This window comes from Ictalurus furcatus, chromosome 12, assembly GCF_023375685.1.
Source record: "Ictalurus furcatus strain D&B chromosome 12, Billie_1.0, whole genome shotgun sequence".
NCBI classification, from domain to species: domain Eukaryota; kingdom Metazoa; phylum Chordata; class Actinopteri; order Siluriformes; family Ictaluridae; genus Ictalurus; species Ictalurus furcatus.
In genome coordinates this window covers 18335086-18402274 of record NC_071266.1, presented here as the reverse complement: position 1 = coordinate 18402274, position 67189 = coordinate 18335086, and the positions used below count along the sequence as shown (strand labels likewise).

General features: G+C 40.9%; 1 protein-coding gene across 1 annotated transcript; it reads left to right on the top strand.

The window, feature by feature from the left end:
• The first annotated feature begins 6445 nt into the window (after positions 1 to 6445).
• Positions 6446 to 42685, top strand: foxo6b (forkhead box O6 b). Its single transcript, XM_053638149.1, has 2 exons — positions 6446 to 7458; positions 38739 to 42685. Exons 1-2 carry the CDS (start codon positions 7009 to 7011, stop codon positions 40401 to 40403), a joined length of 2115 nt encoding a protein of 704 aa, XP_053494124.1. The 5' UTR covers positions 6446 to 7008; the 3' UTR covers positions 40404 to 42685.
• Positions 42686 to 67189: the final 24504 nt, after the last annotated feature.

Here is a 67189-nt window from a genome sequence, read left to right as displayed (position 1 = left end):
CTAGGGGCAATTTTAATGTCATCAATCCTGGCATGTTTTTGGGAGGTGACTGGGAACCTGAGAACCCATAGGAAACCTATGTGAACATGGGGCGAACATGCAAAACTACACACAGAGAGTAACCCGAGTTGGGATCCTGGAACTGTCAGATGGCAATGCTACCTGCTGCACCACTGTGAAACCCAAATTATTAAAAGGGAGAGCCTAGCCAAGTACATTGCTTTAGCTAAACTCAGTAAATATGTATGCATGGCCACGATTTTGGCAAAACCCTTACCAGAATCCACTGATGACCAATGGTTTTAAAGATATTATGGGGTAGTGTGTCTGGGAAGGTTTTTCATACATCCATGGTCAATAAGCTGGACTGTGGAAGTCAGGGCAAGATCTGGAAGACCAAGTAAACTCTCAGATAAAACTGCCCGTATGCTGGGCAGAAAGTCAAAGCAAAATCCCCAAATGACAACAAAGACCTGCAGGAAGGTTTAGACATGAGTGGTGGTGCACTGTTCTATTGTGCAGCAATACTTGCACAAACATGATCTGCATGGAAGAGTCATCAGAAGGAAACCTTTATTGGGACCTCTTCACAAACGTCAACATCTGAAGAATTCAAAACAACATCTAGATAGCCAGAAGCATTTTGGAAACAAGTGCTGTGGACTCATCACTAAAAATGGAACTGAGTGGCCACAATCATCAATGGTAAATTTTGGTGGATCAATCATTATACTTTGGGTTAGATGGAAGAATGGATTCTGGTATATATCATTAAATTCTCGAAGCAAATGTGACACAGTTGTCAGAAAACTGAAACTGAAATGAGACTGGCTTCTACAACAGGACAATGATTTAAAACAAACCTCAAAATCCACCATGAACTACTTAAAAAAATTCAAGCTTAAAAAACTTTTGGAATGGCTCTCACAGTCCTGACTTGAACATCACATAAAATCTGTGGGTAGATCTTAATCATACTGTGCAGCAAGCTGGCCCAAAAATATCACAGAGCTTGAAAGATTCTGCAAGGAATGCTGGTTGAAATTCTTAAAAACAATTCATCAAATATAAAGTATCTGTGCATTTTTAAATGTAGTTTGCTGCTGGGGTTGTGTTACTTCTTTTCACTTCAACAAATTAACAAAATATGTAACTTGGCCAGGGGTGCCCAAACCTTTGCATACAGTGGTGTCTGTTAGCATATGCAAAAAGGGAATAGATGTTATAGTCTTAAATATGTTTCACCATGAAAAAAGAATCAGCTTCCAATCTGATCTTACTCTCAATAACATACTGTGCATTCTTTAAATTCCATTTACTTAAGACTTTGAGAATGGACACTTACATGTCTTACTGCAAGGTTATTGCAATAGACAAGTAGTAAAACAGTCATAGACAGCAGGTTATTATTTAATCAATAATGAATTTGAAGACTTAATGTTCATCACTTTTTTCAAGGTTTTGAATGAACATAACAGACCCAATATATATGCAACCCAGTCCCTTAAAATATCTTCCTACAAAGCAAAGTCCCAAGTGTTGAATTAACCGTTAGAGTGTACATTTGTATAAAACGTGTATTTTATAAACACTGTATGTGTAAATTAAACACAGTGACTGTTAATTCTACACTTGAGGTTTCATTGTGCACAAACGTTCTTCTTCAAGGTACCTCATGGTTTTTGTAGTACAAAGAAATAAAGTGCAGGAAGCCTAATAAATGTTATGTGATTTATGAATTTTCCTGCTTGTTCTGCAGCAAGAATGCATGAAATCTATGTCCTTATTGAACTCTAGCCCTGGACTGCATACTGCACAGCGGGGAACTCCAACGTGCAATTTTAAGTAATGGTTTTTGCAGATCGACATCCTGGAAAATGACAATAGCCATATTCATTTATTCATTCATTCATCTTCAGTAGCCACTTTATCGTTGTCAGGGTCACTATGGATTCAGAGCCTGTCTGAGGAACTCTGGGCACGAAACAGTAACCTGAACTTAGATCGAACCGGGGACCCTGGAGCTATGACAGCATGAACGCTTCCTGTTTTGCCCACCCTAGCCATATTTCTCCATTGTAAAACATAATTATGCTCAAGTTAAAAATACCATTGTTGCAAAAAAAAAAAAAAAAAAAGGAAAGAAGGAAAAGCACATACCGGCTGTGTAGGCTATTTCACATCTGGAACAACCACTTCACATCCAGAAGTACAGACAGAATAAACTATTCAATTGATCATGTTTGTAACATTTCTTATGTTTTCCTGACATTTGATGAAGGACAGGTATGTATAGAGGTTACCTAGATATCCAAAAGGAACAGGGTGAGATTATGAAGACGTTACATTTTGTTCCGTTTTATAGAAATTATGGAGTAAGAAAAGTTAGGAGCACTAACTTATGTTGTTAAAAAAAAAATTGATTAATGTGACTTGTTATGAATATGCAAGTGTGCCACCATGTTGGATATTTACTGGATATTTGCCATGTTACCATTTTCTAAACACAGCTAGACATGATTAATGGAGATAATTACCGTAAATGAGGGATAGACACTTTCTACAGCAACGAATTTTCTATGTGATGTAGATAATACGTATCTTTAATAGAGAGCATGAGGAAGGCTGACCTAAGCACATAGAACATTATCAGCGAGTGTTGTAATTAACAAAGAGGTGCAAGGTGCACTGAGACATCCATCCATCCTTTTTCCATACCGGTTGTCCTACACAGGGTTGCTGGGGAGCCTGGAGACTACTCCATAGCCCTTTTCCACTGGGGCTGGAGCCGGAGCCCAATCTCGTACCGGGCTGTGCTTTCCACACAAAAAAACCCCTGGGCCTGTGCCCAAATCCTGGAGCTGAACCGCCCCTGAAACTTGCTGGTCTCAAACAAGGCCACCGGTGACGTCAGTAGGCAGAGCTTTCACTACAGACCGCAATTTGAAAGCTTTTTTCGGGAATGCGATAAACATTAGGAACCAAGATTAAACACGTCGGTTCAACAGTTGTTGGCAGAAGAGACCAATGCTCTCCTTGCCCTCGGGTCGACGAGAGAAATTCAAGACAAATTGGAAAGTAGCATCAGAAAAAAGCACGTATATGAGGAGATAGCAGGGGAAATGGCCATCTTAGGATTTAGCTGTTCTGCTGATCAAGTGGTCAACAAATAATTAAAAAAAAAACTTAAAAAGTAATACAGGGATCAGACAAGAAAGATCAACAGAAGCGGCAGTGGACGGAGCAAAATGATTAATTTTGATGTCATGGACTCCGTTCTGGGACATCCCCAGAGGGATGAAGCACATGTTCTAACCACCGTGTCCCCTGCACTGTAACATGAGCTCCATTTCCCCTTTGCTCAGAAAGGTCTTACACCTTGCTCCCAAGTTTGAGACTTTGAGGTGGCAATTAGACATATGTCCTCACACTGTTGATTATTCACTCTTGCAACCCACTTTCTTCTGGAAACTTATTTGAGAATCTGCAAAATGACTACTTACTACTACTACTACTGCTTCTTTTTGGCTGCATTCTTGAAATGAGTATTTTGTGGTGCCATGATGAAAGACATCTTACTTCGAAGTGCCTTCAGAAAATCTTCCTTCTTCACAGTTTGATATGCAAATAACCATTCAACTGATATGCAAATGAATCTATTGCGTCATCCGACGACTTTCTGAGCGTGCATTACTTACTTTCCCCCTCTCCGCTTGTCAATACCTTTGTGTGAGCACAATTCCAGGGGCGCACTTACTATTACGCAAAGGTCGGCAACTGCCTTGGGCCCCAAGCTACCAAAAGCCCCCCAAACACTACATAAACTTATACTGCGCATCTGCGGAAATGATTCAGGAAGAAAGGAGCCAACTCCTAAAAATACAGGCGACGTCACGTGTAGTGTAGGGACAGCAAAAATGAAGCGAAGCAGCGGTGCTTTTTTAAATTTTTATTTATGTATGTATTTATTTATTTTTTTATCAAAGCCTGTGAAGTGTTTTAATTAACAGATTTTGCCTTTGGCGTGAAGGCAAGGCTCTAGCATTACAACCAAAGAACAGCGAGGCTGAGACAAGCAACAGGGTTCATTCTCTCTCTCTCTCTCTCTTTCTCTCTCTCTCTCCAAATGAAACCCTGAACTCTGTAGACATGATCATATGTGAGTTTAATGTCATGATGATAGTGGGCCATTCAGATGTGGATTCATGTTCAGTGCTACTTCAAATAAATATGTTTGAATATTACAACAATTTCGAAAAAAGAAGAATATTATAACAAGCTGCTGTCCTACTGTACCATACAGCGACTTATTGTTTGCTCTTGGTTAGTGGCCATAGTGAAATAGACTTATTTATTCATATAGGCCTAATATCAAGATTAATTTAATTATATTAATATTAGAAAAAATACATTATTATTATTATTATTATTATTATTATTATTATTATTATTATTATAATATCACAATCATTATTATTATTATTATTATCATTACTACTACTACTACTACTACTACTACTACTATTATTATCATTATTATAGTAAAAGTCGTAGTAGTGGTCTGTTTTTTGGGGGTAAAATGATTAGATGTGCATTGATGTTAGTACTGAAATATAACGTTTCAGTCCTGATTGCGGAGTTGAGCTGAGTGGTGCAGCTCTCCTACACTGCACTCAGATGATACCCCCTGCCTAGATCACATGCTGTCTTGATTGTTTTATATTCTTTGTCTATTTATATTCTTTGTCTATTTTACAAATATGGCTTGATGTCTGGTCAGTGCTATTTGAAATAAATATGCTTAAATAGCATTTATGTTTCTGCATTGTGTTGTATTTTTATGCTAGTAAGTGGTGTTAAAAATTGGTCTAAGCATCAGTGAGTCAGTGTGTTATGATGGGGTGTGTTGTGGGCCGGGTGTGGGGATCCGCTCAGGGCTAGAAAGTCTAGGGCCACTTTTTAATCCAAGTTCAACCCTGATTATTGCTATTAATGCTAAATAACATATGGTGAACATTTAAATATTGATGTTAAACCACTGAAATGAGACCCCCATTCCTACATTTTGCCTAGGGCCGCTAAATCACTAAATTCGCCCCTGCACAATTCATGCACATTTTAATGACCACGCAGGCTGATAGGGTCCTCGCGCTCCATTAAAAACACGATTTAAACGCAATTACTTCTCTCTCTCTCTTTTTGTCTCGGCTCTCCCGTCACTCTCTGTAGATTAATAATAGCTGGCGGAGGGTTTGAGGACTGAGGAAGCGGTTGCCAATGACGACCGACCCGTCAATACTCATGCATAGTGTCACTAGGGCGCCTTTTCCCAGCACAAATAGTGAGCGGACGGGATTTTGGCGAAACATCAACCAATGTCGGAGGCTCACCGCTGGTTGGAGATGGAGCATGGGGGGCTGTGCGATCCAGGTCCGGCGGAATTCCCCCTTGCCAAATCTGGCACTTTATCAGCGCGCACGCGGCCGGTAATATTAAATAGCACGTTTGCACCGATCCCGCCCACCCGCTCTCGTGCATAGGACACAAATCTCTCGCCAAAAAGCCATCACCATCCAAATATGCCACTTTCCTGCCTCCTTCTCTCCCCTCTGCGGATTTAAACGCGTTTGGCAGACAGATCTGGGGCTGAAATCGTCTCACGTGACCGTTGATTCTCTCTCTCTGCTCTCCATATAGCTAGCACCTAACATTTATCCAGGTCCAAATTTTGCCAGAAGAACTGCCAGGAGCATAAGATGCATTGGAAGAGGTGCACCGAGGCGTTAACACTCCTGTCACATCTCAACCTGTCAGTGCAACAGGTGGCACACGCACCTACACTAAGAAAAGGGGGAAAGGTTACAAAACACACAACAGAGTTTTTTCTTTTCTTTTTAAAGCTAAATTCATTAAGCAGTCTGTATTTGTAATCCTTGGATGCTAATAATTTTGTGATTGGTGCTAAAACGGACCACTTAGTCATTTTATTAAATGCCTTTAATAAATGGATTTTTACATAGGCCTATGTCTATGTGTCTACATGTCTATACGCATGGCATTTTTTTTTCTTGCAGAACAAACCTAAAGCATAGAATATTAAGTGTCTCACTGGATAAACCTGGGCCAGAGGGAAAGATTCGTTTCCAGCCCTGTGCATTTTGTCTGATAAATAACACGCGCAGTTTAGACACAGAGATGAACGTACGCACGTGGGCATAAAGATCATGTGCGCGCAAATCGTAACGGAGGCGCTCGTTTTGCGCGTTCCTGCATTTCGTTTATTAACGGTTCCTGTGAGGTGGTGTAAAGGCGGTAGTTGCGCGCGCGCTGACACTCGTTGCGTGAGCGCTTGCGTGTGAATCCGGTTACAAATCTAAAGAGGAAAAAAAGAAAAAGCAAAAAAAAAAAAAAAAGCAAAAAAAAAAAAAGAACCAGAGACCAGACAGAGATTCGACTGATTTTCCTCTTACTCTCTTTCTCTCTGTTTTATTTTATTTTATTTTTTTCTCTTTGGAGCTGGATGAGATTAAAATTTACGAGCTCGCGGGCTGCCTTTTCAAGCAGTCTGTCAGAACAATCAACTGTTGCTGCGCGCAAACGATTTGAAAAGGGGAGTCGAAATTTCACAGGCTTTCTCATTTGGCTTTGAATTTGGCACGGCGCGGCGATGGGCGTGTGATTCCAGCGCGCCACTGAATTGTTCAGTAACATGGAAGAAAGACTGTTGCTAACAACGATGCGTTGGCTACACTCGCGCGCTCGCTTTTGATATTGCAGACGAGTCTTACACAATGAGCGCGCGCTCCGCGGCTCGCCGCGCTTTTGGTTCGGGCTTGTTGCATATTTGGATCCGGCCGTGAAAGACGACCGAGCCGACAGTAATAAGACAGACTCGACGTGAAAGATCGTGGTTGGATTTACGATTTGGTTGATTTGTGACCTTGTCCAGCGTTAAAGAGAGAGAGAGAGAGAGAGAGAGAGAGAGAGAGAGAGAGAAAAACCGCCCAGATGCTGATGATGGAGAACGGCGGGATGGACGCGCATCAGGTTGAACGTGACGGGGATTACGGCCGCGCGCGCTCCTGCACCTGGCCACAGCTGCCGCGTCCGGAAGAGGAACTCCGTGTTCCGCCAGTAAAAGAAGAGCCGTTTGACGTGCCCGCGTGTCGCGCCGAGAGAAACGGCGGCGGAGCACCGACAGAGCTGAAGCACCCTGCCGGAGCACCGGTACCCCTCGCGGCGGCCGCCGCTGCGCTGGACGCGGCCGGCCAGCTGCGCAAATCCAAATCGTCGCGGCGGAACGCGTGGGGCAACCAGTCCTACGCCGACCTCATCACCCGCGCCATCGAGAGCACGCCCGACAAGCGCCTCACGCTCTCCCAAATCTACGACTGGATGGTGCGCTTCGTGCCATATTTCAAGGATAAAGGGGACAGCAATAGCTCTGCCGGCTGGAAGGTATGCTTTTGCAACAACGATCGTGGTTTTATTTTGCATTCTCGTGCATGAAGCCGCTGCACGCGTGCTACATAGGTACAGGGTACAGGGTACAGACAGCTTTCACTGCTCTAGTAGTAGTAAACAAAAAAAAACCCCATTGTGTCCTCCGGTGACCGCAGCACACTGAACTGATCAATTAAAATGAAGCCTCGTATCATGACGCATAAGAGCGCGATGAATGGTGAGCAGTGGGACGTGGGGGTGGAGAGGGTTCACTGGGTTCGTAGTGCTGGGCTCGCGTTGAGAGAAAAACCCATCCGCCCAGCTTCGTGCGAATGCGAAGCTCCATGACGCATTTGAGCTGATGAGATTGTAGTGATGTGTAGTGTATGTGTGAGCCGGGGGTTGACGAGTGTAAAGATCTCCAGGGAGGCAATCCGGCCAGGGGGAAATACAGGCTACACACGTAAACCAGCCCCCAGCCCCCAACTCCCCACCCACACATATTTTACTGTCAGAAATAAAAGAGTGCGAATAAGAGAGTTCAAGAAATCGAGACGCACCGTATTAGGTTGTATCGAACAGTAATATGATGAGCCAACTGCAACCGCAAAAGTAAACCACAACATACTTGGCGACAGATGAATGCAAATGATGTCACACTGGGACGGTTAACCGGTTTATTTCCCTCAGAGTGGCCTATGATTTACTTTCATAAGAATCTAATTAGTTGTGTGTGTGTGTGTGTATTTTTTTGGAGTTGTTTTTTTGTTCACATTGTGGCCAACTGAGTGCACATGCTTCATAATGCAGCACATAAGGGATCTTTCTCTCTGGTGTGTTCATATTTTCTCTGTCTCACTGTCTCTCTCTAAAAAAAAAGGGGGGGGGGGAGGGGGGATTTGACTACCTCTTTCTTCAAATATGATATTTTTAATATTTGAATGTTTCCCAAGAGAGGTCCAGAGCACGATTTTGGAACGGAATTTTTGTGAATGATTTGTGTCATTTTGGCAGAGCACTGAGAAAGTCACAACACACACACACACACACACACACACACACACACACACACACACACACACACACACAGAGAGAAAGAGTGAGAGAGAGAGTGAGAGAGAGAGAGAGAGAGAAATGTGCCTAGTTTGGAAATATGAACTTAAAATTAAGACACAAGACAAGAAATAAGTTGTGCAGTCTATTCAAAATGATTTACACATGTGGACCTTTAGGCTGTGTGGGGTTTTATAGTGTCTTTTACTCGAGCCTGGTCGTTTATGAGACTGTTGTTAAATATGGAATGTTGTTAGTACCTGACGAGGGTAAGTAATAGCAATTTTATTGTAGCCTATATGATTTGAGAGCATGCAAAATGCTATTAAATAATACTGCCTACAAACCACGGGACTCACTTTTAGCAACGGCTACACAAAGGCCTCAAACTGTCCGTATATAATATACGTGATGTTAAGGCCCTAATGTGTCGTTGGTTCGGACGTTTTGTCCTCTGTGCATTGTATTTGTATTTGCTACATCTCCTTTCACTATGATTGAATGTCATTGTTTACAGCAGTTAGTTTAATATCTGCACGGATATTACCCACGACAGGATTGTTTTCAGATGTAGACCCCCCAGTCCAAAGCTACTGTAGCTTATAGTAAATTGTAAGATCATAATGTCAAAACTAGATTTAAATCTGGCCTAATTCCTCTGGATGTGTTTGCTTTGCCCCTGGATCTACAGCTGGGTGTCCGTCATCCGCTCCCACTGGACACTGCAGCAGGGTGCAGGCTTTGATTTGTCAGAGGGGTGTGATAAGAGTGAAAAACAACTTGATTCAATCAAAATAATGTTGTGGAAAACAGGCTCACACACTCGCACGTGTTGGCCCCTGAACAGTTGGCATCAGCGACCGCCCCCCCCCCCCCCCGCCCCCAAGTATACACATAAACAAATGTAATCACTCTCTCACACACACAGACACATCTATACAGACACTGGTGAAGTCATATGGGGAGGGGGTAAAGTAAAAACAGATTATAAGTTCTGTGTTAATAAAGCAGTGTGTGTGTGTGAAATGTCAATGTTTGTGTTTGGAGTGTTAGGACATAGTAACAAGAATATCTACGAGAAGTATATGGTGAGTTGTTATTTTTTTGTTTTTGGAGGCTCCACTATAACGTGCTTATTTTACAAGAAAAGCTCAGTTTGTCGAAGCAATAATGTGAGAAACCAGAATACTGAAGTAGAGGTGTGTGTGGGACTCTTCTTATATCACTGAAGGAATTCTGACCAATCCCTCACGCATCTGCATGTTATTTTTAGTTTGTACCCTTCCACAATATTTTCTTATGGACTGAGCTTAAATCACAGTGACCCCGTTCAGGATAAAGAGTTACTGAAGATGTATGAATGAATCCCATTTACATCAGATAATGTTAATGTGTCACATGTCCAATACACTCCTATCTTAAGCAACATGGTCTTTCTTTGCTTAGCATGAGAGTAAAAGCCGCTACACTGAATTATGGGAAGTTGAAAGAAGGCAGCATGGACTAGAGGTGAAATAATTGCTAAAAGAAGCAGAAGATCACTGAGTTGGCCTTGTAGACATGAAAGAAAAAATATGAATCAGCAGGAATTAGTTGAATGATCTATAAGGAAAGTGTATAAAAGCCCAGAAGCCCTTTGACCTGAAATGGGAGTACAGAGTAATGGGTTCATTCAAAGTTGTATCTTGCAAGATATGGTATTCATACAATGAAAGGCTGGATTAAAGGTGGTATAATGGTGCAGGGGGTAGCATTGCTGCCTCACAGCACCAGTCCCAGAGCTCAGGTAACTGTCTGTGTGGAGATTTGCATGTTCTTCCTGTGTTTGCATGGGTTACGCAGTGGCGGACTTAGCACTAGGCAAAGGTAAGCAACTGCACTGGGCCCCCAGAAGCCCCCTAAAATGAAAATGACATATATTTTTAATTATTAATGCTGAAAAACTATGCTGAAATGAGGGCTCCATTCCTATATTTTGCCTAGGGCCTCCAAATCATTAAATCTGCCCAAGGATTACCCTGGGTTCTCTGGTTTCCTTCAACTGTCCAAAATATGCAGGTAGATGGACTGACTACACTAAACTGCCTGTAGGTATGAATGTGTGTGTGTGTGTGTGTGTGTGTGTGTGTGTGTATGTGCATGGTACCCTGTAATGAACTGTATGAATTCGCCTTGCGCCCAGTGTTCCTGGGATAGGCTCCGGATCCACTGCGACCCTGACTGGTATGAACTGGAGAGGAATGCATGACTGAATAAATAGGAAATCTTTTTAAAAAATGGGACTGAAAGATTTTCTTGAAAGCCCCACTGCAAGAAAATAAGAAGTTATCAATGTTGACTGAGGAATAGCTTGTTAAGAATTCATAATAGGTTCTAGAGAAAGTATGTGGAGCATTCTTCCTCGACAAAGAAATTTGCTTCTCTGCCACCCCAAGCTCTGATTTGGCTGCCCATGTCAGGCAGCTATGCTAACAAACCAAGAAAGCTCATACAAAGCTCAAATGGCTTCAGAAAACACCATTGGCATTTTCCTGACAAAGGCACAGCAGAAGGACAGAGAGCTTGGTGAGTTGGCTTGGCACTGATGCTTCATCAAAGCCCAGACAGTTTGAGAGTGAAATCTACGCTCTGGCCTTTGGCTAAGCTCGACTTGTGCTTTGGAGTCAGCGAGAGAAGGATCATGTGGAGTGAATCGAGCAAAGACAAGTTGGTTGCAGATGGTTTAAATATCTGGACTCTTTAGAGGCAGAGTAATAGATGCTAATGGTACAGTATTGTCCAGCTGTGAACCTTTATTCCATGCAGTTTAAGATACAAGAACTACGCAGATCCTTACAAAAGACCTAAGGCAATTTACTCAGCAACTTCTTTTATCGTGTTTTTAAGTACACTTTACTTACATTTACATTTACAATTATTCACTTAGCAGACGCTTTTATCCAAAGCGACTTACAAATGAGAAAGATACAAGCAAAGCGATATATCAAGCAGAGAACAATACAAGAAGTGCTACCATACAAGATCTATTAATTGAATTCCAGAAGAAGCAAAGTGCAGAGTAGAGGTGTAAGTGCATTTTTAAAATTTTTTTTTTTATTATGAGTTGGTTAGGTGTTCATGGAAGAGGTGGGTCTTTAGCTGTTTTTTGAAGATGGTGAGAGATTCTGCGGTCCGGATTGAGATTGGAAGTGCATTCCACCACTGAGGAACAGTTAGTGTGAAGGTTCTGGAAAGGGACCTTGCGCCACGCTGAGTTGGAACTGCTAAACGTCGGTCGCTAATCGATCGCAGATTGCGAGAGGGAACGTAGGCCTTCAGGAGAGAGTTGAGGTAGGAGGGTGCTGTTCCTGACAAGGTCTTGTAGGTGAGCATCAAGGCCTTGAACTTGATGCGGGCAGCTACAGGAAGCCAGTGGAGGGAGATGAAGAGGGGTGTGACATGGGTTCTCTTGGGCTGGTTGAAGACGAGGTGCGCTGCAGCATTCTGAATCATCTCAAGGGGTTTGATGGAGCTGGCTGGGAGGCCTGAAAGCAGTGAGTTGCAGTAGTCCAGTTTAGAGATAACAAGAGCCTGGACTAGTATCTGTGTAGCCTGTTTGGTGATGTAGGGTCGGATTTTCTTGATGTTGTAAAGGATGAACCTACAGGACCTTGCAGTTGCTGAGATATGGTCTGTAAAGGTCAAGCCGTCATCAAGAATCACCCCAAGGTTCCTGGCCGTCCTGGTTGGCATGAGTGTGAGTGAGCCGAGCTGTACAGTGAGGTTGTGGTTGATTGAGGAACAGGCTGGGATCACGAGAAGCTCAGATTTTGCCAGGTTAAGTTTAAGATGGTTTTCCTTCATCCAGACCGAGATCTCCGAAAGGCAAGCAGAGATGCGTGCAGAGACGGATGGATCATCAGGCTGGAAGGACAAATGGAGCTGGGTGTCATCAGCATAGCAATGATATGAGAAGCCATGAGACTCAATCACCTGCCCTAGAGATGTAGTGTAGATAGAAAAGAGGAGTGGACCCAGAACTGACCCCTGTGGAACGCCAGTACTTATATAGAGGTGTCACAGTGGCACAGCTCCAGAGTTTTGCATGTTCTCCCCATGTCTGTGTGGGTTTCTTCTGGGTTTTCTGGTTTCCTCGAATGCCAATAGATGGATCGACTACTCCAGATTGCCCCAAGCTGTGAATGAGTGTGTGCATGGTGCCATGTGAAAGACTGGCATCCCATCCATGGTACATTCTACCTCGTGTCCAGTGTTCCCAGGATTTGAGAAAGTGGTTACTAATTGAATAACTTTACTTCCATATGAAATGAGTCCGAACTCTTGGTATTGTCCTTGATTACAGCAAGTGAACACCAAAGGCAAAAACCATCTCTTCCAGACAGATTTTTGGACTTCAACTTTAAATAGTGGAAAGATGTTTGGTTCTGTTGCAGGCCCGAGGGCTGCAGGTGCGCTCAAGTTCCCCACGTGGTCCCATTAAACCGAGGGGAAGAGACAAAAGCAGTACTTTCTCTCCCTTGTGACTCTGTGAGGTGCAAAACTCATATGGATTTTCTAGATTTGTCAGCAAGTTCTTTTTCAAAAGGAGAACCATGCCATTTTGCAATACATTGCATGTTTCAGTGCTTTGAATACAGTTTTTTTAGACACGTGCAGGGCATGTATTGTTATGTGTGTGAGTGTGTGAGCCTGACAGGACTGCATGTCCAAGGGATGCAGCTCTAGTTAATAATTCAGACAAGGCTCATTATCATGGCAGTGCCGATCACTCTGATTCCACCTTAATTACAACTGCAGTGCTTCAATCACGCACGCACTCCTTCATTCAACACCACAGAGACACTATTTTTTGGGGTTTTTTACTGAAGGACTCTCCTTTTATGGCATACAACTGCTAATTTGTAAGCTCTCATATTATACTACCGTTCTTACATGAACTGCTCACACTCAAGTTAATTTAATTTATTATAAAGATAAAATTTTGGTTGACAGTTATCTCTCTCTTTCCTACTTTTCTTTCTTGCTTCTCGTCACTGATTACTGAAAAAGCATACATTAAAAATGCAATGTACTGTACTCTGCAAATAACACGGGATACAACAGCTAACGTTACCGTAACTAGCATGCTGATTTGGCTAGCAACATTACGAGTAGTTTGTATTGTAGTAACTACCAACTGTCCTCATTAACACTGACATTTATACCATAATTCAAACATTTACATCACAGCTATCTCTCCACATAAGGTTAAAGTCTGGTAGCATAGCATCTCGTGAGAGAGTGTTTTTCAGAAGATTAAGTCTATGGGCAAACCTAGTGTCTCCACAGCTGAGGTCATTTTGGAAGCAATCACGTCTGATTGGTCAGTCAAATTATTCCTCAAAGTAGGTTATATTCTACCACTACATTATCAGGATGTTGTTGATAATTTCAATTTTGTATCCGACAGCTGGAGAGTGCTCCATAAGAGGTAAAAAGACAAAACCTTCTTCTACTACCGATGTCCGGATCTTGGTGTTTTCATAGCTAATCAAAGCCATTCATGCACTTTTATTGTTATTTTGCAGTGGCACATGTTTTCCAGTAACCAGAATTGAGGTGATTCACCTAAGCCACACTCTCAAAATACTTTTTTTTTTTTTTTGCAAAAACACTTCAGACAGTGCTCCACTTTTAAGCAAAAATTTCATCAAAAAAACCCCTAATTCTTTCATTCTTTTTGCTCAGATTTTGTGAGCACTAAGACATAAACTACAGTTCAAATCAGTAAATCAGAAATTCCTTATCATGACTAAAATACAGAGCTTTTCTCTACACTTCTGCAGCTTTCTCTGCAGGATGAAAAAAAAGTAAAAAAAAACAACAACTCCAAAACGTTTCTATATGTAGTATAATGCACCAAATCTTCTTCTGGACAGGAACTTACAAAGAGGAAGGGAGATAAACAGTTTAAAATTAAAGTTCATTGTGATGTACCTAACATTCTCTGGTCAAATCGAAATAGGCAAGTAGGTTGTGGTATTGAATCAAATTCGTGGTGCCATCGATCATCCCAAGAGCTCCTGAACTGCTAGATGTGAAGCAGCTCCAAAACGTCAATGATCCACTCCTATACTACAGCGGGTATGTGGTGCCTTTCCTGGTATATGGTTCCCTGTTTTGTCAAACATGCAATGGTTTGCGGAGATGAACAATTTTTGGTTTCATCTGAAAACAACACATGACTACAATGAACACTACATGACTCCTTAGTCAATGACTCATTTTTATTCTCAGTGACTACATCCCCCAGCTCTATGACTATTCGCTGCGCGGTCTCGCAACAACTGCTTGTGTAGAATGAACAGTTCCGCAATGCTAATTTCTCAGTCCTTGAGCGATCACGGAGGCTCTGATATTTTCAAGCACGTTAGATATTCTTGATGATGAATCAAGTAGTGCGAACCCCTCTGTGACTCGTTGCAAGTACAGCAATGAGAAAAAGCCAATGAGATGAAATTGAATTTGCGTGCTGTCATGTGCAGCAGATCCCTGAAGCCAGTTTATGACATAAATCAGCCACATCTGTATGTGCGGGATGATGAGAGCTAAAGCAGAAAGCATGCTTCACATTTTACGTGTACGCTAGGAACAGCGTATTGTACGTGCGCCACCTGATTTTTCAAGGTCGCACATACACATTTAATTCTTTTGCACTATTTTGTTCTTCCACAAGGTGGCAACAGTGACCCAGGACTGTTGATTCTCAAGGTAGTTGAAGAAAAAACGGAAAAAACGGAAGAGATGGAAACGAGTGCAGGTTAGAAAGGACCCGCATTTGTATAATTGTAGCCTTAAAGTGTTTAAGGATTTGTATATGGGTGCTAATCGTGGCGAGAGGTTGCCCAAGCACTGTTCTTTGTGTTGTTCTGATTCTTCTTCTGCTTTACTGCTCTGTAATGACTCTTGTAGGCCAGGAGGGGTAGTGCAAGTACTCGTAATGCGCATGCGTCAACCACCTGTTTGTCAAATGGAGTATACTTTGAAAGGCCATGCATACGACTGTAAAAAAAAATAAATTAAAAAAAAAAAAAAATTATATCTATCTATCTATCTATCTATCTATCTATCTATCTATATATATATATATATATATATATATATATATATATATATAGCAGAGGCTTAAATGTCAACACAATAATAACACTTCTATAAGAAATTATTTTTTCTTGTTTTTGTACAAAATAGTGACAAAGTCACATGATAGCAAGCTTTTGTGTTTATTTGCATGGGAAAGTGGGATTTAGGGAACAGGCATGCTTCGGTAAGGATCTCAGGGTGAAAGATCGTGTAGTTGTTTGTCAGCCTTCTTTGTGTGTGATCACAAAACAACTAATTGCCAGTGAGTAAATTTGTGCCCTGTAAAAGGGTCAGCGTTTCAGGGATTCTGAAAGTCATGTGTTGTGCACTCAGCTTTACTTCTTGATTCCTGTCATTTTGATCATTTTGAAACTTGACAATCCCAAAAATCTAATCTGACACAGTTTGGGCTCTTCTTTGACTTCCTTACTAACCTTCTCAATGTGTGTGGGCCAATATACTCATAAGTCCTCTTTCTGGATAAAAAAAAAATCCCAAACCAACAACAAAAAACAAAACTGGACATATATTTTTTAAAAATGTTTATATCTTTTATAGATCCATTGCCCATCTTGTGCAGGTCAGCATTAATTTTTTCCCATTCTCTTAAATGGTGCCAAAAATTATGGAGTTGATTATCCCTTTGTTAGTTGAAAGAGATCAGTCGAAGATCAGTTATGTGTTGGTATTATGAGGTACTTACATTTTTAATCAGATATTCATGAGGCTCTCTCCCATTGGACAAGCAGAGACGGATGAGCCATAATCAGCCACAGGAGAACGGCAGTGATTAATGCAGCCTCTGCGGACTGTGCAACGGAGCTCGTGATACCCTCCAGTGTCCCACTTTGATGCCTCCGCTTCAAGATATACAGCCCGCTATTGCCTTGTAAAAGAGAAGAATTACAACACATGCTTTGCTGTTGTTAGTGGTTTGAGATGTAGCCATGCAGTTACACAATGTTCCTCATCTTAAACGGTTATGTTGTACTCTTTGTGTACCTGATGTATGGCTTGTGTATGGTGCTTTGTCCTGATCTGTTGCAGGGTTGCTCTAATAATGCCAAGACATTTTTCCACGTTTAGGTCGGTTGCAAGCGCAAGAGCTGTGTCTAATATTTTACATTATAAGCTATGTATGAATGATCTATGACTATATAACACAAAACCTATAGCTAATGTATAGATTATATTGCGTGTACATGTGTATGGGAATGTAGGCATGTTGGAAGGAAGACGTGGGTTATGAAGCAGGCAGACTTGAGGTATAAAATGGCAGCTGAGTGTGGCGGATTTGCATGTCAGTTTGATGAAAATAGGTCATGATGCAGACCACGCTGCATTTAGTATGCTGCCCATGTGTCTTTTGACTTCCCGAGACCACACATAGCCTTGGATGAACCCTATTCTCCTCTCTCCCTGTCTGTCTGTCTCCCCCCACCCCCCCTTCCCCCACACTCTCTCATGCACTGTGTAATTCAACATTTCATCTTCTGAAGCTGTCTTTTTTAATCGAAGCGTTTGCATGATAGCTTTGATGCAAGACACTGCGTGATTCTCTCTCTCTCTCTCTCTCTCTCTCTCTCTCTCTCTCTCTCTCTTTCCCCCTCTCTCTCTCTCTCTGTCTCTCTCTCGCTCTCATTTCTAACTGGTCATGCCTTTGCCGCTATTGATTTGTTGCTTTCTCCTAAATTTCAGCTGCATCAGATCTGGGATTTCATTAAGGATCTTTATTCTCTTTGATGATCTGCCACTATATTAGTGTGTTTTTGTAGTCGTATCAATGTGTGTGTTAAATCCTGCATGCTAACAGTGTTGTAATAGGCCGGGCAATGAAAATGAAAGCTTGAACAGGTTATCTATAAAGAACATCTTGAGAACATTTTTCGAGAAAAAACAAGTCATCAAATCAATTAAACAAACAAACAAACAAATAAATCGGGTGGCACGGTGGCTAAGTGATTAGCACGTTTGCCTCGCACCTCCGGGGTTGGAGTTTTGATTCCCACCTCCGCCCTGCGTGCGCGGAGTTTGCAGGGTCTTTGCAGGGTTCCTTTAGAAAGAACTAAAAATATGGTACTTTGTTGGAACCAAAAACAACAGCACCACTGCAAAAAAAACAAAAGAAAAACATATGAACTAGAGGCTTGGTTTGATTTCTTTCTATCCCAGACTGTAGATTCATGCAGCCTTTCGTTGATTTGGTTGCTTGAGTGAAACACCCCTTAGATTTTGTGCGTTGGGGCTAATTTAGTCCACTTCACTGTCACTCTGATAACACATCAGCAGCAACTGAAACTGGACATGTGAAACACAAATTACTTTCTCAGTAATTTGTTTTTTTCAATAGTCCCCCCCCCAAATGCCTTTGCAGGACATACCACTAGTAAAAAAAACTAAGTACGCATCATCCAAAGTCCAAATTACACAAAGGGACAAACAAGACGACTGTAAGTTTTGTGTCCTTGGTTTGAATTAAAGAGCTGACTCTTTGACTGGAAGTGTAGCTTTTTCTTTTTTACCAAGCTTGCTATTTTGTAGAGACATGGCATGATTAAGGACTTAAAACATTTCACACAAAAATGAAGAATCTTGCTGCCTATGTCATTCAAAGAATGTGTATTCCAGTGTGTATGCGTTAGAGATATAAGTTAATCCAAGTACATTATTCAGAATGAACAAATAAACAGATACAACACAGAATAGGAAGCACATTATTATTTTTTTTGTATACAAAGCTTGCCAGAAAGGTTCACAGACATCTGCTTGAGGCATTGGGCCTGGGATCCCAACGGACACAGCAAAGATGTCGAATAAGTGAGAGGTATTTACTTTCCTGTGGGTGTGAATGAGCATCAGATATGAAAAAAAGACCATACGCATGATGCGTTTACATTATTCCTGAATCCATCATTACTAACTGTCTGGTAAGGGTTGCTGTGGCTAAATTAGGGTATTCCTGCACACATCGCTAGCTGAAACCAATTATGAACTTGAGTGATGTAGCTGAGGTTGAGGATGTCTCACAGCCAAAATTCACATACCATGCTGACAACGTGTCAGCATTTCTAACTCCAGTTTTCCAGTATTTCCGAGGGCATAGTGGTATGGTTAATTTAAAATAATTACAGATAGTAGCATTGTGGTACACCCCTGGTATGCATAATAGCCTTAATTCCTATATGATAAGACGCCGTGCTCTGAGACTCAACCCTAATGGTTTCATACTGTAATAGTAACGCCAAGTTAGTGATGGGTAGAAAAATTTGCTCAAGGCTTCCCATTCGATATAGTGAGCAGTGATCACTGTGTATAATGATATATACACACACAACATTTATTTTTGTAATCATAATCAATAATTATACAAATTAGGGACAACAGTCAGTACGTTCACATGGACAACAATAATCTGATTTTATCCCAATTAAGACAATACTCTGTTTAAGAAACTAGCATGTAAACAGCGATTATTGATGACCTGAATCCGACTAAAGTCATACTCGAAGTAAACACAAATGGAATTAAGACATGTGGAGTATTCCTGTTTTAGTCACATTATCGACGTGTATTACAGACATGTACACACCTTAATCACACTATTAACATCATGTGGGAGTTTTCACCGCATTTTGCAACAGGACACGTACACACATGGCAGTGCTCAACCGTTTGACGGCAAACAAGAGAGCACGGCTGTGTCTGAAACTCGTACGTATGCGGTTTGGGACGCAGCCCAAGGCTTCATGCAGTCGTCTATTTGCACGTACAACATGATGAATTATTAACTGCACTTGAAGCTTTCGTAAAATTAAAAATGAAACACCCAGAACTGTATACGGGACCATAACGAAGACCAACTGTATGTCGATACGTGAAATTCTGGAGGGACGTCGGACGGCGTGGTGCGGTGACGTAATGACGTGTGCCGTTAATCGATCTATGTTCTATAACGTAACACGGGAACATGAAAGAAATATTCTAAAAGCGACTCATGTAAACACCTTAATCACAATATTGTCTTATTCAGAATAAGCTCAATAATTAGATTACTGCTGTCCATGTAAACATAGTCAGTGTGTTGTTCTTATAATACGTTTCAGTAATGCATTTGTATGGATTATGAATGCAAACCTGTATGCAACCATGCTGGTGAAAGTAGTGACCCTGGAATTACCTGAAGCCTTGAGGAATGATAACTGGGAAAGTGAGGAATGTGTGGGAAAAGATGATGAATGTTGGAGCATGGAGTGTTGATGAGAGAGGGGTCTGGTCTCGGTGTGAGGCTGTGATTGCATGACTGAGCTCAGTAAGCAGCCCTGTATGTGCCCTCGATTAAAGTCTCTCTCTCTCTCTCTCTCTCTCTCTCTCTCTCTCTCTCTCTCTCTCTCTCGTCACTGTTAATGATGTGCTCCGCCTGCCGTGGCTTAGCTGAGTGATGCCTACTGACAGCACCACTTAAGCATAGAGACTTGCTGACATTCACATACATTAACACACACACACACACACACACACACACGGACGGACATACATCTAGAAAGTCAGTTCCTGATACTACACACACACTCACGCTTTCTCCAAACACACCTTACAGTTACAGCTTCATTTTGCAATTTCCGCTATTCATATTCATCTTGTATGCAAGTAAATTTGTATTGCTATAAGCAAGCCTTGTGCATAAGCATGAGCAAACATGTGACTTTTTTTCAGTGTCCAGTGTATATTCTAATTACAACACTGCCATACACACAGGAAACACACACTGGAATAATCCTCTCTCTCTCTCTCTCTCTCTCTCTCTCTCTCTCTCTCTCTCTGTTTCTTTTTCTTACACACACATATATTTACATCAACTCCCAGGAAGCAGACCCCTCCTTACTGGTGTCTGGGCTGCATCTACGAGGCTCAGCTGACATTAGAAAGAGGGTCGATGTGAGAGATTCACTCACTCAGGCTGTCAGCCACTGCTGCTGTTCCTCCAAATCTTCATATTTCTCTACAGTGCACACAATAAAACCTGAAGCACATCTGCCTTGCGCTTCTCTCTCCTGGCTAGCGGATGTGCGGGCTTTGCCTTTCTCTTTAGGTGATAATAGGGATGCTCCGATCAGGATTTTTGCAGCTGATACCGATTACTGATTTCTTGTCATCATGAGTGGCCGATCCTGATCGTTCAAGCTTTATATAACTGATATGTAAGCTTTCTGTTGACTGTCACTGTTAACCTTTTTTTTTTGCGGATAAATTTATACCACAGATCTTGCCTTGGTTATATTATTTACAGTAATGTTGTAGATTGTTGTTTTAACGGAGAATCAAATAAATAAGCACAACAAATATTCATTTTACAATGAACGTTTTAATAGGCCTTTAAAAATACACCGCAAATGGTGAATTTTTCATTGTTTCTCGAGAGCTTGTAATAATTTCCCACTGGTGGTGACATGACTGCAGCGCTAAAGTTTAATGTCATCACGTGTTTCACGTCCTCATGTGTTTTACGCCATCAAATTACGATCGGTTCGTGAGTTCGGGCAAATTTAGAGACTACCGATACCGATAGGTGGCCGATCGATCGGAGCAGTGCTAGGTGATAACGATGTGTTTCTGCTCTCTGTGTAAAAAAGGTCTTACCAAATAGTCTATAGAGGCAGTCTATACATTCACTAACCCTTCTGCTCTGTTTAAGTCAAAAGTTTGTGTGCTAAAAGTGAATGAAAAATATGCAGAGTGAAATGAATTTTCCAGCAAGGACTGCCTGGGTCTTTTTTCATTCCTTCATCTCAAGTAACTGCTTTGTCCTAGTCAGGTTCTCGATGGAGCATTCACACCTAGGGGCGATTTAGTGTGAATTCACCTACTGGCATGCCTTTGGGAGATTGGCGGAAACCGGAGAACCTGGAAGAAACCCACATGGGTACATGAAGAACATGCACAGAAATGGGATCAAACTGGAGTCTTTGGAGCTGTGAGGTGGCAATTTGATTCATATAAAAGAGATGTTGATCTGAGACATGAACTAAAAGTGTTTTTAAAAAATAGCTGACTTTTGCAAATATGAAACAGAATGCGATTTTAGTCTCTTGACATACATTTCTTACACTTACCATCAGGAGGATCTTTAAGTTTTGTGTATCTGTTTTCATATCATTTGTGAAAATTTCATTTCCAACTAGGAACAGTGGCTTAGAGGTTAACACATTTGCCTCGCACCTCCAGCGTTGGGGGTTTGATTCCCACCTCTGCCCTGTGTGCGTGAAGTTCACATGTTTTCTGGGGGTTTTCTCTGGTTTCCTCCTCCAGTTCAAAGACATGCGTTGTATGCTGATCTCTAAACTGTCTGTAGTGTGTGAATGGTGTGCGATTGTGCCCTGTGATGAATTGGCACCCCATCCAGGGTGTCCCCCACCTCATGCCCCAAGTCTCCTGGGATAGGCTCCAGGCTCCCACGCAACCCTGTGTAGGATAAGCTGTACGCCAAATACATGGATGTGCATTTCCAACTACAGTATACTGTATATAGTCCTGAAAACTGTAGGCTTTCCTGAACTGAAATATGTTTCTCTTTAGATGCATCTTCATCACAAGTAAAGATATAACCCTTCAAAGGCTATGAAAAAGGATGAAATTTAAAGACTTTATTCCGACTCTGGCGCATGAGCATCACAGCCATCTTGACAGCCGTTATCTGGTTACAAACCCAATTAATTAGGCTTACGTCTTTTTTTCACTGCAGCATGTTACTCTCTAAGAACTTGATCAAAGCCTGACATTCGCCATGTGAAGAAATCGCATTTATCTAGTAAAGTTTTAGATATCTTTAGGCAGACTGACTGCATTTACCAGAACGGTTGTAGAATTCAGCCGCAGTGACATCCGACAGGTTTTCTGTCCACAACACATTTAAAGTCCTGAACAGAATATTAGTGTAAGGAGACTGTGAAGTGTATTCACAGTGTGCGACTGCAGGATTATATATTTTATATATTATTATATGTGAGATTTTCTAGATAAACAACCCAGTCTCAGGAGAAATGCGTACAAATTCTTAAGGCAGGAAATGCGATTGGTATTCATTTGTTTGCATACATGGAGTCGAAAGAAAAGGCATGAGGATGAACCCTCATCCTAAATCTAACCTTAAACTTTTCACAAGTTTTCAAATCGTTACGAATTTTAAAGTGTGAGACTATATTTAGAAAATATGTGCTGACGTGTCATATGCCTGTGGCGTGTGTGATGAGTGTGTGTATGGGTGTTTGTGTGTGTGTACATCTATAGAGTGTTACTATGATGACGGAGGGGCGCTTGCTTAGATTTTTGAGGACGAGTTTGTAGTTTTTCTAGTTTTAATGAAGTTCTCTAAAAGTTCTCTCAAAGACTTCACGTTCTACTGAACTTCACCCTCCTCTCCCATCTAAATGGCCCCTCCCCACACCGACAAACTCACAAACACACACACGCACGGCCCAAACACACATTCCAGCATCTTCATTAGCAATTCATGAGCAGTGTCTCATTAGACACTAAGTTTTAGCATGGGCCTCTGAAGTGGATGGCTGGAGCAGTTATTAATATTTCATATGTCTCCCATCGAGGATCTAAAAAACTGAGTTGCCTGTCTCATGCTACAAAGTCACTCAGGCTTTCCTTTTTCTCCTCTTGCTCTCGTCTTTTCCCCTCCGCTTCCTTTTTGTTCAATTTCTCGTTCTCTCGTCTCCATTCTGTCTGCTGAGCTGACCTTAACTCAAACTGACTTAATTGGGCTGTCTTTGTTCCAGAAATGGCGAGCCTTCCATCTCTTTTTCCGCTAAATGTACTACAGACCGGAGAAAAGGTTCGAGAAGGGGATGAGAAATAAGTGGAGGAAATAAATGGAGGTGATGAGAGGAAGAGTGAGAGGGAAAGATGGAAAAACATAGAAAGTGCAATGAGCGCTGTAGGACAAGGGCAAGTCAAAAAACAACAACAACCCCCCCCAAAAGACCCCAAATGAACCTTTAAACATCAGCAGTATAGAACGATGTGTGTGTGTGTGTGTGTGTGTGTGTGTGTGGGTGTGTGTGTATGTGTGGGTGTGTGTTGGGTGGGGGGTATGTCTAGAGTGTATGAGACGGGCAGACAGTGCATTCTGCCCCTGAAATACATTCATGCATGAATAAGTCAATAAAGCCAGTGTCTGAGTGTATTTGAATATATAAGTAAGTTCATAAGGGTTTGAACATGTGTGTGTGTGTGTGTGTGTGTGTGTGTGTGTGTGTGTGAATGAGAGCAGATGAACAGGACCCACTCTGCCACTCTTCCCCGAGTCTATGAGAATGAGACGCCACATTCCCTCTGAATGAGAAACAGACACACAGGGGGAGCGAGGCGCATCCTTTAAACGACCACAATGAATATGGCATAAGCACACTGTGAACTGTGTGTGTGTGTGTCTGTGTCTGTGATGGGGAGGGAAACATTTAAACGGTCCATTGTCTCATTCTTATCCCCTCAAGCCTAATTTATCAGCGAAGACAGATTTGTGCAGTATGTGTGTCAGAAGAATTGAAGCAGTGAAGAACGCCACAGAGGAAGCGCAACAGCACAGGATGGAAGCAATTCTGAGCTGAATACGGCAAAATAAATAAATAAATAAATAAATAAATAAATAAACTTCAGACAGTTTTTATTTTTTTTGCTCTCTCATCTCTCCTCATTTGACTCCTCACTACAGGCCCTGATCAATACCGTCTCTCCTCCTCGTTCCGTCTCTTTCCTTGCGTTTCCCCTTTTTCTCTCTCTCCTTTCAGCGCACGATTACGACAGAGCGGCCGTGGTGTTGAGTTGTGATGCGCCTCATTGCATCTTCTTATGCTGAAATATCATTGTAATTCCTGGTACAGCTCACAAGCTATAATGTATGCACAATGGAACACATAATGTCATTTCCTGATTGTCAGACAGTTTCTCTGTTTTGGCTCTGGGCTGCCACACCCTTTGTGTAATTTCACCTGCGTCTTGCTTTTGTAATCCCAAGAGTGCGTAAAAACTCCTTTGTTTCTCATGTAAGTTGTGACTAGTTTTGTTTATACAGCATTACTAAGCTGGGGCACATATTTTGTTTTCTTTCTAAATTTCCAAGTATGATTTGCTTTGGTGTTTTTACTTTTTAATAGAAAAACATGGTGGTGCAATGGGTGGTGTTCCAGGGTCCCTGGTTCAAATGCTGCCTTCACTATCACAATTACAAGGTGAACACACATTAACGGCATTACAGTGTCGTAGGTACAACTCAGGAACTGGTATTTTGCTTTGAGCCCTGACTTTCTGAGTTGGGTGGGTGGGTGGGTGGGTGGGTGGGGAGGATGGGGGGTCAATAAGAAATGTATCTGAGGGCGGCCCTCAATATGAATGTATCTATAAATTCCTTATTGTCTTTCAGTAAGTCAAAGTAAACCTCTTGTCATTTTTGATGATACAAAAAAAAGCTGTTCATTTTTTGAGGCCAAAACCACTTGGACCCACACCATGTCATAATCAACACCTTTAAACTCGTACACATGAACTTCTGAGGACTTGAAGGCAGCAAAATCTAAGCTTGGGTAACTGTTGGTGTGGGATTTTACATGCCCTCTGTGTGTTTGTGTAGGTTTCCCTGTGTTCTCTGGTTTCCTCCAACCTCCCAAAAGCATATTGGTTGGTGAATTAGTAACTCTAAATTTCCCTTAGTCCGAATGTGTCCCTACCTCATGCCTAGTGTTCCTGAGATAATTAGTGAAAAGTACCTCTGTAGGCAGGAGTTAACTGGGAACAGAAATCAGCCATGGAATTTGCTTTCATGTGTCTCTCTAGATTTGTCCAAAAAACCAAATGAAAGTGCATCTAGTATTACAACTTATACTACATTAGGTCCAACATATATCACATGAATAAAAACATTATAGGCATAAACAACAATGTTTTTGTGAAAATCCATACATTCATCCATCCATCCACCTATTTTCTGTACCGTTTATCCTACACAGGATCATGGGGAGCCTGGCGTCTATCCCAGGGAACTTGGGGCACCAGGTGGGGGTCACCCTGGATGGGGTGCCAACTCATTGCAGGGTACAATCTCACACACACCCATTCACAGACTACAGACAATTTAGAGAGGCCAATCAGCCTACAGCGCATGTCTTTGGACTGGCGGAGGAAGCCGGAGTCCCCGGAGGAAACCTTTGAACAAAAGTTCATTTATTTTTGGAAGCTTTGCTATCAGATGTACTGTGGCCGTGCTGGTAGATTTTTTTGCACTTCTTTCTCCATGCTTACTTTCCATTTTTTCTCTAGCGTTGTCTAGTCTGCATGCATCCACAAACACACAAAGTTGATAATCTGAATTTCGCAGACTGAACTAATCAGAAGTGAGTAACACCATAGAGCCTGCCGGGAAAAGTCCCAAGTTCCTGAAAGTTCCTGTTTCTAGGTAGGAACCATATTTGGGCAGCATTTGCACTTTCTCAGGTTTCATTCGGAAAGGAACTGCCCTTTAAGTGCCTTATGATGGCCAGATTTGAGGGTAGCATGGTATGTTATTCTTCTTTTTGTAGGTAATCCCATAATTCTGTTCCCTCGAACGGAGTTCTATCAAAGTTGTCATAAAACTGTCTATAAAACTGTCCCTCCAATAGAAAATATGTTTACAATTGTAAGTGAATTGCTTGTTTCATAGATATCTAACATTTATTTACTGTTTTGCTCGTGCTCACAGATTGCCAGAAGTCATACAATGATAAAAATAACTATTTAATGTCATTTCCAAAGCTTGAATGTCTTCTCAGCAGCCTAAAGAATTTCCAGCCTAAAAGCTTTTCCCATTTGGAAAATGCCCACATTACTGTACTGCGTCGCCACATACCTTGCAGAGAAGAGAAAACTTTACACATAAATTGGGTTACTCTCAATATGTTTAAACAAGAGGTAAAATGGTAGATATGGGCGTAGTTAAATTACGTGACATACAGAGCAATTGAGTGAAAGTTTGATACGTCGCTATGCCTAAACCAGAATGTTGATATGCAGCATATAAATCAGAGGTGTCCAGTCTTATACGGAAAGGGCCGGTGTGGGTGCAGGTTTTCATTCTAACCAAGCAGAAGCCACACCTAAGTCTATTGAAAGCCAAGATAAACTGATTAAACAGGTGGAATCAGGTGTGCCTCCTGCTTGATTGGAATAAAAATCTGCACCCACACCGGCCCTATGCGTATAAGATTGGACACCCCTGATGTATAAGTTGCTGCAGATGATTGTGTGCGAACATATTTTCTGTGAAGCTAGATTGGCAAATACACACCAAAGCTGTTTCAAATCTATTTTGCTTTTGAGAAATCCATTTTCAGCAGCCGTTCCCACCAAGTTAAGGGTAGGGAAGTTAAGGTCGGTGCGATGGGTCACTTCAGGTTCCTCTGTGTCCTCACTTTGAGCTGTTAATATTGGTATCCATTGTGTCCAGTCCCCATCAGCTGAGCACAATTCAGTGCTGTACATCACTTCGTGGGAAAGAAAATGGAGCTCTCAAAGGCATCCTTGCTTATTTGCTGCATCGCCTTAGCCCTCTTCTTTTACTCCATCAATTTTCACAGCACATCCCCTCTCCTGCTTTCCCCTATGTTTTTCTGTCACACCTCCCCCCAAATCCTACACTGCTTGCTGCCTTCTTTGTAAACTCTTTCAACATCTCTTACCCCTAACCCCCTCTTACACCCCCCCAACACACACACACACACACACACACACACACACACACTTGCTCGCTCTTCTTTTCTCCTCTCCATCTTCCTTTCTTTCTGTCGCTCCCTTTCTCTGCGTACTACGGTCAGGTCTCGTGGGGAAAGGCAGTTGGCAGAAAGCAGGCTTGCTGCCATAGCAACAGGAACCCTCCCTCTCCCACAGGTCTCCTTAGCAACTGGTAGCTTGGCATTGTTGTAATGAGCGGGCCCAATGTGCCAGGCTAACAGAGCACTAGTGAGTGTGTGTGTGTGTGTATGTGTATTTGTGTGCTACATCTTTGTGTGTTATACATGATTATAAAGTACATGAGTACCGAAGACATTCTTTTACTGTTCGCTTGAATACATCTTCCAGCATCCAAAAAAAAAAAACCCCAAATATCCTTGCGTACACAATACGCCTTTGTCCTTTCACATGAACTTGGATTTTATCTTAAACTATGCTATAAAATGCATTAATCTAGCTGTGCTTTAATTAAGAATCATGCGAGTGTGCTTCCTCATCTGTTTGCTCTTGATTAAAGTGATCAACTCTCTCCATGCCCTCGAACTGAAAAGAATCGAAGCGTGACTTAATTAATGATTTACTAATTAATTGTGCATGCTCTGTCTAGGACAGAGGATGACTTTGTGCAAAAATGATAGTCGGTGTCACTGTCTTTTCACTTGCTGTTCGGAAGAGAGGACTGACAAAATGGGTTTAGGACTACAGGATCTATGACTGCGCTCATTTATAAATGACTTACTTCACCGAGATGGCTGATACTGATTATAGATTATAGATTTGGTACATTTTCCAATTTTAAATCAAGTCTTCATTGAAAAAACAAAAAACAAAACTGAGTGTATTATGTAGGAGTGTGTGATCTCTCTAATAAGGCTTCATGACTTTAAACTTGAAAACCATTACAAGAAAATTACCATGATGATTTTATTAACTAGCTAATTTAAGTAATGGTGCTGACAGATACCCATATCCTGAAATCCCACTGATGTGTGCCTGTGGCAAATGGCAGCTAGTTTTTTAGCATTTAACTTAGCCAGCTTACTTACTTCACTAAGCATGTATGAATTAAATTGTTTAACAAATTTCTGATTGTTATGGTGTATTTGACAATTTTAGATGCTGTTAAATAAAGTGCTGAGAAAATGACGAAAGAAATTAAGAAACCAAGACTGAAATCCTTTGTTTCTACCTGTGACAAAAGGATGCTAGTTTATCAGTAAACTAGCTAGCTATGGGGTCATTCCTATGTTCCCAGGGTCCTACGTTCCCCAGTTCAATATGCTGTTAACACACATTAAGTAAACTTTTTCAAACGCATTATGTAGTCAGGACTCATTTTCCCAGGGCCCAATTAGCTTTAAACACCAAAGACACATTTAAATGAATAACAGCATGCATTAGTTTAAAATCTATCCTTCATCCACACTTGAAATTTATGAAAGTTATGAACTTGGAAAATGAACTAGGTTGTACATGCTGAACCCTCATGTGCTGCTCTGAAAATAGCTGTTAGTCTACATTCATACATTTATACAGTTCAACTCCACGCATGAACAATAGTGAAATGTATACATTAAACTGATGAAATGCCATACTGTAGCCTATAAAACAGTAAACGGTCATAAAAGGAACAAAATTTGAAGTATGAACATGTCCCAGCTCTCACTTATGCTGAAGCCTAAAGCCGGGTTCACACTGTAGGATTTTGGCCACGATTTGGTCGTCTGAGATAAATTTTGAGAATCCGAAAAGATTCTTATAATCCTAGGCCAAAATCTGTAGTCTTTGATCGCTAGTTCGACATGTTCCCCGACAGCCGATTAATGGCCTTTGCGCTAAAATTTTACCTCCGATTAAATTCTGGCAATGCCAGAAGATATGAGGCACAGTCCTGTAGTGTGGCTTCTTCTACTCCGTACGAGTCTTCTTGCGTGTGTCCATTTTTTCGCGTCTTGAATGTCGTGCCGTCTGACATTAACGACAGCTGAGATCCTACAGTGTGACCTGGCTTACAGTGGGGATCATGTTCGTACAGTCTGACAAACAACAGTCGCAAAGGACTATTAAAAATCGCACAGTGTGCACCCGGCTTTAATCCAGCTTTAAATCACCATGTGTTCATTATGTGCCATATAAATATGCGGAACATAAGACCCTGGGAACAAAGATACGTTCCCCTAGCTACTGTATAACTTAGCAGCACATGTGGCTGAATCCAAACAGCAAATTTATGCCTATTTATAGATCCTGCCTTTTTAATGAAGGTAAAGGAGTAGAAATATAGACCATTTTAAGCAGCTTCCTGGCTTTAAACATAGTAAGCATCTTATTATTCAACAGAATTTTTATGTTTATCATGGCTTCAAGTGTCATTTCTAGGTGTACCTTAAGAGTGAATAGACATGGGCTGTTTCATAACAATATAATAACATTTAATTACAGCATTGCACATAAATGATTTAGTTTTTTTCTTCAGTAGGAGTAAGTGAGCATTAGAAAAAGAGATGTAGTGTAGAAGAATAGTTTGAGGTTGTAAGCGTATTAACTGTGGCATCATTGTGAGCCACTTTGTCACGGGAAACCTGGCTGGACACATGCTCTGTTGTGCCAGCCATTGGAATGGGAAAGTTTGGCTAACCGTGCCCTCCTAGGCTATTTTGGTATGCAGGGTGGATTTTCTGATCCCCTGCTCTGCACTCAGATGCTCTTTAATCTGTTCAGTCTATTTTCAAACGCTCTCCTTCCTCCCCTACCCCACTCTGTCCATCTCTAGCCTACTTGTTCCTTCCGACTGTCACTGTTCAAGGGGGAAAGGACTAGATTGGCCTGTACAGTAAGTCCAACTGAGATTGGTCAAGGAACTAACATCCAGGGGCCAGATGTACCAGCTGAAGTTCGATTATAAGTCAGGGTGTAATGTCAGTCCTAAACCATGTGCTGAGCGTAGTTAGTTTTAAAACAATCGGAAACATGATCGGACATAAACAGCGGTTAATATGCTGTCTTTGTTTGGTGTAATATATTTACTTAAGTTAGTTATGTTTTAACCTGAGATAAAGAAGCATACCCAAAAAGGATTGTGCTTCACAATAACATGATGACTCAATGTATTCATCTCTTGGATTTGTATTTTATACTGGTATGTGCTTGTTCTGTTCTGATGTTTGTGCTCTAGTGCAATACGTTAAACAAAGTAAAAAACCTTAGCAAAGATAAATAACTACCACTTGCAAACTTAATCTACACTGAATGACAGTATAATATTACATTTACGAATATATATATATATATATATATATATATATATATATATATATATATATATATAAATATATGGTACATGTATGCCATACCTGTACCTTGCCAATATCTCAATTGGATGACATTTTACACTACTACAGGAAAGACCTCGCGACACTGACCAATATAAAAATAGCCCTAGTCTTATAAGCTTTAATAGTCTTATACGGCAAAGTATCCATATCCAGGAATCATTTACCACGACTATCGCCATGAAGAAATCCCCCTAACAAAACACAAAGAAAACATAATGGATTTATATGTGTAAAGTCTTGTTTTTCTCCATGCATGGTAGCATTATTTACATCGATCTGAAGCACGGAGTAATTTTATTTACAGCAGGCATCAGTATAAGTTTTAAATAATAACTCAGGGCTATGTTGAAACTACAGTCATTTGGTGCGACCGGTAATTTGGTAGTTCAAAAACTCAAACATAGTGGCCATTTACATTCAAACTAGGGTACGATAGAGCTACCCTTTCTCTCTCATACTCTGGACAGTGACGGACATCTCTGTGAAGAGGACCATCTGTGTTCTGAGTGTTAGCTGTGTCTTTTGTGTTTCCAAGGTTGTGATAGCAATTGTGAGTAATTTTCAGCAATTAGTATCTCTGTAATAATAGTTATTATAATAGTAGGTAGGCTAAATACAAATATATTTAGGCCACTGCTAAAAACTCCTACCATTAAACTCATCTAATTTATACAGATCAGTCAAGAACAGGAATCTGAGCTTGTGCCCATTGTAGCCTCAGTTTCCTGTCTTCTGCTATTGAAGTCCATCCACCACAAGCTTTGACATATTATGTTTTTTTCTTCACTCCACAATTGTAAAGAGTGATTATTTGAATTACAGTAGCTTTTCTGTCAGGGCTAACCAGTCTGGCCATTCTCCTCTGACCTCTCTTATAAGCAAGGCATATCCCCTCTGAGCTACTGATCACTGGATGTTTTTTTTGTTTTTTTGCACCACTCTGTGTAAACTCTAAAAACTGTTGTGTGTGAAAATCCCAAGAGATCAGAGGTTTCTGAAATTCTCAAACCAGCCCATCTGACACCAACAACCATGCCACAGTCAGAGTCACTGGGATCACATTTTTCCCCCCATTGTGATGTTTGAAGTGTAAATGTAGTGAAATTCTTGACCTGTATCTGCATGATTTTTGGCACTTAGCCGCTGCCACATGATATGCAGGTGTACAGGTATTCCTAAAAAAATGGCCAGAGAGTATAAGGTATATGCAAAAAAATTATCTAACATATTTATAATATCATTAAGATCTATTTAACCATTGAATGAATTCTTTTTGCATCCTCTCTCTCAAGACATTGCCCATTAATCCGAATGGCTGTGAGTTCATTTCCCCCTCAAACAAATGAGTGTTGCCCATTCACAGGAAGTGTATCTTTAGCGTTTGCTAATTTCCATCGATTGCCTCCAGACAGGCTTAGCAGATGAGCCCTCTTTCCCACACAGAGCACTCATTTTAACTCTCCCTGCCTGTAATATGCTGCTTTGTGTCTGTCTCTGTCTCTCAACCCCCCCCCCCCCCCCCTTTGCTTTCCCTTCATAATGCCTATCTTTTACCATACTTGTGCTTATCCAAAATATGTCTGGCAGAGAGAGACCCATTGACAAGTCTATACATAATGACTGATGGCTATGTGCGAAGGATTAATACATAATGATTGAAGGTTGGAAACGTTTCAGCCTTGCTAGCTGCTTAGAACACTTCAGCAATGCCCACTTGAAAAGAACGTTGTGCACAGTATCAAATGGAGCAGTGCACAAATTGTAAAATAGAGGATTGCCTTTAATGCTCCAAGGAGAGTGTTCTGCAAATGAGCACAATGCTTTTCCTGAGTCCTTTATAGGAATTCAAAAACAATCCATCCACACATATGAACGTATCCACAATACACAGAATCATCAATAAAAATCACTCTTTAAAAATGCTGAAAATGACAAATGGTGTCCACTTTGTCTAAACTATAATCGATCATTACTGTCCCTTCTTTTCTGTAACAAAGCTGAAGTTTGTGAAGTTTTCCTAGTCTTGGCTATAATCTGGAAAACCAGTGGTCTCACATCATAGATATATTTGATCAAACTGTCATCGTTAAGTCTATATCAGTGGGTATAATGTAGAATAAATGTCAAAGATGTCTCTTGCAATGTGTTGATGTTGCAGCAGCTTGATCTAATGGACTACAGCTCAGATAACCTGTTTATAGAATCAAATCGACATGGTTTCGTTTACTTTGTTGCAATTTCAGACAGAAACAACTACTACATTCCTAAAAGGGCAGTTTTGAGGAAAGTGTTATCTGCCCTCTTTTGCATACATGAACTCACAGACACCCACGATTGGTTAGTGCCACGTTGATTGACAGGGGAGAGAGAGTATGCCACCCAGAGAACATAGCCAATTTTGCTTCCTTGGATCCTGGCTATGGATGGCTGTGACATTGTCAGGGTTCAAACCATTATCTCCAGTAGATACGGCAAACATTTTTCTGTTGTGCCACTTGGGAGCCCTACTCCAGAATTTTTAGGGTCTTAGTATTGTTATCATGAATAGTTTCTGTAAACCTGAGCCATGCATGAAGCCAAAACAACACTTGGTTTATTGTTAGGCACATGATTAGCATTCATACCACTCCATGGGAAATTGAACAAATCCAACCACATTGAACTTGTTTGTGAAATTTTCACAAGATCAGGTTTACCAATGGCTAAGCAATGCTTTAAGGCAGTGGTCACCAACCCTGTTCCTAGAGATCTACCTTCCTGAAGATTTTACCTCCAACCAAAATTGTGCCCACCTGACCATCTAATCATTGCCTTAAGAAGTTCTTGATGGACTAAAACAGGTGTGTTAGATTTTGGTTGTAGATGAAATATGCAGGACGGTAGATTTCAAGGAAGAGGTTTGGTGACCACTGCTTTAAGGTAATCACTTAATTATCTTCCTTTTGGTTTGAAGGTTAGTGGGAGAAGCTATACAAATGCAAGGCCATGTAAAAGTGAACAAAACCTCCTACATGACACATAAGGGTGTAGAACATATGTAATAGTTGCCAGACAGTTTGTAGTGTCTGTTTCAAACTGTTGAAAGCCATAGCCATTTATAGTGCTTAAAATCCCTATTTGAAAGTTCTGTTTTGAATTTTTCAGTAATATTTCTGCCCTGAATATTTTGACCATCATCACGCTCAGCTTACTGCCCTCCTGGCCAAAATGTGATCCCTCCAATCTCTGGTGCTTTACAGCAGCTCCTGGGTTGACACCCAGGTGACGAACAGCCAGATTTATCCAGGATTATTGCCAGACTTTCTGGGATTACCCTGACTGGAGAGGGATTGTGTGTGATTGCTAGATTGCTGTGTGTATCTGTGTGAGTGTGGTCATACAACTGTGTATGGGCGTGGATTCCTATGGATGAATTGATGAATCTGAGTGTCTGATGAGTGTGTACACAAGTACATATGAGTGTGATGGGAAGGGCTAGTCAGTCTGCTGACTCACATAAACCCACAAGGTGTCTAGGTCATACATGGAGCCACGGGCGTGCTGTTTGCAGAACGTTACCACAAGCCACACTGTGGTTGAGCAAATCAGACTTAACAAGAGGATCTGCATTCTTTGAGGGATCACTGTTCTTTGGCATTAGCGGGTAGAGCTCAGGGTCAAGCTATGCGATTATTTCTAGCTTGTTAGGTTCAAGTTTCAGACCTATGTAATATGTCAAGGTTTTGAACAACCTGAATGACAAGTCAAGGTTCTGTACAAGCTTATTTGTGCACCCGGAGCTTTTGGTAGTTTGATGCTGAAGTGTGTTCTGAGCTACGGTTGGCTAGTGGTAGACACCAAGCAAGCCATGAAGCTTATACTTGGCTTGCTAATCATCAGTCCTTAGGGACAACTCCTGTGGCAGTGTGACTGAATGATTGAAGCTCCCTTGTGAGTTGGTGTGAGTCACCTGACAGTCACAGATGAAACCTAGAACATCAAACTGCATGTGCTTCTTTTTTGTCCTAATCCACCTCTTTCACTTCATACTTTTATCCATAACCCACCTCATACACTTCCTGCCTTTCTCCCCAGCATTTAACGCCGTAGTCATGGTTACCCCTCTGCAACTAACGTCAGCCATGGCATAGCTGTCAGAGGGCTGCTTTCTGATCGCCTGACATGGGGCATTTTTTCGACGCTGTCACACCATTTGGCTTTGATTAAGTCAGCCCCTTGCCTGCCGTGGCTGCACAACATTGGACTATTACACCAGCATGGGGGCTCGTGTCATTTGGCTGAGTTGCTGGTTGAGAATAGGAGCTCCTTGGAGGGGGGCCAGAGAACATAAATACCCCTCACTTATCCAATTTCTCACTGCTTTGAAAGGGAGCAGAGTCAAAGTGGCACGGTTTTTCGCCTGATAGCGTAGGCTGGAGAATCAGCCCTTCAGAAATCCCAGGAGAGAGAGAAAGAGAGAGAGAGAGAGAGAGAGAGAGAGAGAGGCAGGGGGCTTTTTGAGATCAGCCAACACTGGAGCTCATCTCCAGTTCAGCTCTCTATCGCACCAAGATAATTGGCTCACCTGGGTGCCCAATATACATTCATTAATATGAGCCATGATATCTCTCAGAATCACTATGAAAAAACAAGATGCCTCTCTTTACAAAGAAAACAGCAGACAGATAGATTATATGTGATCTGATAGAGGTACTTGATGAACGTTTATTCAGTGAACATAAGTGATGGATGCCAACGTGTGTTGTGTTTGAATTTCTGTCTGATAGTTTTGTTTTCCTGTTTGAGTACAGGTGAAGCACAAGTATGTCAGTAATTTTGGGTGTGTGAAAAGTATGGTTATGTGATAAACAGATGGAGGATATGGAGAAAAGGGATGAATAAGTGTGAAAGTGAGATGATGGTGTGAACCACTAAATACTGTAACGGATTTCTTGACGCTTAGGGTGGTATTTGTCTCATTTGCTCAACTAAAATCTGCTCCGAACAAAGAAAGACTCCCAAACTTGCTGTGTGCACCTTTTGTAAAACTAGCACTTCTAAAAGGGCTTGGGTACCGGATTAATTCTTGGTGGAGGTACTTCTCAGGCTAGAGCGGTAGATTAGATGAGTTAATTGGCAACATTACACACATTGCCAAACCCAGGCTATAAATACATAGTATAGGACACAAACTATTAATCTTTTTAATATTAAACATTTAAGATTTATTCACTGCAGTACTGTTCCGTAACCTTTTAATGAACAGGGTTGTGTAGGATCTTGGGCCTATCCCGGGAACACTGGGCAGAAGGAAGGAAGGACTGAATGCCAGTCTATCGCACATGCACAAACTCACTCACTCATACCTATGGGCAATTTAGTGTTACCAGTCTATCTACATGCAAGTTTTGGGACTTGGGAGGAAAGGAAACCCACACAGACAAAAAGAGAACATGCACAGTGAGTAACCTGAGCTCAGGATCAAACCAGGGACCCTGAAGCTGTAAGGCAGGAATGATATGCTACCGTGTCCCAGGGATACATTACAGAGCATTGTGCTTGACCTACAGTATAATTTGCTTCTCCTTCTGCGTTCTGATTCAGCTTTCATTTCTTACATGCGTTATTCAGTGAATAACTTGCTAATTATTTAATGATCTACTTTAGGCTATATTTTAAGGGTTTAAATAATTATTTTTAATATAATGTAGTTACTGTTTTATTACTGCTATTAAACATTTCATGGCTTCACTCATTAGCAATACAAATTTTTTTAAAAGCTAAATTGTTACCACTTATACTGTATGCTATAATCTTCAGGCGCAGCAGAAAATTTAAACAAGTGCTTTCCTTGAAGTGTAGGCCAACCTGTTATCTGCAACTTACTCTTACAATAGATAATGATAATGCAGAAATCTTGACAGGCAGCTATAAGAGACTTGTTTTGATTTGTGATGTAGAGCGAGGTAGCAAGGAAACAAGAAAATACCATTTGTGCATGTGTGTGAGTCAGACAGAGGGTGTAACAGAGATGGAGATTAGTTGAGTGATACTGTACAATGATACTATAAATATAAGGACACTGTGGCAAGACAAGAGGAGGTGCTTTCACATTTAAAACCTGTAAAATTGACGGCTTAACTTTTCCGGTGAAGGTAGCAGTTTCTGGGGTTTTTTTCACGCAAGCAACACGAATGTGTTATTGCCATTCACAAAGCAACATCAATAAAGCTATCTCGGCTGTTGTTATTTCCTGGAAATTGCGTTCAGCTTTTGTGCCAGAGTTACTGAATATCTAGGCTTACTTCTACTTTGGCAAAACAGAATGCCAGACATACTATTTTGTACAGTAGTATGCAATATTGGACATATAGTATCTGTATGTTGACAAGTGGGAATGATATCTTGCACACTTCTGACTACAGAACCTTACAGAAAATACTTCACTACATTCTGTAGAGTATGAGTAATATTCTAGCATAGAGATACTATTTTGATATGTTATGTATTACGGTGGTATGCTGTTGTGAACATCTTCAGCCACACAATTGCCAGAGATGCATTTCCTGCACTGTAATAATGGCTCTTATTCATACATGACTGCTAAAAGGAAAAGAAAAAGAAAAAGGAGAGCAAAATAGATATTTTCAAAAGGCTCTGATGCTCTGAACTGCCAACCTGCCAGAAATGTATGTCACTCAACTATTAGAACCATATGATATCGAGAAAATGTTATATGTGTATGCATTATTGCATCAGGTGTTTAAAAAATGGAATGCATTACTCATAGTGTAACAATGTGATTGTTATCTGAGTTTGGGAATTTATCAGAACTAGTCATGTTTGTCAGCATGAAAAAAAAAAAATCTTGATTCTATAGTGTTATTCTTCATATCTACACATAACTCTTTATTACTCCACTCTACAAAGTACATTTAATATACAATATATGGTAGACTTGTTTCCTGGACAAGGCAATTAGTTATGTACATTGTGTAGCTCTTGATGCACACGACACAGCCCGTCTTTACGTTGTCCTGAAAGGAACTTCTAGTAGATCACTCTCAATTTTTAATTACTCAATTCTCAAAAAAAAAAAAAGAATCCCCAATTATTGTGTTGCAAGAAACAATCCCATGTTTACTTCATCTGTTCCTGTGATCTAAATATGGTTTATCTTGGCATTGGAAACAGCCCCCTCCCCTCTTTTTCTGTTCTCTTTGTTCTGGTGTTCTTCCAGCACAGTAAGCGTGCCAGAATCACACCTCTCTCCCTCTCGCCTCTCTCACTGGCTCCCTGTCATATTTGGAGGTCTGCAATCGATAGGGGCGTCTGCGATCATGTTGCCACGTGTGATTCATTTGGGTAACCTTGGCGACGGTTTGATGTGCTTGCTGTGGCGTGTGTGTACGTGTACATGTATGCGTGTGTGCATGACTCGGTTGGCAGTGGTGTGAGTCAGAAAGAGTATTTGCTGCGTGGAGGAGCAAGGCTGCCTGCTGTATCGATCTGTTTCTCGGTGCTTGCCACGCTTTACTAGAACAGCCGTTTGATCTGAATGATTAGAATGATTAGTAATGATTAGCTGCTGCCAAGTTGTTATTATTTTTTAATGAAGAGCCTTCATATCTTGATCAGCAATAGTAGTTGATGCACAATGGTCAAATATGTATATTTTAAATGGGGATGGGTTTATAATATATCTAGAATAACAATTAACAAATGTCAAATAAAAGTGCAGTTTAAAAAAAAATTTTTTGGCCCTGAGATATCTTTGAAAAACACTACCAATTTCCAGTACCAAATTCATAGCATTGTTAAACAAAAAGACATTCTGTGGTCTAAAATGTTAAAGTAGTCACCATGTCATGAAGGACAATACATTTAGAGAGAATAATAGAGGCCAGTTAATTGTAGAGTTCTCTTACATCGTATGTTTCCAGATAAGATGTGATTTTGTATTAGGTATAGTATTAAGTGTTTAACAATCTGTTTTTGTCTTTCTCCCCACCCCATTACCCATAATTGTCTCTGCAGAATTCCATTCGCCACAACCTGTCTCTGCATACCCGCTTCATTCGTGTGCAGAATGAGGGAACGGGCAAAAGTTCATGGTGGATGCTGAACCCGGAAGGTGGGAAGATGGGAAAAGGCCCTCGTCGGCGAGCTGCCTCCATAGACAATGGCACAAAGTACCTAAAATCTCGAGGCCGGATAAGCCGGAAGAGGGTCATGGGGATGGGCCGAGGACTTGGCGCTGGGCCTGGGATCCAAGGGTCCCCAGAACATGGTAGCCCAGCTGGGAAGGGTGGCATGGGAGTAGGGAGTGAGGAGTTTGATGCCTGGGCAGATCTGCACTCCAGAACAAGTTCCTCTGCATCCACCTTGAGTGGCTGCCTGTCACCAATCGTGGCTGAAGCAGAGCCAGATGAACCAGAGGAGGGAGGGCTGTCCTGTTCGGCTTCCCCTCGCCTCTATCCGAGCCCCACTAGTACCAGATCACCTGCACTGGGCACTGGGGGCCACTGTCCTTCAGTAGAGCTCCCTCAATTGGCTGACCTTACTGGAGCCATCAGCTTGGATGAAGACTTCTCTCAACCACAGCAGCTCAAGTGCAATGGTTACCATTATGGCCCAGGACCCAAAGGGGAAACATCATACTGTGGTACTGTCTATGGTCAGCCTTCCATGAGCATGCTGAGGCACCATGCCCCTATGCAGACTATCCAGGAAAACAAGCCAACCAGCTTCCAGCGCCCCCTAAGGGCTTATTCAGAGAACAATGCTCTGGAGAGCCTATTAGCTGGTGGGCCACAGTACTGTGGGAAGGACATGGTGGTGGGGCAAAATCAAGCTGCCCATTCTCTAATGTCACAGTCTAATGGCATTGTGCACACTCATGGCCATGATCAGAGCTGCAGTCACAATCACAGCCAGAATCCCAATCCCAATCAAAACCTTCACAATGATCATGGAGCAAACCATAAGCAGAACTCAAGTCTTCATCACAACCAAAATCGCAACAAGCATCACCCAGATCTAGACTACAATCATGGTTCCAAACATCACTCTGGTCATGACTACGGCCAATCTCACAAGCAAAACCATAAGCTTAACCCCAGCTCTAATTCAAACCATATGCACAGCCATATGCAGCACAGCAACTCAAGGCAGTCAACACTCTCTCCCAGAGTCAACAATGATATGTTGCAGCCCTACAATCACAAATCCTCCAATCCATATGGCCCTCGTGCCCACCTTCCCTCTACCTCCCTACCCCCTAACCCAGCCGGCTTCATGGATGTGCCCCAGGACCCCTCCTTTATGGCGTCTGCACCCCAAACTCGCCATCAACCTTACCCAGGTGCTCAACACCAGGGCTTGACAGAACCCTGGCATGGATACTACCACTACCACCACCAGCCAGCCCAAAATGGCAGTCACCAACCTGGTCACCACCAGCCACCTCCTAACCGACTGCAGCAGTCAGAGATGGAGATAGAAGTCCACCAGAGCAGTCTGGATGGTGATGTGGAGTCTGTTCTTCTCAACGATTTCATGGACTCTACGGAGGGAATGGACTACAACTATGACGGATCACTTTCACAGGGTGTTGGCATGGGAATAGGCTTGGGAATGGGGATGGGGATGTTCGCAGGGCCTCCGCAATCACATAACAGCCAGAGTTGGGTTTCTGGGTAACACAGACACTAATGGGGAAAACTTTAACCGTAGGGCCCTGTGGGAGGTGGGGTGGGGTGGGGTCTGATCAGGTCAGAACTGATTTGACTGTGATTTATTTTTGCTCAGAGAGCCAAACAGTACAAGAAGGCATTTTAAGGACATATATTTGCTGGTGTCGGTGCAGTCATTTTGAACGTAGAGTTCTCCATAAATATTCTTCCTCTTTCCTCTCTCCTTCTCTCTGTGTTTCCCTGCTGTGGATTAGTATAATGGCATTCTTCAACCAAGTTTTGTCCTCTCTCTGTCCCTCAGTTCACTCTTTAATATCCATCACCTCTTTCTGGTAAAAAGCTCTCTCAAGCACTTTACATCCATCTCCCTAAATTCAGAGGCAGTAACAGCCACTCTGAAACCAGGGGAATCATATTGTTTGCTGGTTCGCTGGGTTTAATGTATCCAAATGACTCTGTTATCCTTCCAGAATGAAAAAAAAAATTGTGTTCGTGTTTTTATTTTTTTTAAGTTTTTTTTTAAATTTTAATTTTAATTTTTTTTAAATAAAAAACTTGATTAGAAGATGGAGAAATAAATATCTGTGCTGTCAGGCAGTGTTGTGTACATGTTGGTCAGGGTTGTGTGTGTGTGTGTGTGTGTGTGTGTGTGTCCTCGTCCCATGCAGGCTCATTGGATGTCCCTTTTTCCATATGCTAGGACAGTCATCCATCAGCTCCACTTTATTGATATTCGGCATATCGTTTTTATTCTCCAAAGTAATGCACCAGCTATGCATCACTACTCCAAATCGAATGTGGCACTCAGAGTATCTTTTTTTTTTTCAGGCAAACCAGCTTAATGTGTTTTGGCTAGAGTGATGATTGAAGTCACTCTACAGCAAATGGTGGGGAAGAAGAGAAAGAGACATAGATAGGGAGAGGAAGGTAGACATAGACATGGTGAGAGAAGGAGAGAGAGAGAGAGAGAGAGAGAGAGAGAGAGAGAGGAAACATGCAAATAATACCCTGTTCCTCTTTCTCTCCATCTGTGGATTTATGTAACTTTCCCTGTAATGAGATAAGGAACGATCAGAGGCTACCACACTTCCTGAACGAGGCTCTTTCCAGTGCACCTCTGGCCAACTCTACTGTGGCAGTCTCCTATGATCTGAAGCACTTTGCGCTTCAACTTAACTCCCCCTTTTGTTTACATTAGCATATTGCATTATCATTAGCCTATGCAGTGTTACTTTAGATAATCAATGCTGATATCAGTCATGAAGCCTCATTCAACCCTCATTAACTCGGCACTGTCAATCCTAATTCAATACTGTGCTGGAATTTCCAGAATATAACCTTAAATGACACTCTATTGCGTCAGCTTAATAAAGTAATTGGTTACAGTGTGGTGATAACATTGCCAAAAGACAAAACCATAAATCCAGGCCCAGTCAGACCAATTTTTGAGAAAAGCTATATTACGCTGCCTTCAGAATTTACACTAGTGAACTGCATGCTAATTAGCCCAATCAGAAAATGGGTGCTATCTCCCTTTCCCAGACGAACTCCTGTCATATCCTCTTCATCCACTGATTACACTTAGGGGAGATAGAAATAATTAAGTGCTTACCAAGAATGATGATTTGTGTGTGTTTTCCATTTTAAAAAGCAACTTTCAATTTTGTCATCATGCTGCCAAGTGAGTTCACCTACACTGTGATCCTCCAGACAGACGTCTCTTTTCTAACCTCCAGATGGCCACATAGCTGACATATCGGTCTTTCTTTTTGTCTTTTATTATAGATGTTATGTAATTTTGTGACTTTTTTGTGGAGGAAAAAAATGGTGTTATACATTTTCAATGCGTTCCCCGTTGAGTGGGTGAAGCTCTTTGGACAGATTTCTCATGATGCTCGATCTCAGAACTTCCTCACCAGGTTTCTAGAAAAAATAGAGTAAGAGGGATAGATGAAGAGAGAAGGATAGAAAAAAAGAGGAATGAGTGGAGGAGACTGATCGATAGGCTGACAGAGAGAGACAGATTGGAGAATGAATTAGTTGAAAAGGAGAGCAATAGGCTGCTAGGTGGAAAAAAAATGAGTTCAGAGAGAGACAGAGAGATATATAGATAGAGAGAGTGTGTGAGAGAGAAGCAGAGAGTTCCTTTCCTCAGCAAAGCTGTTTGAATCAGGCCAAATGTCAAGTGCCTCTCTGCAGCTTTTCTTGCACACACTCCGATCAGATAGCTAGCCTTCTCCCTCTCTGTTTCTTTCTCTCTCTCTCTCATCTCTCTCTTTATCACAGAGGACAATAAAGCCTGCCTTCATCTGCCGTCTCTTTTTCCTCTGCACTTCTTTATGTTCTTGGTGACCGGCGCTCTATCATTCCCCCAAGTGTGTTTTGGTCCCTGACCCCATGTCTGCTTCTGTGTAAAGCTTCTTGTGTGTGTGTAGCACAGTGGTGTATCTGAAATGACTATGGAAATCCATCGAGGTTGTACCCTGGTATCCACTATGCCTGGCTAACAACAATATGATTATACAGTTTATATTTATTGGGTAAAAAGATGGGTCTGTGGGTGAATCTGTGGACCCCTGAATCTCCTGTCATCTTTATTATGGAATCATGATGTTATTACATTTTGACTTATGTTTCCTCCTGTACAAAATCTGTATGGAGAAAAAAAATTGTATAATAATTTTTTGACAAACAAATCCTGGTTTTATTTCTTTTTTAAAATGATGTATCTGCTCATCTGGTGATTGTAAAATAAAAACAAAAGACAGAATACTTTGTGTGTGTGTGTGTGTGTGTGTGTGTGTATATATATATATATATATATATATATATATATATATATATATATATCTCCTATATATCAGGGTCATGGTAGAGCCGGCCTAACACTGTGAGCGATGCAGGAATACACCTTGGATGGTTTGCCAGTCCATCACAGGGCACTGCACACACACGTATGCACAAACACACACACACACACCTAAGGGCAATTTAGAGTAGCCAATTCATCTACTGACATGTTTTTGGAGAGGTGGGAGGAAATGAAGAAATCAGAGAACCCAGAGGAAACCCACACAGACACGGAGAGAACATAGAAAACTCCAGAATTACGGTAACCTGAGTTTAGGATCGAATCAGGGACCCTGGAGCTAAATGCAGCATGTAGAGTATAGCCATGTATATATGTATCTATCCCGTGTTGTGCATTTGTGTGCGTGTGTGTGTGTTTGTGTGTGTGTGTGTGTGTGTGTGTGTGTGTGTGTAATAAGGCTCGTTAATGCCCCAGATGCTGTGCCATAGCTGTCTCTCTCCCAGTGGAAACATTCTCACTGAGGGACTGGCTGCATCTGCATCTCCATACTGTTCATACACACACACACACACACACACACACACACACACACACACGGCTGCTCCTCTAATCGACTCTACTCTTCCCAGACGCTGACCTGGTACCATAGACACTTCAGCATGAGTGAGAGACAAATTAGAGAGAGAGAAACACCAGATGCCATCTGCCCATCTTTACCACTCCTGCTTCCATTGCACCTGGGAAAAATGTGACTGGAGGCCCCTGAAATTATCTACAGCTTACCTTAAACATGCTTTTGAAATCCGTTCAAACAAGGTCAGCATGCGGGAGCTCGAACGACGGCTTAGGAATCAAAATCAGATTCCTTTCTGATTAGATATCTATGATTAGCGCTGTTAATGGCTTCAAATTGTTCCCTTGATTTCCATTACAGCGAAACAATAACGCCAGGCTAGCATTTCCACCCATATCATCGAACACACCCATAAGAAGTAGACAATGGAAGTTTCTGGAACAACATATCACTTGTATTTGGAGAGCAGGATTTGTCTAAATGGCATGTGCTGGTGAGCCAAGCTTCTTCTTTTTTTTTCCCACCGTAGTCATGCAAATCATCGAGGCCTGATTTATTTCAGCATTTGATGGATTTATTCTGGCAAAGAAGGTGACAGCGTGCTGACAGAATCCCTCCCCCTCCCCAATCATCCTTTTTTTTCTTTGCTATATCTACTCTATAATATATTTTATTCACAAATTCTTTCTGAGCTCTTAAAGCGTTTTTTTCTTCGTGTTTTCAGTTTTGTATTGCAAAAAAAAAAGCATTATTAATACTCATATGTATCCATTTTATACTTTCAAATTCATCTATTGTGTGAGTTCAGAGAACACAGACACGTGGAATGAAGCATGAATGAATGTATCTGCATGCGGACAATTAGTTTACAAGGGGAGAATGAAACTATTTCGTTGTATGCCATGAAGGATCCAGCTGCTATACAAGCAATATTTACTTTGACAGAGAATGTGCTTGAGTCTCTCCTACAACAGAGTGCTATTTCTTCTTCAAGGTTGAAGTATCATTTTAAAAGAAACTTAAAAAAAAACAACATATAAAAACCTTTAAATAGAATAAAATATTTAATATTTATATATACAGCACATTAAAAAATGTGACATTAAAAAAACAACAACATTGGTGAGTCAGAATACCATACGCTGTTTTTTTGTTAAAAAAAAAAAAACACAAGCCCATGTCCGCATTATCTTATTTATACTATATGAATTGTCGCACCTTGACCTCTAAACCCCAAACTTCACACTGCCTATAGAAACAGCTCTACCTGTATATAAGATGTGTATGATGATGCTGATAATAGCTGGGCTGTGTTGAATATTCCTCTTAGCCAGCTATCATGAATAATATCAAAGATGTTTCATAACATGTTATATGTGGGTGGGGGTCGTCTGTAGCAGCCACAAGCCATGAATGTAGGACACAACTGCCATCAGCAGCCTGCCTGCCCACATCAGGATTAACCATTATTTATTCATGTGGCCCTCTACACTCTTATTTTTTCTTCTCCCTGTTCAGCAAATAAAAGCAGAGCTCAATGCCATGCAATGCCAACTATCTGTTTATTACTCTAAATATCCGTACCTGTAGCTATGTTCAGATTTAAACCTGAAATTGGTGTGGCCTAATGTGTGTGGGACTGTTTTCATAGTTATTATTTTCGTTGGTACCTACCTTTTCTAATGAATATTGAGTTGGTTCTATTTCCCAAAATATAAACAAACTAGCAGTCTAATTTAAACCACAGTTACTAAGGAAGAATGAATGAACGAGTGCATCGTTCGTGTTCACGAATGTCATCTTTTTTGTGCCACAAGCTTCATATCTAATCGTTTGGTGCACCAAGGTAAAACCCTTCATGATTCTGATTCTCTGTAACAGTATTCCAGAGTTTAGGGACAATGTAAGAAAAACATTTCCATCAACTGGGTTGCTACTAATGGTAGGCTTGGCTCGGCTCAGTGAAGTGTTTGTGATGGGTATAATATTTTAGGAGATGAGAAAGTTATGCCAAAAGGTAAACCATTCATCTCATCAGTTTTTATTCATTTGATTTTTTTGTGTCTAGTATACCTTACATTTCATTTATATTTACACATTTTGTCTTCTATTTTGCATGAATTGGACCAACGTTACAAAAAATAATCATGCATCGTCTGCACAGAAGTGAAAGCCACCATCATATTTGCAAATTACATTAAAGGGCTGGATATAAATGAAGAATATTAGTGGACCTAAACCAGAACCTTGTGGGACAACATAGTGTACCTTTTTAGGCTCTGAAAAAAATCTCAATTTATGCTTACAAACTGGTATCATTCTGTTAAATAAGTTCTTTGACCAGTAAAACACCATGGTCTAGGGTTTCAAATGCTGCACTCAATTCCTATAGGACCACAACAGAACAAGATCCTCAATCTGAGACCGGTTGGAGGTCTGGATGACTTTAGCCAGCACTAATTCTTTATTGTAAGTCTTCCAGTCTGAAAGACATCATTCTTATTTAAGGAAGCAACACAACTTTGGGTGAGAACTTTCTCTAAAATTGTAGAAAACGTATTGGAGATCAGACAGTGATTCGAGAGGTTACCACTGGTTTCTTGTGTACATTATTTGAATCATTTTTAACTTGTGATCATGAACACATGTTAACTGAAGATGGAAATCTGCAGGCATATTTTGTTTATTCCTGGTTTTATGTCTTTCTTTTCAGTTTTTGGCAAAGCAATCCCTACTTTCTAAATTAAGCCAATATGGCTCAAGCTGCAGAGCTGTAAATGACTTTCCTATATCATTCGGATAGCAAAAATAGTCAAACTGATACAGACTAATCACAGTCATCTTGTTAAGAAGAATTTAGAAAGATGGGTATGTGGCAGTGTATGAATGGTTAAGGTTAGAGAAGAGCTCACTTTACTTATGATCTTCACGCAATTAAAAAAAAAAACAACAAAAAACAAACAATTTTTTGCATGAAATCTGGTTATTGTGTCTTCGTTCTCTGACTCCTTCTGCTTATCATTGCCCTCATAGAAGCAACTGATTTTTTTTTTTTTTAATTAAGTTCATTTAAATTAATTCAGTCAATTAGACTTCTGGAAGAAATGAAAATGAACAGGAAAAAACGACCGACTCTAACCTCTCTGCCAGGTGCTTTATTCATGAGCCGCACTGTGAGTGAAGGCTATTAGTATCCTTTACTCAGTCATTCTCTCTTCCTCTGGAAGTGCGTGTAAGAGTGAGTGAGTGACTGAGGAAGTGTGTCTCAGGCTGTGTAGGTTTGATGGTGTTAATAATAGCTTATGTGTTAACATTCCTGTCAATCACAGCGTGTATGTTTATGTGTGTGTCACAGCACAATCTAACAAACTCACCAAAGCTGAACTCAATGCACTGCAATTCTCATCAAAAAAGATCATCAGTTTGCGAACACCAGCCGTTTAAAAAGGCAGCTTTAATCTACAAAGTTGTCAGAATAGAGCAATTGAAAGTGACAACAGAATATCCAGAATATGTGGGTGGATTGTACTGTTATTTCTGAAGATGAAGAGAGTGCAAGGATGCTGTAAAAAGCAGGGCAGTGACAGACACTGTCGCTAAAAGCTCAAAACGTTTTCATTTTCAGTCAGAAATTCAGAACTCGGTGCGTGATACTCCTAATCACTCTCGGCACAGTGAATTATTTTCCATCAAACGTTTCTAGCATTTCTAGGCAATCTCTAATTGTCTATACAATATATTCACATAACCTGTGTGCTAATACATGGGACAAGAGTGATTTATATCAAATGTGCAAAAGCACAAGTACAGTGATCCGTCATACTGAACACTTCTTTGCTAAGCATTCTGCTATTCCCAAAAGGGATTTCCAATATCACATCCCTGCTGGTCCAGTTCACGCAGTGAGAGACCGAATGAGAGAGACAGAAAGAGACATCTAAACTGAAATGATAGACATCTCATTATGCTTTTATGTGCTGCTAAGTGCCGTGGGTTTTCTGGCTGGTCACATGGTATGAGCCAGAGAACTTCAATGATTTAGCGAGCCATTGTCCCTTAGGCGGTTTACTCTCCCCAACGTTAATTAATTTCTCCCTCGTCACTTCCCTGCAGCCAGCTCGTCTGTTCTGTTCAAGGTAGCGACTAATGTGCTTCTTTCAGATTTCTCCTTTTTTTTTTTTTTTTTTTTTTTTTGAGAGAGAGAGAGAGAGAGAGAGAGAGAGACAGAGAGAGAGAGAGAGAGAGAGAGAGACCTTGTCTCTCGCTCTGGGAAGACAAGAGCACTGTGTGATAAAAGATGAAAAGTATAACCTCTGTCCTGATGATACAGGAGCAGTTGTTTTTTCTCTCCATAATTTAAAAGCTATGCTGATCACTGTGTTGTACACCTCTGATGTCCTGCTGTTTTCACACCTGTCAATCTTCCAGTGTGAGGTGGGTAATAATCGGCTTTCCTCGGGGAGATAAGAGCATTAGACACGCACGGCAGTGAAAGGTCATGCTAACCTACAGCAGGCAGTCTATGCACGCCGTTTGCTCTGACAGTCAATGAAAGAGTGGAAGAGTTAAAAAAATATAGATGAATGGTCATGGCCTCTCTCTTGCTTTCTCTCTCTCTCTCTCTCTCTCTCTCACTCTCTCTTTCACTCACTCACACACACACACACACGTATTCTGTGGTCTCCTTCTTCCGTTCTCTTTCTAAATCAAGTTGGTTAATTTGAAACCCTATGTGTCATGCATGTGAGAGAGAACAGAAGCAAAGAGAACTGGCAATGGACAGCGAGCAAGTCTACCAAACACCACCACTCACAGAGGAAATTTACAAAAAACCGAAGGAATTATTACTTAATCAGCCATCATGCTTGTCTTATTTACTCAGATCTCAACTCATGTATTGAAATAATAGTCTCATTACGTCTCAGTTCTAGCTCACCCATTGGTCAGGACCACACTCAGCTGATTAAATAGCAAAACAAGTAAATGACAGTGAAATGAACCAACCATGTTTTTAGTGGGTGGGGTCACTTTGTGGGAAAACATGTCACCTCATGGTGTCTGGGCAGCCAGACTAAGGTGTCCCAAAAGTCTCCATACTTAGGGGAAATTTTAGCAAAATATCTTCCAAAATTTTTCAGTTAGAGTATATATATATCAGATAGCCTTTTAAAATGCCTTTGACAAAAGAAGAACGTATTGAAATCATTCATGGCTGGATTGGATAGCTGTCGCAAGGTTGCGATGGACTTTAACAGGAAACATGGTGAGCACAACACATACACCACTGTTGCCAAACTTATTAACAGATTCAAAAAGACTGGAAGTGATGCGGACCGTGGACGTGGACGTCCATGAACATCCACTGATGAAGGCATAACTGATGTGGTGCTGGTGTACATAGTCCCCTATGTATGGAGACTTTTGGGACACCCTGTATAAGTATGATCAAAGCCTAGCTATACGTTTGATGTACAGCCAATTGATTAATTAAATGTATCAGTGCTCAAGGAGAATGGTGAAGTTTGTCTGAGGATTTGTTCACACATTACACTCATTCTAGGGACAATTTAGCATTACCAGTCCATCTTACCAGCATGTTTCTGGAAGGTGGGAAGAAACTGAAGGTGGAGGAACCCCATGAGGACATGGGGAGAATATGCAAAATTCCACACAGACAGTAACCCAGGCTCAGGACTGAACCAGGGACCCTGGAGCTGTGAGGTGCGACACTACCTGCTGCGTCATCATGCCTTCAGGTTTTCTCTACTTTAGAACTAATCTATCCATGACAACAAGATTATGATTGTGTTCCTCGCTTTACTTTGTTTAAGCACCTGGCAACATCATGCTCAAGTTAGCTGGAATACAGGGCCTTATAGTAAATAATATCCACAAATGATCTCTCTCTCTCTCTCTCTCTCTCTCTCTCTCTCTCTCTCTCTCTCACTCTCTCTCTCAGTTGCACACACCAACCGTCTGGTATTATGTAGCCACTTAGTGTGCATGTGTGTAGGCAGATGATTGAACATCTGTGTGCATGTATGCAAGTGTGTTTTAATATCACATGCACTGAGAACTGCTCGTCCACATATGCCATCTCCCCAACATTACCTAAATGTCTTGTCATGTGTATGGAAAAGTGTGTCTCTGTGTGTGTGTGTGTGTGTGTTGGGGGCGGGTGGTGTGTGTGTGTTTGTGTTTGTGTGTGTGTGTGTGGGGGGGGGGAGGGGGAGGGGGTATTTATTTATTTGTTTAAAACCCCCCAAAACAAACTATGAGCCAAAATATTTCTTTTTGTTTACTGAATTTAACTATATGCTTAGATTTAGATTTAATCAACAGTAACAATTCATGGAAGGTCCTCACAAGGATAGTAAGACAAATGCGTTTCCAGTTTGTGCAAGTGTATGCAAAGACTTAGAACAGATTAGTCTGTAGATGTGTAAGCTCATGCTGAGGAGCAGAGCATCCACAGTATCTATTACTATTAGACCTACGCAAGTGTGAATAATCATACCTACATGTTTAATAGAAAACCTTAACCAACGGTTTATTCCAAATCTTAGAGCTGTTGTTCTCTTTGATAGGCACACGCTGACAAATCCTGAATAATCAATTATTGATTAGTAGATCTGAAAGTTTGATGCTCTGCCTAGAGGCAGGATTAACCTGCAATGTGTGTTTCTCTACAAACCACATCATCATACTGCTACATGCTGTGAAGTTCCTGATACCTACAGTATGTCTGCACTCTGGGACTTTTTCAGATTATCATGGCTTTGAAGCAAATCTTCAATTTATTTATTTATTTATTTATTTTGCCTTTTGGCTAATGTAGGGTTTAGAGTTTTGAATAGTTTTGAATAATTATAATCTGGTAGTCACGACACTCAAAGTAAAACACACTACAGTCCAAGAATGCTACAATTTTCTCCACAATCAGTCGCTTGTATTTATATCCTACACCCTTTATTTCTTTCCCCCCTGTTTTGTTTCCTTTACGGTGATGTGCTGTCTGACCTTTCCGGGGTTACAATAACTGTTGTCATACTCACACTGGCCTTTATATACAGGTGTCTGTCTCTCACTCTTTTTCTCTGTCACACTACAGCGGTGAGTTCTACTGAATTCTACTGATTTATTTATGATGTGACTTTTAATATTATTCACTTTGACACCAGCAGAGAATGCATCACAAATCATCCCCCAGGCTGTTTATGTGTGAGTGTTCATCTGCCTATGTTAGACAGTATTATAGTTAAGAACTGCATTCTTCCTCATCACACAAACAAGTTATATAATATCATAATTAGGACTGATTACAAAGTCCACAAATATAAGAAACAGTAGATACCACATTAGTTGCTCCTACTAGCTACAGTGATGCATCAACATGCCATATTAAAAAATTTATAAATTTGACGTTACATCATACTTTTTTTTTTTTTTTGCATATTACAAATAATGTAAGTATACTGTACAGGCATTCTTAATTAATTATTAGAAATTATAAATAAAGTAGTGGGACAAGTTTTTGTAATTTAAAGACCTGCCATTGTTAGCACATTTTACCACAATTTATACATTTTACATCTAATACACTACATTAAAAGTAAAAGTGATAATAGTCTAATAATAATAAATCAGAGAAGAAATCACAAAACAGTTCATGCACATAATAGAATAATCTGAAATGAAAAGCTTGCAAGTGAGAATTCAATAAAGTCACAGAGTAGGCTTCAAGTAAGATTATGTAAAAAAGAAGATTAAAAAAAAAGTCATATGGAGATATTCAAACAAAGTCACTTATGACATATGACAAAGTGTTTGTAATAAAATAAATAAAATTTCACTCTCATACAGCAAACATTTGATATAACGTTCTCACATGCCAGCACATGTTCAGAATGACAAGGAACCCTGGTGGTTATTCAGGTTTCATACAACCACACATACATGTATAACTGGTGTTCTATAAACCCCTAAAAATGTAGACCAAAAATGTCATGAGGAACAGGACTCCTCAGAGAGTGTCCTATGACTGCTGAATGTTAACCTTGTAGAATCTGGAGAAGGTGCATGGTGACTCCCAGGTGGCAGCAGGACATAATTACTGGAGCAGCACACATATAAATAAGGAGACATGCCTCATAGAATGGCAAGACACAATAGAGGATGGTCATCCAGTCTGTGTCTAGGCCAAGGTGATGCCTTTACCTACCCAGTGGACCAGTCTCTGCTTAGACAAGTAAGTTCCCCACGGTCTTACTACACAGCCAATGAGCAGTTGGTCTGAGGATTGGATGGCTGCTGTATGGTCAAAATAACACTGTAGGGCACATAACAGGCACAGCAAGGAACTCTCTCTAGACACACTCTCATTGAAGACGAAGTTGTGTAATTTGACCTTGGGCAGAAATTCTGGATTTAGCCACGAGGCCACCCCAGAGTCATCCAACCAAAGCTTGCAAGACATATAAGACTAATATGCTGGGGGCTCTTGTTTTCAGAAGTGATTACAGGCCTGCTGTTGGTGATTGAACCTGAGAGGGCAGCCCCACAGTCACAGATGATCTGGATGAATGTGCGAAATCTCAAATCATCCAGTTGCAACAGCAGATCTGTTTAGGGAGGAAGCCACCAGGTTGCTCTGATAACTAGTGAAAAAAATCAGGTGGAACCAGTGTCTTGATTGTCATCGTGGGGCCACAAGCAGAACCCTATGGTTTAGTTGTTGACATCTGTACAGCATGGGAAGAATCAGTGTCAGTGGTACAGTAAGAAAGGTGGGCAACATCAATTAAATTTGACCTGGGGCCAGATTCTCACGGAGCATATATTGTTGGGTGATTTCACCTAAAACTGTGCTGCAGTATGCTGTTTTTCAGTATTAATTCCTCCTCAGCTAAAGCTACAATCTCAATCCTTGCTATTTTTCTGACACTTGGTCTAAGAGCACTCATTTTTAGTCTAATAGTGAGAGCAGTGTTTTTCACTGTTAACATGGTGTACCTATTGACTCTGTGGTCCTACTGGGGCAGCTGTTTCTCAAGTGGTAGAGCGGGTTGTTCACTAATCAGAAATGATGGTTGATGGTTAGACTCCCGGCCCACATGCCTCCACATGCCGAAGTGTCCTTGGGCAAGACACTGAACCCCAAGTTGCTCCCGATGGCAGGCTAGCACCTTGCATGGCATGCATGAGTGTGTGTGTGTGTGTGTGTGTGAATGAGAAACAGTGTAAAGTGCTTTGTAGAACCACTAGATAAGTGCAGACCATTTACTTTAATAATATGCATTCATACAGCGCACACACAAGTCTACAACCCACTAGCATGTCACCTATATGTACATTTCAGTAGGTCTTGATGGAAGGACATAATTCGACATACTTTTAATGTAATTGGTTTTGAGAATGAACTGGTCCCTGATATAAATCACTTGTGGGCTGCCATTTGATGATCCCGGATGTATAACAAGTACTGAGGCATGGGCTGCCACAATCTGCACTATTTTGACTTGGCATTGTTGAAGACCTCTACTACCACCTCTGCATGCAGAAGCTACTCTTCTAGATGTATAAGCCATCTCAATAGTGCATCTACCACACCACTGCACAGCCCTGGCAGATGAGTTGCCTTTAGCAGTGCTAATCCTCAAGAGGCCTAAGGAGATTCTGTGGATGGAGAGAGATGCTCAACCTTATGATGGTTGATATAGCTAACTGTCACAACATTGTGTGAGTGGACCAACATGTAGTGAACTTCTGAGAACTCCCAAGAGGAACTTTAGGGGCAGATGGACTACCTTCAGTTCGGCCTTACTATGAGTGAATGTGTTCCAGATGACCAGCTCATAGGTGTAGGCACACAGGAGCCAGTCATCCAAATATGGCAGTATCATCATGCCAATGACCATCAGGAGAGACAAGGCCACCTGCATACATTTTAAAAATACCTATGATGAAACGGAGAGGTCAAAGGGTAGGACTTGAATTAGAATTAGACTGCCCTTAGAAGGTAAACCTTAAGAAGTGTCTGTGTTCTGGGGAAATGAGAACATGAAAATAAGCATTGCGCAGCCCTGCTTAAATTTACTGCAAGGCAGGCAGACTCCCTTTAGGCACTCGAGAATGGAACCGGGATGTGGAGTGGACAGAACACTGGGATACTTCAGCATGCATGATTTATGCATACAAATGTTGCACAGTATAGTAGCATTTTTGGAGAAAATCATTGTCAACAGTCTTATGTAAACTTCAACTCAAACTGGAAAATTACTGTAGGTTCTAATATGGGAGTTAATCATTAATCATACAGGACTCAATTATTTTAATTCAAATTCAAATTATTTTCATTCAAATTGAAAGTTTTTTCCCCTTAGTTAGTTTTTTTCCCAAATTAGTTTTTTCCCCATAGTTTTTGCTATATAAAGACTGAGTATATATCATACTCAGTCTTTTTTAGACTCACCACATGACAAAACTCAATATATGGTGTATCAAATTGATACCTCTGAACATTCAACGTCTTTTTCCTCACCACTAGCAGTAAACAAGAAGAAATATTTCACTTACAAATCATTTAATTTGATATTTTTTCATTGCTTTCTAATTCCAAGAATACAGTATGCATTAATGTTCTGGTAGTGTGTTTATAATGTATTATGAATAACATTTACAACAATCAAACTAAAGCACTAACAAAAGTGTGGTTTTAAAGCCACTGATCCTTAAGTACCATAATTCCATAGAGCGTGTGGAAAAAACAGGCAGATTTCTGCGCTCTAAAATGTAAAAGATGTGATGAAGATACCAGATAAGACAATATTTTGTAAAGCATATAGAGCTAAATGTTCAACACTCCGTTTGTCTTCCAATTCATTTATGCATGACTGGGCAAGAGTTCATGGTGGTTCCTACAGTGAAAAAGTGGGAAACTGGGAAAGGATCCTCATTGGAGAGCTGCCTCCAGCACTGCACCCATGGCTACTGCCATTTGTTTCTCAAAGGTCTTCCAAATACTATATCATATCAGTACTGGGGTGCAAATTGTTGCTGAGCTGCTCTATGGGGGATCTCCAAATGAAATTCTACTTACAAGTCTGCATGAGTATTTTGAAAGCTTAAGCTCAGAGAAAGGCATATGTGAGGAAGGAGTACATCTGTGTGCTTTTGCCTCCAAACAATCATGGCTCAACAGTTAAATCAGATACTTGACTGTCAGTATGCTTAATTAGTGTGCTGATGGAAAGCTGTCTGATTTAGTTTGCATAGGCTTGTGTGTGTGTGTGTGTGTGTACATAACCAACCACATGTACACTGGAGAGTGTAAGGGAGCTGCGGCATTGCCTGAATGCACCGCTTTGATTTGTGTGAAGGGTGTATGATGTGAAGTGTGAATGTGTGATACTGTGTGAGAGAAAGCGAGAGAAAGCGAGAGATACAACCTGTGTGGGTGGCTAGGTGCTTTTCTGTTGTCATGTTTAATTGAGTAAGTGTATGTAGTGACTCTTCGTGTGCCAGCGAATGTGTATGTGTGTACAAGTTTGTAATTAGATGCATTTGTGTGGGGAGAGGTATATTGAAATTAATGTTGACCACTAACCACCCAATCCATGCCTCAAGAATTCATTCCACTGTGTTTTCAGGGTTCAAGGCTCTTAACAATTTTATGCAGGGATTTTTTTTGGACAATTAAAAAAAAATTATTAAAAAATGCCTTGTCAGATTTATTAAGAAAACAACATCTATAGAACAACAAAAATACATAAATAGCTAAAATAGCTTTTATGATGTATAGGTCAACAGTAGAAAATAGAACAAGGAAACTAGGAAAAACTTTTGGTCTGGTTTACTGGACAGGTGTGAACACAGCAAACACACTCCAGTGTGGACTGAAGCAATCAGTCCAATATCACCTTTAAGAAGGAGCCTAGGTCTGATTGTAGTGAGAACTCAATTTAACCCAGGTCCATCAACTGCATACAGAGGTAACCAGAGCAACATAGCACAAAACATGACCAAAACATTGAGAAAGCAAACCTTTTAATCGTGCACAGCAATCAGGAAATAACACACTGATCTACATAGGGAAACCTCATAAAGAATGCACAAGACCCTGTGACTGAGGAAAAACAAGAAACAGGTGTGTTAGAAATCAGGTGAGTGTGAGCATTGTAATATCCAGTGTCAGGGATTGTAAGAGGAGGCGGATGCAAGTGCAGATTTTGATTTATTTTAAGTGAAATCCCAAGAAACAAAATGAGGATAGTGAAGCAGGGCAACAACATGAACATGACCTGAAGAAGGTATGAAGATATCAACAACAGAAAACAAAAGACACAAAGTGCTGTGCAAAACATGCCTTACTGATACTAGTGCTAATGAATCAGGTGCAAAGTAGTCATGTGACATGAGTCTCGTGATCAGGTGGTCTGCAGTGGCTGATGGGAGTGGTAGTCCTGCGCCGTCTTTGGCATAACCATGACATCCATGCTGGATTTGGATCAGTGGTACCTGGATCAGCAGTGGATCCAGATGTGACATTTTCTATAGCTGGCTCTAAGGACACAAAAAAGGAAGTGCTGGATACAGTTTTAAAATACTATTTTATATGTTTATTTATATTATTATTAATGATTATTTATTACTTAGATCTTGAGCCATGCGCTCAGTTGATTTCCATGATTTCTGTGAATGAAACCATATTTTATACCTAAATCGTGACACTAATCATACCTGACCACCAATCAACTAGTATATTAGACCACAGAACATATTACTTGGAATATAAATCAAACAGTTTTCATTCTAATTCATTGTGGATAGCGTGACCTTGATGCTTTAATGAAGAGCTTTCGAACACACTTAGCACTGTCTGAAACTATAGTATATGGGTGGGCTCCCTTTTGAATCTGGTTCTTCTCAAGGTTTCTTCCTCATGTCGTCTCAGGGAGTTTTACCTTGCCACCTTGTCACCTCTTGCTTTCTCATTATGGAAAATGTAAATCTATATCCATATCCAGATATCTGTAAAGCTGCTTTGTGACAATGTCCATTGTTAAAGCTGCTATTTTAATAATTGAATTGAACTGAACTGTTGGACAGTTGAACTTGTTGCTGGTGATGTAAACATTCCTAATGTAATAGTTTTTACATAAGTATTCTTACTTTCAGGCCAGAAATATAGTTTACATCTTAATTTAATCAAACTGGCAGTATATGTAACATCATAAGCACAAAAGCATCAAATTCTGATTAATCAAATAACCAGGAAAATCTTGAAGGAAGGAAATCTTGAATCAGGACCCAATTTTCCCTACATTTGCAAAAATAACTTTCCCCTTCAATTGCTAATCTGCTCAAATTTAACATAGTTGACTGAGTTGATGTTTACATAGTTCACAAGTAATTAAGTGTTTGCCTGCTAATCTGCTGGTATAGCTTTACATGCACTGTTTATTACAGTTAAAATGATTGGACTATAATAAACACAGAAATGGATGCCAAACGGATGGATCACCAAACCAAAGCACTGTTGTTAATTGCGGTTTTACAGGGTTTTACAGGGTTGAAAGAGCATAGTCAAAGCCAACATCCTAGTAATGTCTGTCTGCTCAGTGGCCACCTTGGCAAAGCTCCCGGGCAGTTATTTTCAGTCATACAAAATTAGGCTACTATTTAAGAGAACTATTTACCAGAATCTGATTGACAAGTTGACCTTTGGCTCAAATATTATGTTGTTTTAAAAGCATGTCATACAATCTCTAAAACTACTATTTATTTTACACCTAACAGTGATTGGTCTTTTAACCTCCATATTATCAGTCTAATTGTACTGACAGGGATGTTTAACATCTTTTCTCTGACTGTGAGTGTTGTTTAATAATGGTGTCCTTGAGATATTTAGGAAGCTCTTTCACCTTTACCATGATTGTTACTTGTTGTGTGAAATCTTTGCCACTAATGGCAATGTCTTTTATAATGACATTTTTTTTTATATGTAACGTTTTATACACACATACAACAGTGGCAGCTTGATTCAAACTCACAACCTTTCAATCAGTTGCCTAAAGCCTTACCCAATGAGCCACCACTTCCCCACCATATCCTAAAAACATTTGCTTGTGACCACTCCATCCATCAACATCTTCCCTGAAAAGGTAGTAAATTGAAGCCATTTGCATGAAACTGAATGAGCTAACCTGCATGAAAGTTGACAAAAAAGTTAGTTATTTAATTGTCAAAGCTTGGGAACATTATACAGACTAGCCATAACTCATGAATCAACTCATATCCATAATTGATTTGAGTAATTGACTGGCATAAAGGTAGCATCACAATCATGAGAGGCCAGTAAAGCCCTATTCAGACAGGATTAGTTTCAGGACAAATGGCTGTAAAGTAATTGTTACTGTGGACATCTGTGATATTTATTATCAATTTGCACAGGATAAGCGATTTTTGTAGAAATGACTGAGATGGGTGTGTCTTCGTCGTTTATGTGCTGATGGCCCATCACAGCAACCCTGTGCATCATATGTAACATGGTTCTGCACCTCAGTGTTTGATAATACAACATGGCACAGATGAAGCAAAAGAAAATCGGCAACTGGACGAGAGCTGAAACTTTGTTTAATTTCAGTTTGGGGAGAACGATGTTATCAAACGCTGTTTGAATAAATGGTACATAATCATTCTGTTTGGGAGGAGATATTTTGGGAAGTTTGTGATAAATGTCCGTATATCAAACTGGCGTTTGGTGACTGGACTAAATGTCGAGAACGAATTGACTACCTAAAATGAAAATATAGAGAGTGCATTCGCACAGGATTAGTTTAACCTGGGGTTATTTTTACAGGATGTTTTATAAAAGGTAAAAGATGCTGTAATTACACTGGCACAGGAAGCGCAGTCTGGAAAAAGTCCTGAAAATGTCCGGAAAAATAACTGACATTACCAGTTTGCATGGGATTAAATCACAGAGAAGCTCTGGTAATTATTACATTACCCCACCTCCCCATATAAAACTAGTCCCATCCGAATAGCACTTATGACTAATTGTCTTGTAAATAGCAGATAAGGACTAGAGACTACAATTCCCATCAGCCACTGCACCTAGTCACATATCTTGGTTCACCTAATTCACATTTTGGCTCATTAGCACTGGTGTATATATAGTCACATTCTGCACTGAACTAGTTATCTTGTGTTATTTGGTATGTCTATCTGTATCATGTTATTCTCGCTCTTTTTTAATGTTACTTTATTTTTGTACCTTGCCACATGTTCTAGAAGTCTTGTTTTGTGTTTTGTTTTGTACATTAATAAACATTCCACTTCAGTTCTGCATTTGCATCCGTCTCTACCTACAAACGTGACAGAATGCAAGACCTAATACAATGGATGCAGAAAAATCTTTCAGGGTCCAGGAGGCCCTGTTGGAGGAGAACCGGCTGAGATGGGAGAAAGAGGGGAGAGTATCCCTGATCAAAGCCAATAGGGAATGCCTCGGCGTGATGTACTCCCTCAGGGCGTATATCAAGAAGGAGCCTTCCAACCAGGCTGAAACCATCTCCCACCCTCCCTGCCCCACCTTGGTCACGCTGCCTTCCTGCCCCACTAAGGACTCCCTTGCCTCCCTCACCTATGGTGGATTTCACTTGGCTTGCCTGTGTGACGGACAATGCCGCTCAAGCTCCCTGCTTGACTGGGGACGTCGCTCAGCTTTCCTATTCCACTGATGATGCCGCTCAGCCTCCCTGTTCCACTGAGGTTGTTGCTCTGTCTCCTAGTTCAGATAAGAGATCCACTTTGCCTCCCTGCTTCACCTTGGATGTCACAATGCCAGGGCTCCTCTTCGGACATCGCTCTGCCTTCCTACTCTGCTTAGGACATTGCTCCCCCTTACTACTCGTCTGCTCAGTTGAGGACATCGCTCTGCCATCTTGCTCAGCTGAGGACATCGTTTTGCCTCCATTCTCTGCTGAAGATGTCGGTCCTTTTCTCTGCTTCGTGTCATATGTCACTCCCCCTTCTTGCGCCATGGAATACATTGTTTCCCCCTCATGCTTTGCGGAGAGCATTGCTGCCCCCTCTGGCCTCGCGGAGAACTTTACTCCCCCCTCTGGCCTCGCGGAGAACTTTGCTCCCCCCTCTGGCCTCACGGAGAGTGTTGCTCCCACCTCTAGCTTCATGGTGAATGTTGCTCCCCCCAAGGCTCCGCCTTGAGCTTCGTAGCCGTCGCTCCTTGCTCAAGAGAGGCCGTGGATATCACAACATCGGAATCTCAGAGAACATGTCAAACGTCCTCTGTCCAGCTCCATGAGGGAGCCATGCTTTAGGGGGGTGGTCTGTCATGTAAATAGCGGGGCTGGACTAGAGACTACAATTCCCATCAGCCACTGCACCTAGTCTCATGTCTTGGTTCACCTGATTCACGTTTTGTTTCATAAGCACTGGTCTATATATAGTCACATTCTGCACTGCATTAATTGTCTTGCATTGTTTGGTATGGCTATCTGTATCATGTTATTCTCGCTCTTGTTTCATGTTTCTTTATATTGTATATTGCCACATGTTCTAGAAGTCTTGCTTTGTGTTTTGTTTTGGTACATTATTAAACATTCCACTTCAGTTCTGCATTTGCATCCGTCTCTACCTACAAACGTGACACTAATAAAAAAAAAGGTTGAGTATAAGGAAGAATATTAGAGAGAAGTGGTAGTGGTATTGGGTCATCTTATTGTGTATACAGAAAGGACAAAAAATTGTCTTGAGGTATGGGAAAGCTAAAGGCTTTATGTTGTACAAGGGAGCTATTTTTTAAGGCACCAATTAACTTTTGATTTCAAGCATGCAGAGAGAAAAAGAGCAAGAGAGGAAGAGAGTAAGCTAATCCTTAATGTTATTTTTTTGTTTGTTTGTTTTATTCTTTGCTTCCTCCTTCCTTCGTTTTCCATCCAAACCATTTACTGAACTTCGTGTTTGAAGTCAGGAAGTGTTTTATTTCAGGAGTGTCCACCACAGCTCTCAGTGAGCTGCTACTCTTGACTGTGTTCTGGACTTAATTGTGTAATGCAGTTGTCTTCTTACTCTCACTATGTTTGCATGTGTGAAAGAAAAAAGAGAATAAGAAAGAGACTGGGAGAGGCTCTGTATGATATGCACATTTAATAAGCCCTATTAAATCAAGTGGCAGTTCCTCACAAGGCGAAAAAAAAAGTTGGTTGCTGTTTAATAGTTTCACCGCAAGCTTATATAAGCTTTTTAATTCTGCGGTGCTCCTGTGCTGGTTACTTCTAGGCAGTGCTGGGAGAGAACTCTCCTTTGCTCTGCCGAGAGGCACGCAACAGCAATTATTGGCTCTCTGGAGTCTTAATTAGCTAGCTGCGTCGACCTAGAGATGCGGGCGATGGAGGACCATGCACGCCTCGGTCAACAGCCAAACAAAAATAGATAAGGAAAAGAGTATGGGTCCAATTAATGGCCAACTTCAAATGAACAGTGAGAGTGCCAGACATGTATGGCATGGATGCTGCTCTCTCTCTCTCTCTCTCTCTCTCTGTCTCTCTCTGTGTCCTAATGCATCCATAGATCTGTGAAATCATTGTGGTTATTCCCCACATACATGCAATGGTAATTACATGATATCCTGAGTTGACATAATCACCTATTTACTGTTTTTGTATATATTGGCAGAGTCTTCACATGTGTTAGACAAAGCTTTATTGTTAGTAACTGTTGTGTAATAGGGAAAACTAGCTAGTGGTGGGAATGACTAAATATTGAGGCAATGTAAACTTTTTTATTTTTTTTATAGGGTGGCATGACTGGACAGGAGGTAGTGTTGCTGCCTCACAGCTCCAGAGTCCAGGGTTTGATCCTGGGCTCACTTTATTGTCTGTGTGGAGTCTCTTATGTCCTCCCTTTGTCCAGGTGGATTTCCTCCAGGTTCTCCAGTTTCCTCCCACCTTGTAAAAATATTAGGTCGATTGGATACTTTAAATTGCCCATAGGTGTATCAAAATGTGATACCCCGCAATGAACAGTCCAATTCAATGTGTATTCCTTCTTTGAGCACAGGACAGGCTCCAGATCCCACAGTGTCCTGACCAGACTATCCTGTACTCATGCTAGTACTCCTGTTCACAATATGCTCACAACAAAGACTCCATATATTTTTAGCACTTTCAGTACTTTTAGTTAGCCTTTTCTCTATATAACTGTAATTGTGTATACTCCCACTGTCCAGCTTGACCCAGAACACAATGGTTCTCTTTTAGGGGGTTATACTCTCAAAATTTTTTCCTGATGTCATCTCAGGGAGTTTTTCCTTCCTGGAGTAGTTATTAAAGATCGAAATCTACATCTGGATTTATGTAAAGCTGCTAAATTCTAGGAAAGATGATCCAGCACCTTGCTTCACGATATGGCCAAAGGTTTGTGGACACCTGATCACAACACTCATATGTGCTTGTTGAACATCCTATTCCAGATTTAGTCCTCCTTTGCTGTTATAATAAACTCTTTTGGGAAGGCTTTCCACTAGATTTTGGAGCGTGGCTGTGGAGATTTGTAATCATTCAGCCACAAGAGCATTATTGAGGTCAGGATCTGATGTTGGGTGCAGTCGGTGTTCCAGTTCATCCCAAAGGTGTTCAGTAGGGTTGAGGTCAGGGCTCTGTGCAGGGATTGAAGTTCTTCCAATCCACACTTGACAAACCATGTCTTCATGGAGCTAGCTTTGTGCACAGGGCCATTGTCGTGCTGGAACAGGTTTGGGCCTCTTAGTTCTAGAGCAGGGGTGTTCAGTCTTATTGGCAAAGGGCCAATGTGGGTGCAGGTTTTCATTCCAACGAAGCAGGAGCCACACCTGATTCCACCTGTTTAATCAGATGATCTTGACTTTCAATAGACTCGGGTGTGGCTTCTGCTTGGTTGGAATGAAAACCTGCACCCACACTGGCCCTTTCCGAATAAGATTGGACATCCCTGGTCTAGAGAAGGGAAATTGTAAAGCTACAGCATACAAAGACATTCTAGACAATAGTGTGCTTCCATATTCGTGTCAACATATGGGAAAGAACTGCATATGGGTGTGATGGTCAGGTGTCTACAAACCATATACTGTCGTGTATGTCTTGACTAGGGGTGCAATGAAATACCACTATCTGTATCTGTTTAGTGCTACAAACATCCATATCTGTATTTGAATTTGAACTAGAAGTGGGAAAAGACTAAACAGGAAGATTTTTTTATTAAATATGAGCCTGCTATTATGCTCCTGGCAACACTAAAATACCTCAATATTAAACCACCTAATAATATTTTATCAGATTTACTTCAGTACTTCAGTTGGGCTTGTTACAATCTTAAACTGGGGGGGCAGGGTGGCTTAGTGTTTAGCACGTTTGTCTCACACCTCCAGGGTTGGGAATTCAATTCCATGCTTCCATGCTGTATGTTCTCCCAATGCATCGGGGGTTTTCTCCTGGCACTCTGGTTTCCTCCCCCAGTCCAAAGACATACGTTGTAGTCTGATTGGCATCTCTAAAATTGTCTGTATTGTGTAAATGGGTGTTTGATTGTGTGTGAATTTGTGCTCTGCGATGGGTTGGCACCTTGTCCAGGGTGTCCCCCACCTGGTTCCCTGGAATAGGCTCTAGGCTCTCCACAACCCTGTGTCAGATATGCAGGACAGAAAATGGATGGATGGGCAATATCAGAATTGTTTGGTGGACATGCAATCAGAATCTACTGTGAAGCTGCTACTAGTCACTAGTCAAAATAGCATCCTTTAAGTCGCAATTTATTTAATGTCCACATGATTTTTCAGTAGGATTTTATTAAATATTGATGTAAAATGGAAAGAAGAACTATGGTTTTATGTTAAAGCAGAAGTAATCCAGAGCCTAAGTAAACCAATGACAAAAAAAAAAAAAAAAAACACAAAAAAAAACAAAGCAACACAACAATAACAAAGAATAGTCACTTCCTTTTTGTATCTGTATTGTATTCATTTAGAGCACATTAACAGTTTGTTCCACTTAATGTATTTATATTCAGTTACATCCCTAATCTAGACCTAGTATAGTTCTCTACAGTGTTCTGAGGAGACTTAAAAGAAATCACAAACTAGATCCAGCTAAACATTAGCTTTGCAATGCATCGATATATCATATGTGTTATTCAAAACAAAATGTATTTTTTTGTCAACATTACATACAGTGGTGCAGCAGAGAGCCTAATATGTGAAAGAGGAAATGCACCAGTGAAGCTGGAAAGGTTAATCTGGCAGTGTTTAAGACAGTGATGATCCTAGCTGTGTCAGCATTCTTTTCTACCACAGTGATAGGCGTGCCTCTAATGACACTGATGTTCCATCAACTCCAAGAAGTCGTGCTAATGATAAAGAGAGGAATGGTGCTAATGAGGTCGAGGGATGGCAAGAGACACCAGGTGATGATGAGTGTGTGATGGCGCTGACTCCTGTCTCTGCCTTAGGCAAGCTTGTCAGATTAGCATTAGCATCCAGGCTGTGCCACAGCTTCTCGTTAGCACTAATACGATCAAGAGAAGCACTGGACTTTGTCTGCTATGTGTTGTAGATATGTGTTAACATTAGTGTATGGCTCCTTTAGTTTAATGTGTATGCATGTTTTGCATATATGTTAATAGTTTGCCCTTCACACGCTAGACCTTGATGGCCGACGGTAACAGTGTGGGTGTGTTTCTTAGTTTGCGTATGCGCATGTGTTTATTGGTATGTGTATGCGCTGGGCACGTTGCCAGGTTCTAAGTGACAGCACCCTCCCTCGTTGGCGCATCTCTGTCTCAAAGACTAATGGCACACAGAGAATCAATTACCACCCCATGCTGGTGCCATGCTAGAGTGAAGGGGACCTAAATACATTAACCTCTACCATCCCAGCCCGGAGTATACATCCCACACAAATACGCAGATATGCAGGATTAAGAGACCGTGCTGTGTTACACAGAGGAGGACTGGACACTCTCACATGCACACTCATTCCCTGTCAGCGGCAATGTCCTTGTCCTTTTTCGTTCCGCCAGAGCTCCGTCATCAAGCCCTGTGGGACACCACTAGCTGAATAGGGCATTCCTGACGTTCCATAGACACCACAGCCGCACCCCTTCATTAGAGAGGGGGAGAAAGAACCCCATGGGGTTTGGAACAGAATATGAGTGGAAGTGTAGGCTGGTAAGGTGGAGTGGAGGCTGCTGAGGAGGTGTGTCACTGCAGGAAGCTAGGGGATTGATATGTATGTGTGAGTGTGTTTGTGAGTCTGTTTGTGTCTGCATGTGTGACAATATATGAAAGTATGTGTCTGTGTGTATGTGCGAAAGAAAAAAAATCACAATAAAGGATTCTATTGTGGAACTTCAGATGGTTTTGCCTTTGTTCGTGTATAAAGCTTTTGAGTTTCAAAGGCACACACACACACACACACACACATACACACACACACACACACACACACACACACACACACCAAATTCTTAAAGCAATGGAGCAATGGGATTCAGAATGGAGGGCAAGCAATATTTCATTCCCTCTCTCCTTCAATCTTAAATGCTCTTTTCAAATTATCCATCAAACAGATGAGAATTTCCCGTCTTCATCCACTTTGCACTGCCTGCGGAAAGAGAGATAGTGAAAATGAGAAAGAGATTGGGAAAGAGAAAGAAATGGCTAGGAACACAGTAGATATTTAGTCAGTGGTACTCTGGGTTGTTCCTATATTGTGAAATGAAGCCTTGAATATCTCTGAATACTTTTCATCTTTGTTCATTAGTACACACTATGCTCGCAACAAAATTAATTTGACGACACATTTACAGTTGGTTTAAGTGACATAAAGGCTAGAGTAGGGATGTAACTGAATACAAACCCATTGTTCTGATTGAAAAGTGTTCTAAACAGATACGAATGGGAGTTTGTATTCGTTTTTATTTTTAAAAGCTTGCCAGAAAGGTTCATGGGCCATGTGGTTGAGACTACAGGTGTGCACTGGGACTGGGATTACGAGTTACTCAACAGAGAAAGTCGTGCGAGCGGGAGGTTATTACTTTCATGTGGGCATGAGCAAGCAGTCAGATATGGAGTGAGTCACTATGTGGTGCATTTACAGCATCCTTAGTGACTGCCTGGTTAAGGTCAAATTGTTTTCAATTTGGCTGCTAGTTTGTTTATATTTCCTTAAATAGAACCAACTAAATTTTTTAGAAAACATCGCAAGCACATACAAACAAAAATAATAACTGTGTGAGCGGGATTAAAACTTTTTTTTTTTTTTCATGTACATCACTAGTTGAGGCCAATTATGATCTTGAGTGATGCAGTTGAGATTGAGGAACTGTCAGAGCCAGAATTTACAGACCATGCTGACATTGCTGTTTTTTTCTAGTGCTTTCTGGGGGCATAATGGTAACAATTATATTTAATTTAAAAAAAAAAAAACAACTTACAATTAACAACAAATTAACAACAAATTAAACAAAACAAAATAAAAATAGAAAACACTATCAACTTCCAGCCTAGGCCACGCCTAGTTCTGGGTTAAATCTGAATGCAGATATGGACATTTGGAGCACTAATCAGATACACAGATGCAGATACGGATATAGTATTACATTACACCCGTAGGCTGGTGATAGTAGTAACTGTAGTACTGAGAAATATTCTCAAATTTTGATTTTGGGTTCTTGTTATCCACTGATGCAGGAAGATGGCTGTAGATTCATCACAAATGAATCCTCTCTGGGGCTTAAAAATAAGCAAGAAGGCAAGGCAAGTTGTTCTCAATTTCCAAGTACGGGAAAGCTAAATAGATTTTGTCCACAAATATTTTCATTTCCTCAAAACCACTAGTATGTCCAGCCAAGAGGAAAATAATTAAGGATTGAAATTTAGCAGACTAAATTGGAGGAAGCTATTCAAAATAGTTTTGCTATATATGTTCTGAAAGAAAGTAGTATTGGTAACAATTTTCCTTACAGCAAAATATAAGTCTCCTTTTGTTCGAGTACACAATTTTAATTGTGTGCAATGTTTAATCAAGATCATTTTTTTTGCTCATATTTTAAAATGTAACAGTTCACAGTTTAGTTAGTAGACATACTACACTGTGTTATGCCAAATGCCAAACATGGCGAAATTGGAAATCTATTAAGCCAATACTGTATGTGTTCAGTGCAGTATCTCCTTCCCTAGTTTCACTGATCCTCACAGAGGTCTAATCCTGGTCCAACAGCAGTATGTTTTTAACAGGTGTCTTGCTTTAATCCTGTCCTGGAACGGCGCCATTTGTGGATCAGTGACTTTATGACGCTGTGTAAATGTGTAAACAAGGAAACGGATGTGTTCATGCAGGTATTGTGATTG

Excerpts from the sequence above, each read along its gene's own strand:
- foxo6b (XM_053638149.1), top strand. The coding sequence starts at position 7,009 with ATGCTGATGATGGAGAACGGCGGGATGGACGCGCATCAGGTTGAACGT. Across the intron at positions 7,459-38,738 it reads ATAGCTCTGCCGGCTGGAAG|AATTCCATTCGCCACAACCT; the intron begins GTATGCTTTTGC and ends TTGTCTCTGCAG.